The sequence below is a fragment of the Chanodichthys erythropterus genome, chromosome 13, assembly GCF_024489055.1.
Source record: "Chanodichthys erythropterus isolate Z2021 chromosome 13, ASM2448905v1, whole genome shotgun sequence".
In the NCBI taxonomy this organism is placed as follows: Eukaryota; Metazoa; Chordata; class Actinopteri; order Cypriniformes; family Xenocyprididae; genus Chanodichthys; species Chanodichthys erythropterus.
Window position 1 is genome coordinate 13,714,070 of NC_090233.1, and position 72,089 is coordinate 13,786,158.

At 37.7% G+C, this 72,089-nt stretch overlaps 3 protein-coding genes across 6 annotated transcripts; all 3 read right to left on the bottom strand.

Annotated features, from left to right (window-relative positions):
- Positions 1–405: 405 nt before the first annotated feature.
- On the bottom strand, positions 406–50,146 carry LOC137034015 (nucleus accumbens-associated protein 2). 3 transcript variants are annotated; one of them, XM_067406582.1, is made up of 6 exons: positions 49,995–50,146; positions 12,668–13,469; positions 7,220–7,396; positions 5,568–5,673; positions 1,726–1,823; positions 406–1,618 (listed from the first exon to the last, which is right to left on the bottom strand). In XM_067406582.1, the coding sequence occupies exons 2-6, from the start codon at positions 13,422–13,424 to the stop codon at positions 1,104–1,106; spliced, it is 1,653 nt and encodes a 550-aa protein (XP_067262683.1). In that variant the 5' UTR covers positions 13,425–13,469; positions 49,995–50,146; the 3' UTR covers positions 406–1,103. The 3 variants fall into 3 exon arrangements, with proteins under 3 accessions (XP_067262683.1, XP_067262681.1, XP_067262682.1); XM_067406580.1 differs by having other exon boundaries at positions 12,638–13,469; XM_067406581.1 differs by lacking the exon at positions 49,995–50,146 and adding an exon at positions 15,492–15,595 and having other exon boundaries at positions 12,638–13,469.
- A 4,766-nt stretch (positions 50,147–54,912) lies between these two features.
- Positions 54,913–58,945, bottom strand: LOC137034648 (transmembrane protein 250). Its single transcript, XM_067407743.1, has 2 exons — positions 58,881–58,945; positions 54,913–56,313 (listed from the first exon to the last, which is right to left on the bottom strand). The coding sequence occupies exon 2, from the start codon at positions 56,123–56,125 to the stop codon at positions 55,706–55,708; it is 420 nt and encodes a 139-aa protein (XP_067263844.1). The 5' UTR covers positions 56,126–56,313; positions 58,881–58,945; the 3' UTR covers positions 54,913–55,705.
- A 4,582-nt stretch (positions 58,946–63,527) lies between these two features.
- Positions 63,528–72,081, bottom strand: LOC137034101 (intelectin-like). Of its 2 annotated transcripts, none has more exons than XM_067406715.1 (9): positions 72,001–72,081; positions 71,019–71,048; positions 67,393–67,462; positions 67,160–67,282; positions 66,836–67,083; positions 64,767–64,925; positions 64,508–64,628; positions 64,246–64,349; positions 63,528–63,965 (listed from the first exon to the last, which is right to left on the bottom strand). In XM_067406715.1, exons 3-9 carry the CDS (start codon positions 67,451–67,453, stop codon positions 63,813–63,815), a joined length of 969 nt encoding a protein of 322 aa, XP_067262816.1. In that variant the 5' UTR covers positions 67,454–67,462; positions 71,019–71,048; positions 72,001–72,081; the 3' UTR covers positions 63,528–63,812. The 2 variants fall into 2 exon arrangements, with proteins under 2 accessions (XP_067262816.1, XP_067262817.1); XM_067406716.1 differs by having other exon boundaries at positions 71,971–72,068.
- Positions 72,082–72,089: the final 8 nt, after the last annotated feature.

Consider the following 72,089-nt stretch of genomic DNA (forward strand, 5'->3'; position numbering starts at 1 on the left):
TGGTGTCCGATCTTGGGAAAATTATATCTTCTCCCTTTATTCAAATATTATTAAAGGTTTTGTAATAATAGTGCATAGTTGTGCTTGTAGTCGATTGTTTTATTTGTGATAATAATGCAATGAAACATGACAAATTGTGCTGACTTTTTTTTTGCATGGTAAATTTTTTGCCAAATAATTTTCGTCAAATAAATACCTTAAACAAGTTCTTCCCTCATATTTAAAAAATACAAAATATTTTCCTTATATTTTGATGCTTTAATCAAACTTGTGGGATTACTTGTGGGCCACTACTATATTTTATATTTTATATTTTATATATATATATATATATATATATATATATATATATATATATATATATATATATATATATATATATATATATATATATATATATATATATATATATATATAATTACTAGTCATTATTTCTCAATAGTTTATTTATTTATATATTTCTATAATTTTAGATTAATAATATAATGGGGCTTAACTGTCATAAATAATGGGTATGATTACATGCACTGGAATGAATCCAATCGGATTTAAGATTCTAGGATTTTATGTTTATATGAACCCTAAACATTACAATCCGATTCACATATTTGTTTACATGTATTGCAAACAACAGTTGAGTTCAGTCAGATGTTTACATGAGGCTTTTCAGTCATCAATCAGACTACAAACATGTAAACTGGGCTATTTATTTGAATGAGGCTTCGTTTCTCTTTGCAAAAGTTCTGTTTTTTGGAGCGTAATGTGATCTGGTCATGCTTTTGCGAGATTCACTGCTATATTTATGGCAAAGTGATCTCAAGAACGGAACATGCAAAACGTAATATTATGTTTCACAATGAAGGTCACCCGCAGCTTCGTCACACGACTTCTGCTCTCTGGAGTAAATGACACTGTCCAGATGACTTTCAACTTGAAATACTAGTTTCCAGGATAACTGAACAAGTAAGTGTTTCTTCACGAGCGATGCCTGTGTGTGTTTGGCTTTCTGAATACACAGATTCTTCCCTTCAGCATGTATTCACACGGTGGATATGAACTGAAAGGTGGTTTCCGGAGTCAATAAGGAAGCCGTTCTGCTCCGCTCACTTCCCGTTTATTCTCAGGCCGTCTGCAAACTCCTCCTCCTCTTCCTCCTCCTGCTGCTGCTGCTGCTCAGGGGGTGTGGCCACAGAGGCCCCGCCCTCAGCTCCAGGCTTGACAGGCCCCGCCCCCAACGTCCCCTCAGCACTGTCGGTCTGGGCTTCTTCCTCCTCGTCCTCCTCCTCGCCGGGAAGATCTGCACCGTCGCTATCCATCGGCAAATGAGTCCTCACGGGTTCCTTGCGCTCGGCGTAGAGCCGCTGCTCCAGATTCAGGCCCGAGGGAAGCAGGTTCTTGAAGTCGGGCTCGAAGGGCAGCTGAACGCCCACCGGCAGCCCGCCGACGCCCAGACTCACGCCCGCGGACGAGCCCTGATAGACCTCCATCCCGTCCGGCAGCATGGACTGGATCTTGGGAAGCCAGCGCTTCCGTACGCGGCGCGCGTTGGTGCACATGTCAGCGGCGATGACGTTCATCTCGCTTTCCTTAAAGTTGGGAGCAAAGTTCTGACAGTAAACTGAAAGAAAAAGAACGTTATTAGGAGAGTGAATACAAAAGCTTTCCTCACAACATGAATGAATGGTGGATTGAATGTTGACTCATGACATTTAGAGCGTGACGTACGTTTGACAGCATTCAGGACTCGACTGTCCAGTGGTTTTCGGCTGGGGTCGCTGGTTGAAGATCGGATCCCCGTCCCACAGCTGTTTGCTAATGTGTTTCTGCAGGTTCAACAAACAGAAAGCAATGAGAAGACATTCAATATCTCATATACTTGCACTTCAGATGAATGACGTGTATGTAAAAAGTCACAGTTCGGTACCTTGTTTTCGGTACAGCAGTACAGGGAGTGCAGAATTATTAGGCAAGTTGATTTTCTGATCATATTTTTTTTCCAAGCACATTTTACCAATTCCAATCCACATCAATCTTAATAACTACTATTAATATTGTTTTTAACCATTTATAAGTGATATATAATTGTTCATGAAGGCTGGAAATGAAGAATGCCCTATATTCAGGTGTGCAGAATTATTAGGCAGGTTTTCTTTTACAGATAAACTGAGATTTAACTCAGACTGAAAAGTCAAAAATTATTAAATACTCATGAGAAGGACACAATACTAATGTAATACTAGAAATTGCAAAGTTAAAGCATGACCATTGGACAGTGAAATGCTCATTGGGTCAGCGGGGTCATACAAAAACAGCTGGAGAAGAAAAGACACGTTAACTGCAAAATAATTAAGAATTAAGGTGAAGAATTAAGTGTGAAACCATCAGGAACCCTTTAGTCTCCAGCGCCACCATTTCCCAGAACTGAAACCTACCTGGAGTCTTCAGAAGTGTGAGGTGTCAGGATCTCAGAGACTTAGGTTAGGTGAAGAATCCTAAAAAGCGACCTGCTCTTAATAAGAATCACAAGCTGAAGTGTTATAAAGTACATGAAGACTGGGTTTTTATAGGCCTTATAGACAGACAGCTTGAGAGTGACTCCTGAAGGACCAGCACCACATCCTCTTGTACCACTGTTTGAAGAATTTATCTTCCAGAATCTGGCAGTAAGTTTTGGAAGATCATTTAGTCCATCTCTGCAAGATGGACATTTCAGGATAAGAGATGGACTAAAAGTGAACTCCCACACCTTACTGCCAGATTCTGGAAGATAAATTCTTCAAACAGTGGTACAAGAGGATGTGGTGCTGGTCCTTCAGGAGTCACTCTCAAGCTGTCTGTCTATAAGGCCTATAAAAACCCAGTCTTCATGTACTTTATAACACTTCAGCTTGTGATTCTTATTAAGAGCGGATCATTTTTCAGGATTCTTCACCTAACCTAAGTCTCTGAGATCCTGACACCTCACACTTCTGAAGACTCCAGGTAGGTTTCAGTACTGGGAAATGGTGGCGCTGGAGACTAAAGGGTTCCTGATGGTTTCACACTTAATTCTTCACCTTAATTCTTAATTATTTTGCAGTTAACGTGTCTTTTCTTCTCCAGCTGTTCTTGTATGACCCCGCTGACCCAATGAGCATTTCACTGTCCAATGGTCATGCTTTAACTTTGCAATTTCTAGTATTACATTAGTATTGTGTCCTTCTCATGAGTATTTAATAATTTTTGACTTTTCAGTCTGAGTTAAATCTCTTTTTTGGCTCATTTTATCTGTAAAAGAAAACCTGCCTAATAATTCTGCACACCTGAATATAGGGCATTTTTCATTTCCAGCCTTCATGAACAATTATATATCACTTATAAATGATTAAAAACAATATTAATAGTAGTTATTAAGATTGATGTGGATTGGAATTGGTAAAATGTGTTTGGAAAAAAAATATGATCAGAAAATCAACTTGCCTAATAATTCTGCACTCCCTGTATAAGAGGTCAAGTTACAGAACTCAAAACTTCCTAGTTAGTCCAAAAACTGCTTTTAATGAAACGACTTGTTTCGAGAATCAGATCAACGTGATACAGTGATACCGGATCACTGGACTAAAAATAACATCACCTTCCAAAGGATCCTAATGCTAGGAAATTTCTTATTTACAGTGCACAGCATAAATGAGTACACCCCCTCTGAACACATACAAAAGATGTATTTTCTTTGTGATCACTAAAACAATTCATGAAAAGATGGCAAAACTAAAATGTATTAAACCTATGCATAATAAAAACTGTGAAATATGTGTCATTAATATCCATAAAATAAGTAAATTAGACAATTTTGTTTAAATGAAGGATTGCAGAAATGAGTACACCCTAGATTTAATTCAACAAATGTATAATATTCTAGCACTCCATAATTTTGAATATACTGCTCTGACCCTTCTTGGCACGGAGTATACAAGTTCATGACAAATCTGTCCTGTTTAACTCCTGGATGATGAGCTCCTCAAAAGCCCTGATCTTTAATCTCAACTCGTCTCTACAGAATCCCCCACAGGCGCTCAAGAGTGTTATTGAGTGCAATACATGTCCACAGAAGTGTTTTCACCTCGGGAGAATACATATCCTCATTGTCAGGGAATGAGGAAAGGGTAGCATCTTCTGTTTCAAGTTTGTGTATTAAATTACACAGTGGTGTAATTCATGACAGCATTGATAAAGCACAACTCCCTCACACCTTCAGCACTCATACATCCCTATATAAGAGCTTTACCACCTCTGAACTTTACTGTGGGAACCAGGCACTTCTCAATGCACTCCTCCTCTAGCAACACCAGAACATTTCTGATGCCGTTAGATCCAAAATGATTGATTTGGTCTCATGAGACTAGAGGATTGATTCCCAGAATCTATAATTTGTAAATATGGGCTTTGGAAATGGCTGGCTTTATGGTGCTTTGGCTACAGTAGGTAGTTCCAGTGAGAACAACAAGCATGCATGTCATTTCTGCAGGTTGCATCTTACTCTGTGAGATCAACAGTCACTCTTTTCATAGCTTTTGCTGGCTCTGAGACACTCGCTTGGTATTTCTCCTGCTAGCAAAAAAATCCCTCATCCCTAAATGAAAGCATAAAATGAAGTCCTGATTATTTCAGGGGCCTTGTCACAAGCCTACTTTTGCTATATTTTCACACTTAAAACAATGATTTGGTAATCCTCTTGTACCACTGTCCTCTTCTGTGCTACGAAATAAGTCTCCTGACAGTTCTCTCCCAAGTGTTGTCAGCATTAAGTCTGAGAATGATTCAGTGAGCTATATAACACTTTAAATTGTCAAGAAATTACTTCTCTTTAAATGTTTTGGTTCAACATACTTACCTGTTGATCAAACATTGCCTTAAATGTACAAAAAAAATTTTTAGGTGGGTGTACTCATTTTTGCTAAACAACATTTTAATCACCTTGATAAGAAAACCTTATTTTCCTAAATAATTTTGACATGCTTCTTTGGTAATTGTTTAAGCAGACTTGCTGGAACATTATATCTCTAAAGAACACTAACATGTCTTCTAAGTAATTAAGTAATTGCTGACTTTCAGAAGTTTCAGAGGGGGTGTACTCATTTATAATGTGCACTGTATTTTGAACTTTGTGAATCTCTCAGTAGAGCATTATTTGTTCGAGAGAGCTCTAAGTGTAATATGCAAAGATGTTAGCCAATCACAGCAGTGGGCGTTCACATTGAAGTCTCACAGTAGACACGCCCCTTAAAACAGATCGTTCAAATCAGGAGGTTAAAACCGGGGTAGTAAATGGCCTTTTATTTCTAAATTATGACAATTTTTGACGTAAAAATCATTATGAGTGCACCTTAAGAAATATTATAAAATAATAAAAAAAGTAATTCTGACTTTATAACAGAAGTTCCGCATGTACAACGATTAAAGCAACGCTGCATTTGTTCGGTACATTTGTGCGCACCGAAACAAAAGACCCGTAACGAAAGTTTTCAATAGGAATCCCTGAACCGTTACACCCATTGCAGACAGCGGGCGTTTCGTGTGATGTCACAAACCTGTCAAAGAAGGTAGCGAGGAGCCTCCGCAGCAGCACCTTGTGTTTGACGCCGGCACACAGATGGCAGTTCATCAGCTGACCTCTGGTCATGAACACACCCGTGCCTGAACACAACAACAATCAACAACACTGGACTATCAGGAACACCAATAAGGTGAAAAAAATTTTTATTTGTATTGCAAGTTTTCTTAAATGTTATATTTAGATATGCAAATGAGCCACTATCTAATTAAATATGCACTAATTTGCATACATTTCCAGAACAAAAATGTGAACATTGGATAAAGCCAGATTCAAAATTCTTGTATGATTTGTATGATTTAATGTATTATTTTCATTTATTCATTAAAGTAAACTAAATCACCAATTTTTTTCAGAGTGGCTGAGTTTTGCTCTCATCCAGGATTTGCAGGTGTGTTTTTTTTTGGTAACACTTTATTTTGATGGTTCACTTTAGACATTCTACGAACTTTTCAACTACATGTCACCTAACTCTCATTAGTGTATTAATTGAGTATTAGTGGACGATCTGCTTAATATCTGCTAAAACTTTATTTTTATGCTCCACAACAGACATTCACTGACTAGAAGTAACTTTGCAAGTGCGGCAACTTTATTCTACTAACCCGAACCCTAACCTAAGAGTCTACTAATACATTAATGACTGGTAGTTCACAAGTTACTTAAAGGTAGTAAAATGTCTAAAGTGTAAGTATCTCTTAACAGATATCTCTTAGTCTTTTTATTACAAAATTTAAAGTAACATGTTTTGGTATTACTGTACTGTCTGTCTGTTCCTGCGCACAGATGCACATGACTAAGTGACTACGTTTTGGAAAAGAGAGAGGATTTAAATTCAGTAGTTTAAAAAATGTTAAAGCAAAGAAATTAAACTAAAAGTAGCCTGCATTAATTTTTTTTAAAAAGTAACTCAAATATTAATGTGTACATTTATAAAGTAGCGTGTTACTTTACTGGTTACATCAAAAAACTAATGATTGTGTAATGCACAGTACATGTAATGCATTACTTGTTAAATCAAAAAATCTAATTATGTAATGCACAGTACATGTAATGTTACTTTACTTGTTACATCAAAAAGTAACCTGATTACAAAATACACAGTACTTGTAATGCATTATTTTATTCCTTACATCAAAAATGTAACCTTATTACATAGTGCATAGTATTTGTAATGTTTCTAGTTACATCAAAAAAGTAATCTGATTATGTAAAGTATGCGTTACTTTACTCCTTACATCCTTACAACAAAAAGTAACCTGATTACATATTACAAATACTGTGCACTATGTAATCAGGTTACTTTTTGTTGTAACAAGAAACATAACAAATAGTGTTCACTGTTTCTTGTTACATCAAAAAGTAACCTGATTACAAAATACACAGTACTTGTAATGCATTATATTACTCCTTACATCAAAAACATAACCTGATTATGTAATGCGCAGTATTTGTAATGTGTTACTTTACTTGTTACATCAAAAATTAATCTGATTACAAAATACATAGTACTTGTAATGTATTCCTTGTTACATCAAAACCATAATCTGATTACATAGTGCACAGTATTTGTAATGCGTTACCCCCAACACTGTCTTTGACCATAAGGAAATAAGTGATTTCACCAACCTCCCACTAGTTCAAGCTTCTCTCCAGGGTCTCCCTCCGTGTATAGCTTGGGATGGCAGCGATAACCAATCTGACTGATGAGACTGGCGGGCAGTGCCACCAGATCCCGGCGGATCAGCACACAGGAGCGGTTCTCCAGCGACACGGGCATGACCGCCATCTCGGGCTTCTCTGCCACTGGAAGAGAGAGAGACGGCAACATTAAACCAAAAGGCCTTTCTGTCAGCTCAAATGTTGTTTTGAAAGGAATATTGGAAATCTGTCAGTCGAAAAGAACATCAGATGCATTGCATCGCTGCTCAAAATCACTTCTAAGAGTTTCAGGCCCTGCTCTGCACACTACAAAAACTGATTTGATAAATAAGTCATGCCAACATATGTTCCATTAGCTACTTTAAACTCATCAATATAATTTCAAAGTTGCTGAAAATTCAGCTTTGCATCACAGAAATAAATTACATTTTAAATATATTGCAGAAGAAGACAGTTATTTTAAATTGTAACATAATTTCACTGTTTTTACTGTATTTTTAATCCAATAAATGCAGCCTTGGTGCGCAGAAGAGACTTCTTTTAAGAACATTAAAAACTTTTAAATATTTCAAACTTTAGACTAGCTGATCATGATTCGGATCTTGTGTCAAACTGCTGAAATCATGTGACTTTGGTGCTCCAAACCGCTAATTCGACACGCTGATTCATAACGCTCCGAAGCTTCCTGAAGCAGTGTTTTGAAATCGGCCATCACTACATAATTCATTATTTTTTTTTTTTTTTTTTTGGCGCACCAAAAATATTCTCGCCGCTTTATAATATAAATATTGAACCACTGTACTCACATGAGCTGATTTAAATATGTTTTAAGTACATTAATGGATCTTGAGAGAGGAAATGTCATTGCTCCCTATGCAGGCCTCACTGAGCCATCGGATTTCAACTAAAATATCTCAATTTGCATTCCAAAGATTAACGAAGGTCTTACAAGTTTGGAACGGCACGAGGGTGAGTAATAAATGACAGAATTTTCATTTTTTTCATTAACCCTTTAATTACTGCACAGTGAACTAACATGAACATTTTTATTAACGAACCTTAAAGGTTCATAAATGCTGTTAAACATATTGCTCATTGTTAGTTGATGTTAGCTCATGCATTGTCAGCAAATGAGACCAGCTTAAAAGTGTTACCAATTGTCTTTTACAGTGACTTTATTCAGGGAAAGAACCTGCTCTTCACTTCCTTAATGCATCAGATTGCCTCAACTCAATAAAGCTCTGCACTGCCACGAAAAGTTCTGCTTTCCATTTGTCCTTCAGTCCTTAAACTGACACTCACCAATCACACACACACACACACACAAAGATCTCTCAAATAACCCACAATGTGACCCTCTAGAGTGCTAACTGATTACAGACAGAGTGCATTTCACAATCTCTGACGCCCGAGTGCCGGACGAGACCTGCAGTGAGTTCAGTGTGACTTTACTGACAGATGCATGATATGAGCTCCTGTACGGCCGTCTCTATGCAATAATGAAGCAGGTCTACAGTCAAATCAAACTGATAACACACAGCAGACAATAGACCAGCATGTTATTTCATATCCAGAATGATTTGAGCTTTCAGTTGCACCTTTTTCAAACCCTGACTCCTTAAACTCAGGCTCATTCTCAGGAAACTGTCTTCATGACTTACTGCTGACGAAATAAACTGCAAACTGAACTATCCATCCCTGTATTTACTGGACTGGGTTTAGTACGCAAATCATAACTTTTACAACAAAAAAATGTTTTTTATTGGAACATCATTGAATTTTTTTCTTTGCATGGAAAAAGGTTCGACCTAAATTTAGCTTTTAATGACATAAAATTGTTCCCTTTTTGTATTTTTTGGGCAAAAAAGGATGAACTTAGGCTGGGGGATTTTATAATTTCATGTTTGAGTAATTGCCATCATAATTTTATTCTTGACCATGTTTTTTTATACTTATATTGGCATCATAAAGCTTAATACATTTTTTAAATTATTGATCTTGGTGCAAACTACATATAAATAAAACTGTCTTTAAATTATAAATTTTACACTGATATATTAGCCTCAAAAAGCTTAATATTTCAACTTACAAAGTACATGAAAACTAATTTGCTAATTTAGGCATTATTAAAGCCCAAACCCTGAAAGGGCGAAGGCCCTATTGTTTTCCTTCGGTAAACTTTTTTCCCCCTGAACTTTCAGGCACTTTTGGGTCCCTTAACATGCTCAAAAACTCTTAAAACTTTGCACACACGTAGGAATCGTCGGCCATCGTAGGGGGGGTCTGTGGCAATCCCTTTTATATGGTTGTATTTGTATCTGTAGTGCACCCCTTTTCACATTACCAATAACCAAACTTCATACAGTTATAGATCTCATCGGGCCGAACAACGTTCAGTCATACGACAGCCCAACAGGAAGTCGGCTATTTAGGGTTGTTTGATAAACACATGCTCTGGATTTTGATATACTTCTCTTACGGGAATCATCCAATCACCACCAAACTCCGTCAGCATGAAGACAAGACATTGAGGATGCTAAATTGCGGACAGATTTTGGATATCTCAAATGGTTTGGCCGTGGCGTTGAAATTAATTTATCGCAAGAAAAAGGGAAACAGGAAGTGTGTTATAACTTCTGCAAACGTAGACTGCAAACGTGAAACTTCAGCTATGTGTTCGTTGTAGGAGTCCGATCACATGGATGTGACTATTGTGAGTCAAAGTCATAGCACCACTAACTGGCAGCAGGAAGTGTGTCACTTTCAAAATGCTTTGAAATTGCCCTCTTATGTTTACCTGATTCACTTCAAACTTTGTCAGAATAATGTCACGGCATGGCAGATGTAGTCTTGTGAAAAGATTCTTGATATCTTAAATACTGTTGCCATGGCAACACATAGAACTTTAATAACATTCTTGGTTGTTTGAGTCTCTTAGCATGCTTCAAATTTCATGAAACTCAACACACGTCAAAGTTGTCAGCCAGTAGACATTGGAGGAGGGACACTATAGCGCCACCTTTTGACAAAAAATTGGGGTTTGTTATCCTTACCTACAGTCACCAAACTCAGTACATGTATTGTTCTCATCAAGCTGGACAACTTTTTAATTTACAGTCATTAGCTCCAACCAACAGGAAGTCAGATATTTTGGCTTGAATAATTTGATGTTTTGAATAATCAAGCTCTGAGTTTTTAGGTACTCATCGTAGGAGATCCATGCAATCGCCAACAAACTCAAATGAAACAAAGACACTGAAGAAGCTTAACTGCGAATGATTATAGGATATCTCGAACAGTGTTGCCATGATGAGGGATTAAATTAATGACAAAAAAGGGAAAAAGTCTCTCATATCGTTTAAAATCATTGTTTGATTTAAATTAAAATCATTTTGTATGTTGCCCGACATGTACGTTTCCTTAAGCAACCGGGGTGGCGTGGCGCCAGGGCTTGGGCCCGTCATCGATGCTTGCAGCTATATTTTTTTTACTGATCTTCAATCCCGTAACCTTTTGAATGTATCAGGGTTGATGAGTTTTAAAAGTGAAATGGGTTATTAATATGTGATTTATTAGCACCACTTCCTAAAAATAAACCTCCAATTATATAAATGATTCGCTTCATGCTTTTGAACGAGTGCTTTCTGGAGAAACATGTTCTGTACAATAACATCAGGTTATCTTTAGCACTTGTCTCTGCTATCACAGTTAAACAGACGTCTCGTCTGCCCAATGTTCACACTTCTCTTCGCAGCCTGTTTTATGTCTCATTACAGTCGTTTTGACAGCTCAAATTCTGCCAGTCGTTAAAAAAAGAATCATTTGTAAGCTCAAGGATGGATTGGGACCTTCACGTTAAACACAGCTCTGAAATATAATTAGGTGTATCGAATTTTACTTTTGGCTCTGGCTCATCTTACCCGACTCTCCACTACTTAAAATTGTCTAGACAACTTCACACGCTGACACAAAGAAATGAGTCTGTAATCTATGGTTTAGTAGTGAAAAGTGCTTTGAAAAGATGTTTTTGACAGAAGTCTCTTCTGCTCACCAAGGCTGTGTTTATTTGATGAAAAATACAGTAAATTTTTCTATGTGAATATATGGTAAGCTGTGATTTATTCCTGTGATCAAAGCTGAGTTTTCCCGCATCATTTCTATTCTTTGATGAATAGAAAGTTCTAAAGAACAGCATTTATTTGAAATAGAATCGTTTTGTAACATTATAAATGTCTTTACTGTCACTTTTGATCAATTGAATGCATCCTTGAGGCATAAAAACTGTTTCTTTAAAAACAACAAAAACATTTGACTGGTGTCTGAGCAAATCCACCATATTTTTACAAAGACTACACTTGTACCACGAACTGTAGTTTAAAGAGTTTTTAGGCGAGAATGTAGTTGTTTAGACCTGAAATATGTGATTCATATTTAATCATAGCACCTATTTTACAATTTGTTTAGATGTTTTCAGAGATGTGAGCTCCAGGCCGTCAGCAGTCATTCAGTGCTCGAGTACCCGCCGAGAACAGCTTCATCTCGGACAGTGCTTCAAGGATTTGCTGCTGTGTCTTACAGTGGTTAAACATGAGATATAATTCATTTTAGCTACATAAAACTGGCAATCTTTGGTCTTATTAATCTATTACTTGTTCCTGAGCTAATCAAATTGAGCTTTGTTAAATGTAATAATTTAATATTAAAGCTATATTTAACTCACATTCTGTAGAGCACTGCTTTTGTACCTTTGAATGAATTGTACAATTGTGTTTATTTCCTATTGTCATTTATAATTGCTATTGTTGTTCATTTAAATATCGTTGTTCAATAAATTTATTTTATATAAATATGTTGTATTTGGTATTGAGAAAACTTTACGAGTGAATTGAGTCAGTCACAAGAGACTTTAAATTGAAAGGGAGGATGTTGTTATTGGAAATTTCCTCAACTGTAAAAAGATCGCTTTCCTCAGCTGACATTCAAATGATTTTTTATAATGGATATAATATTATGGAGATCGACCTGACGAATGAATGTTATATCAGACACAGGTAATGCTCGCTCAGGCACAAAAGAGGGTTTTAAAGATACTCCATAATTGTTTCTTACTTATTTACACACTCGTGCCATCGAACTGTTGTATAAACGCAATATCACACTCGTAGCCGTGCGATATGGCTGTATATTAGCACAGCGTGATTAATACCTACAGCCGATTCACAGCCATGCTGATATACAGCCATATCGCACAGCTACGAGTGTGATATTGCTCATATATATACACATTTTACTGTGCTTTTTGACTCTCGTTATCTCTTTTCATAGCATCTGTTTTTCACCTTGACAAAAATGACATTGGATAATATAATTTGTCATTCAAATCACCAGAAAGAGTGGGAAAGAAACTGGGTTTACTTCCGTAAGGGTTGGCGGAGCGGCCGCACAGCTGGCTGTAGGTCTCCTCTGCGTCGAAGGGCTCTTCCTCGAACTCCTCGTCTTCGTTCTGGTATGACGTGGGGCTGTCAGTGGTTGGGAGGCTGGATGCTCCCGGACTAGAGCGCTCTCCGAGATACGCTGACGCTCCGGGTACGAATGTGCCCGCTGCTCCAGCACAGAAGAGCGAAGCGCCTCGACCCGGACGCGTCCCGTCGGCCCGTTTCACCGGCGGCTCCTCCAGCTTGATCCTGCGGGATGGCAGCGAGGGCGACCACACCGACGGCACCAGCGGGTTGTTGCTGGGACTCTGCGGGCCCGAGTTGGGCTCGTCCATGGCGGCTGTGGCCGAGTCGCAGTGTGGAGAGTTGGCCTTGAACATCAGGTCCATACCGCGCTCCACGATGTGCTGGATCTGCAGGTATCCGGCCGTGTACATCACCACCAGCTGCTCGCTGGCCGCCATGGTCAGCTTCCCCGTGTAGCAGAAGCCCAGGATCTGCTGGAAGCAGGCCGGCGTGACGGAGGACGGCAGCTCGAACTGCGCTTTGCTGCTGCCGCTGAACAGGTCGCGGAAGTACAGGCTGCTGGCCGCCAGCACGGCGCGGTGGGCCTTGAACGCCTGGCCCTTCACCACGATGGAGACGTCGCAGTACTGGCCCTGCAGGCGCTGCTCATTCAGAGAGCCCAGCACCATGCTGCCGAAGTTGGGGATCTCCATGTGGAGCATCTGGGACATGACGGCCCGCGTTCACACCGTCGACAGAGCCGGCGAGAGGGTCATCTGCACAGAGACACGCAGAGAGAGAAACGGACACACTGTTAGACGGAGAATGACATCTGAACGTATCCTGACCAGGGTTAAAGTTCAAACTAAAACCATTTCTGTTACTTGACAATCAAAGAAACATTGAAATATTCAACTGAAATACTGAAAATTATTATTATTTTTAAAAATTATCTAGTTCCCAAGATATTTAATTTAGATTCAACTTAATGTTTTAGTAATTCTATTCTTTTTGTCATTTTTATAATTTTTTGTTTTGTTTTGTTTTTTACATGACTATAGTTTTTTATTCTTATTTCAGTTTTAGTTTGAGTAATTTTAGTACCTCAAGTAAAATTACAATGAAAATGGGAAACATAAAAATTAAAACTAATTGAAAAATACATTAAATAAACATTAACTGAAATAAATTACAATATATTCACATATTTAAGCTACTTAACGAATACTGAAATGAATATAAAATAATAGACATTATAAAAAAATAAAACTAATAAAAATGACAAAAGCAACAAAATTGCTAAGCCTTAAAGTAAAATCATAATGAAACTGGGAAACATAAAAACTTATTCAAAATATAAAATAAACAATAACTTAAGTAAAATAATTTATTTTTATTTTTAAATATGCCCATTTATTAATTTTAATTTCATTTTTAGTATATATTTTAGTATATATATATATATATATATATATATATATATATATATATATATATATATATATATATATATATATATATATATATATATATATATATATATATATATATATATATATATATATATACACTAAAAATGAAATATATATACTAAAAATGAAATGAAAATTAATAAATATGCTAATTTAAAAATAAAAAAATAAAAACTAAAACTAATAAAAACTAAAACCCTTGGTAAATATGAGCAAAGGTGGCTGTGAAAATAAATCTGCATTGATAATCCTTTTGAACTTTCATTCAAAAAGTTTTAACATATCATTCAAGTAAAACAATTGAAAGTGGGGAATGTTTTCCTCTAGTTCATGTTGGCACCCAATTATCACAACATCCTTTTCCCAAGATTCTGAAGGATAAACAATGTAGATTTATTTTCAAAGCCCCTTTGATCATATTAACAAGGGTGCCAATAATTCTGAAGTGGACTGTAAATATAAAATTAAAACTAATCTAAAATATGAAATAAACATTAACATAAACTAAAATAAAATATTAAAAAATATATATTTTTTAAACTTTATCTAGTTGCCAAGGCAACATTTCTCATTTTCATTAAATTGTAAATTAATGTACTAAAATAACTCAAACTGAAATAAAGATAAAAACAATACAGACTTATTTACTTTAAAAAAGGGAAATATAAAAAAAAATAAAAAATTCTATATTTTAGTAAAAACTATCGTAGCATATAAAATAACACTCACAGGAACCTTGTTAATAAAATCATTTCGAAATAAATCTTTTGAAAATAAATCAATTAAAAAATAATTTGAACTTGATAAATAAATCTGTAAAATAAACAGATTTATACTTCAGACAGGAACTTTTTGATTTATAGCACTTGCCTTTCTATTATCAAACAGAATGGTTAAACAGAGAGAGTAAACTAATGAAAACGGAGAAACGCACTGCCGATCTCAGCGATGTCAAAATAAAAGTCCTGCTCATGACTCTTATCGACAAATAGAAAAACTTAACGGCCGATGCCAGTAATTTAAAAAAGTCAAATACCATCCGATATATCAGTATGGGCAACATACTGGTCGACCACGAGAAATGGACACCAGTAAAGAAGCTCTGAATGGCCTCGACATCAGCTGATAAACACATTTGAGCTCTTGAGCGTTGATCAGACACACACACACATACTCAGTAATCACACCATAACACACACTCCACAGTATCAACAATGACAAACACTGAAGTTCCGCTCTTGGGAAACAGCGCAGCACATTTCCAGGAACAACAACTGAAGCGTAGTCTGTCTCTCTCTGTCCATCACTCGCTCACAGTCGGCTGACCTGATCGGAGTTTCGGAGTTTTCCGTGTAAGTGACAAAGCTTTCGCCTGCGTCTGTCTCCCGGTCTGAACTCAACAAGTGCGACTGCAGCTGTGCCAGTGTTTGCATGCTGAAAGAAATCAATGCTGCATCTATACGTCTCACAGAGACCAGCTACAGTTACAGACAGAGAGAGAGAGAGAGAGAGAGAGACGGGTGAGGGAGGGGTGAGAGACAGAGCAAAGTCATTTCAGGACAGAAGCAGCAAAGAAAAGCAATTGCAGCACGACACCATCAAACACACACACAGATTGCAGATTTCATTGTAGGCAAATCATGCTGTCCTGAAAAGACCACACAGATGATTTTCATGTCATTTGTTGGATGCTTTATGAACTTGGCTGTTATTATAAGAGCATCACAATATGAATATGAAACAACTAATTTATGGAATAACTCACATCTGCATCTTACTAAAGAAACACTGTCCTGTCAGCTCGCTGCCAAAGCAACATCTCTCATTTTCATTTAGTTTAACATTTTGTACTAAAATAAATAAATAAAAATGGTAATTTTAAACATTTTAATTAATACAAAATATAGACTCTATTGAGTTTGGGTTCCTTGCCGCTGTCGCCTTTGGCTTGCTTAGTTGGGGACACCTGACATTTGACTTGACATTTGATATGATCTGCCTGCATTGACACTATTCTTTAAGAGCTGCTGTGCAGTCAAAATAATGTACCAGTTATCAACGTAAAGCTGCTTTGACACAATCTACATTGTAAAAAGCGCTATATAAATAAAGGTGACTTGACTTGACTCATTAAAACACAAAATTACTAAAACTTGTGTGTCTGTGTTTATATATATACACTTTGAAACAGTCTATTTTAAATGAGCCTTGGCCCACAGGACACAAAACGGCACTTTTAGACCATGTTCACATATGGCTTCCTATTTGCATGATAGAGCTTTGGTTGGCATCTGCAGATGGCACGGCGGATTGTGTTTACCGACCGTGGTTTAGTTGGCATCTGCAGATGGCACGGCGGATTGTGTTTACCGACAGTGGTTTAGTTGGCATCTGCAGATGGCACGGCGGATTGTGTTTACCGACAGTGGATTAGTTGGCATCTGCAGATGGCACGGCGGATTGTGTTTACCGACAGTGGTTTAGTTGGCATCTGCAGATGGCAGGGCGGATTGTGTTTACCGACAGTGGTTTAGTTTGCATCTGCAGATGGCACGGCGGACTGTGTTTACCGACAGTGGTTTAGTTTGCATCTGCAGATGGCACGGCGGATTGTGTTTACCGACAGTGGTTTAGTTGGCATCTGCAGATGGCAGGGTGGATTGTGTTTACAGACAGTGGTTTAGTTGGCATCTGCAGATGGCACGGCGGATTGTGTTTACAGACAGTGGTTTAGTTGGCATCTGCAGATGGCACGGCGGATTGTGTTTACAGACAGTGGTTTAGTTGGCATCTGCAGATGGCACAGCGGATTGTGTTTACCGACAGTGGTTTAGTTGGCATCTGCAGATGGCACGGCGGACTGTGTTTACCGACAGTGGTTTAGTTTGCATCTGCAGATGGCACGGCGGATTGTGTTTACCGACAGTGGTTTAGTTGGCATCTGCAGATGGCAGGGCGGATTGTGTTTACAGACAGTGGTTTAGTTGGCATCTGCAGATGGCACGGCGGATTGTGTTTACAGACAGTGGTTTAGTTGGCATCTGCAGATGGCACGGCGGATTGTGTTTACAGACAGTGGTTTAGTTGGCATCTGCAGATGGCACGGCGGATTGTGTTTACAGACAGTGGTTTAGTTGGCATCTGCAGATGGCACAGCGGATTGTGTTTACCGACAGTGGTTTAGTTGGCATCTGCAGATGGCACGGCGGACTGTGTTTACCGACAGTGGTTTAGTTTGCATCTGCAGATGGCACGGCGGATTGTGTTTACCGACAGTGGTTTAGTTGGCATCTGCAGATGGCAGGGTGGATTGTGTTTACAGACAGTGGTTTAGTTGGCATCTGCAGATGGCAGGGCGGATTGTGTTTACAGACAGTGGTTTAGTTGGCATCTGCAGATGGCACGGCGGATTGTGTTTACAGACAGTGGTTTAGTTGGCATCTGCAGATGGCACGGCGGATTGTGTTTACAGACAGTGGTTTAGTTGGCATCTGCAGATGGCACAGCGGATTGTGTTTACCGACAGTGGTTTAGTTGGCATCTGCAGATGGCAGGGCGGATTGTGTTTACCGACAGTGGTTTAGTTTGCATCTGCAGATGGCACGGCGGACTGTGTTTACCGACAGTGGTTTAGTTGGCATCTGCAGATGGCACGGCGGATTGTGTTTACCGACAGAGCTTTGGTTGGCATCTGCAGATGGCACAGCGGCTTGTGTTTACAGACAGTGGTTTAGTTGGCATCTGCAGATGGCACAGTGGACTGTGTTTACAGACAGTGGTTTAGTTGGCATCTGCAGATGGCACGGCGGATTGTGTTTACCGACAGTGGTTTAGTTGGCATCTGCAAAAGTTCTCCCTTTAAATATGTTATGTTATCTATGTTCCATTGTGAATAAAATATTGGCTCATGTGATTTGAAAGTCTTTTAGTTTTCATTTTATTCAAATTTAAAAAACGTTCCAACATTTCTATATGTATATATGTGTATGTATATTTATGTTTTCTGTGGCAGAAACAAGCTTCCGTATGAAGTTATGGACTAGGTGCACAAGATGGCGCTGGTGAGCTGCGGCGATGCGACTGTCTGCATGGTTACTTCCACTCGTGCCCTTCCGGTCGTAGTGACGCTTGCATTTGGTGCTTCGAGAAACTTAAATATGAAACTTGGCTAGATAAAATAGAATTTTTTTTAATTTAATAGAAGATGGTGTCCTATCAGAGACAAAAGAAACCCTTGTTATATTATTGTGTAACGTTACCTCTGTGTGGAAATTCAACGAAATACACGGAGATACATGATCTTTGACTTTTAAACTCCTGTTGATTTTGTGGTTCAGGCTCAGCGGTGATCCACAGGGATCTCTTCATCCATACAAAACACTCAAGTATGTAATATATATTTTGTTCTGATAGCTGGGGAACTAAATAGCTCAAAAACTGCCTTCTCTTTCTGCGTGGAACAACACTGGACCATCGTGAAGATTTAATGTTTGCTATTGTCAACTGAGGCATCAATCCTCAACAGGGATAAATAAACATGGGAATATGATATGGACTCAGTGTATGCTTTAGTAACATTATTATCGCTAACTGTATTATTAGTAGCCAATGTAATTCAAATGCATTGTGCGTTTCTATTAATGACTGCATTTATTTAGTTCAAGTGAGACGAGTAAAGAGCATCTGTTGCATAGGTCTCGTCTAAGCAACAGAAAACGTATTTTACTACGGGTAAAAAAAAAAAAAAAAACTTAAGATACCTAAACTGTTTCTGCTACAGTTAAAAATGTAAATTGTCGCAATCTTTTCACAGCCCTTGTTTTTATCTAAAAAATAATTTATGGAAAGAGTAGCTATGTGATCATATTGATGGAGCAAGTGAGGAGGTAAGTGAAAATTTATGCTCAGAATTGAGAAATATGGAAATAAATTTATAACAGGGCAAACGTGTCAATGTTCACAAGGCATTTTATGCAGACAACTCTAATCGTAGTTGTATATTTAAAGGCATTGTTGCCATTGTATATGCTTATGCATCTATTCTAACCCATGCATGCATGCATGCATTTAAATGACATTGGCTCATGTTATTGTACTATATATCTTAGTTGTTTTAAGTGATATAACAGGATCTATAAACAACAAAGTGAAACTGGAAGTGTATATGCGTACACACTGATTGAAAATCCCAAATGGCAGCCCCGTACAACTAGTCCATTGTTTTCATTATGATTACTTTATACATAAAAAAGATATTACTATTATGGCCTTCATTTTCTCAATGCAGAAGAGTTTCTTCTGTTTCTCCTTTTGATGCTGCAGTGAAATTTGAGCATGCTGTGGTGAGATGTCTCCGTAAACGTCTGTCCTGTGCTGGACTGATACTGCGTGATCACATGCAGTCAAAGACAACATTTCATGCCAGAGAATGCAAATTAAGACACCAAAAACTACACCAGCTTCTCACTGGAGCACGACACAGAAAACAGAAGTCACTCTTACTTCAGACATTTGCATTGTTTCCACAGATGCGAGATACACTATTAAAGCAAATGGAAAAGAATCCCGAAACAACATTTAGCCGATGTGTTCATCCTAAAGAACACTGACTGCTGGGATTTTTCTACTAGTTGCTGACTGGGTCACTATCACTACTACTATTTTTCTTGAATCTTGAATCAGAATAAGTTCCCCTCTTCTCTTCTCTGATGACGAGGGCGGGGCAACCTGTCACTCACATGAGATCCACCAATAGCAAACCACAACCATCCAATCAATTCCCCACGGACTAAATCAAGCCCCGCCCTACATTTGTTCTTGTTTGAGAAGCGTTTCACTCAGATATACGGCACAATAGAGCAGAAGAATAGCACAAAGAATAATACACTCATGTAAATTGATATAAGCAGTTGAGATTTGCTATATAATATATATTATTGCACAGCTTTAATCACTCTAAAAAGGTAATTCAGGGGATCTGTTGCCACAACTTAAATAAATGCACGGATGCAAGTTAAACATTCAAATTGTTTAAAATATTTGTTGAGTTCTGTTGACAAAATAATGTTGATCATTACATCAACTTATATTTGTCTGTAATTTAAACTCAAATTTCCGTGTTAATTGGCTTTTTTTTTAAATTAAGTAACTTAATGAAATTGTTTTGATAACTTCGGAAATGAAGGCAGTGGATTTCTAGGTCCCAGCATGTATTGCATAAGACTGGATAAGGAGAACAAATGAAATTAAGTGTTAATTTATTTGTTTTTAGGGAAGGGAAAGACCTGTTAGTGTTTAATGCTGTTATGTTTGACATTTAAAATAGTTTCTGTAATGTTGAATTTTGTGCTGAAGAGAAGGTAAACACTTCATTGACTCTATAAGCAATGACTGCGCTAATGCCAGTGACAAGTAATATCTTTCTTCTTCATTAAATATACATGTTAAATAAGTTATGTTAGTGTGTGCTGATAGCTGTTGATTTGAACTGATATTAATTAGTTCCTGGGCTACAACTCTAGTAGTTGGAGCAACTTCATTTTTTTGAGTAATCAACTTAAAAATGTCTTTATGCTACAAATTATTAAGTTCCTCTAACTTAACGTAGCTTGTTGGTTGAACGTAAATTCACTCAAAGTTTGAATTGAACTCAAATTGATGCAAACTGTTGCGTTAAGTTTTTGTTGTTGATCCAACACATTCTTTATTAGATTGTAGATGCGACTAAGGCATGAAGATATTGGGATATTTTTTCCTCGCAATTCAGACTTTTTTTCTCAGAACTGTGAGGTATAAACTCGCAATTGCAAGTATTTTGTGAGATAAAAAGTCACAACTGTTTTATTTTTTATTATGAGACTCGACTAGAGCTGTGCGATTAGCCGTAACTTGCTTTTTAAGGATCTTTGTATTTATTTTGTAATTAGATATATGGATTTGATTTGTGTATATATGTGTATATAGTTATTCATCCTTATATATATATATATATATATATATTACTGTATTTAATCTTGCTATTCTTGCTATATATATATATATATATATATATATATATATATATATATATATATATATATATATATATATATATTTTACTGATTTTCTTGCTATTATTAGGGCCCAAGCGAATTAAGCGCGCAGGGCCCTCTTGTTCTTCTAAGGATTTTTTTTTATTTTTATTTTTTTTTTCCCGTCTTCCGGGGCTTTTTGGGGGCCTTAACATGCTCAAAAACTCTTGAAAATTGGCACACACATTGGAATCCGCGGCCATTAGGACGCCCCAGAGGCTGGTATCCGGGCGTGGCAGGGGGCCTCGACAGCGCCCCCTTGAAAAAAGTCTGAAAATTTGGTCCATATATTAAACACGCTTGCACGTATTAGTATGAAACTCGGTACACATATAGACCTCATCGGGCCGAACAACTTTCGCGCTCTAAGTTAAACGCCACGCCAACAGGAAGTCAGCTATTAAGGGTTGTTTGAAAAACGCATGCTCTGGAATTTGATATACTCCTCCTAGACGATTAATCCGATCGCCACCAAACTCGGTCAGCATGAAGTCAAGACATTGATGATTAAAAATTGCCAGTGGATTTTTTATATCTCGAACGGTTTGGCCGTGGCGAGGCAATGAATTTATGGCGAGAAAAAGGAAACAGGAAATGTGTTATAACGTCTGCATACATATATTGATCTTTATGAAACTTCAGGAGTGTGTTGGTTGTAGTAGTCTGATCACATGGATGTGACTATTGTGAGTCAAAGTTATAGCGCCACCAACTGGCAGCAGGAAGTGTATCACTTTTTGAAATGCTTTGAGATCACCCTCTTATTTTTACCTGATTTGCTTCAAACTTCATCAGTGTAATGTCAATACACAGCAGATGTAGACCTATGACAGGATTTTTGATATTTGAAATATTGTTGCCATGGCAACAGGTCAAACTGTAATAATATTCTTGAGTGTTTTTGAGGCTCTTAACATGCTTCAAATTGCATGAAACTCGACACACACATCAATATTGTCAACCAGTAGACATGGACAAAGCCATAGAAATGGGCGTGGTGAAGGGGCTCAGTAGCGCCACCTTTTGTCAAAAGTGGGGGGGTTAGTTTTTCCTACAGTCACCAAACTCGGTACACATATTATTCTCATCAAGCCGGACAATTTTCTAATTTACATTCATTAGCTCCAACCAACAGGAAGTCGACTATTTTTGTTTGAATGTTAATTTTTTGAAAAAACAGGCTATGAATTTTATACTACTACTCCTACAGGGTTTATCCAATTTACACCAAGCTTTTTTTAACTTGTTGCGAACACATTGAAGTTGTTTAATTGCAAACGGATTTTGGATATCTCAAACGGTTTGGCCGTGGCGAGGCAACGAATTTATGGCAAGAAAAGGGAAACAAAGTGTTATAACTTCTGCATACATTAATTGATTTTGATGAAACTCCGGCTTAGTCTTCGTTGTACAAGGCTGATCACATGGATGTGATTATTGTGATTCAAAGTCATAGCGCCACCAACTGGAAGCAGAAAATGTGTCACTTTCAGCATACATTGAGATCACCCTCTTATTTATACCTGATTTGCTTCAAAATTCATCAGAATAATGTTAAAACTTGGCACATGCAAACCTTTGAAAATGGGCAGGGAGGAGGGGCTCTATATCGGCACCTTGTAGTGCAGTAAATGTGGAGTGAATTTGACATAGTCCTTTGATGTTTTACCGTTTTAAATGCCTATTGCCCGCCGTGCACAGTTGCCCTGAAGCCACCGGGCTTGGGCCCGCCATCGCTGCTCGCAGCTATATTCATTATTATTATTATTATTTTGTATTATATTATTTTTTATTTAATTGTGTTTTTTTACTGAATAAAGCAGTAAATAAATAAATAAAGACAGGGCAAAAAAAAAGAGATTAACCATAACTTGTATTCAATTTTGATTTTGGCTTCAAATTATGAAAACATGATAATAGAGATAAAAAAAAAATATTGATTATTGTCCAATTACATCTTTGCATTTGATTACTTTATTCAGTTTCTATAGCTATTAGCTCAGTCCTGTACTGTTAGACAATTTCAATTTGAGCTTTTTTCTGTTGTATTTGTTTTATTGTTTGTAATTTCTTCTTTGTTTTTATTGTATTACTGACAGTCAGCTTTTCTTCAATAATTGTGTAAATTTTGATATCATATCACCCTTATTTAAAAGCAAAATATACTTGATATAGATCACTATTGTAAAAAAAAAAAAAGACTCCTATAAGATTTTGATCGTCTCGCCCACTGATCGTTATGATTTTTGCCATAATTGAGTAACGAGTATGTTGAAGTTGGAACTGAATGACAGTAGAACTCCTGTGATTCTGATGGCCATCAGAAGTTATGTATAATATCACAGGCATAATATAATATCTAAAAGCTGCCACACATCCATGTGACCCATGATCCTCTGCTGTCACCCGTGAGCGTGCATGTGGCGTGTTCACACGGCTCACACTGCAATGCAGTGCCCACACACACACACACACACACACACACACACACACACACATGTACGTGCAGGAATAATGCAGAGTCAGACCCGCTAAATATAGACTTTGCACATCTTTGATAAGGAACGTACAGACGTGAACTCCATCAACCCGCTGCGATCCTCAGCCGAACCACTGATTTATCAGCACGCGTCTGTCAGAACTGGGCCATGATGCACTGCTGCAGACATAAAACTCCTCAGACTAGAGGAAAAGGGCTCTGACAGAATAAAGGAGCAGTCTGGGACAATCTGTCCCTGGTAAAGCGTTTGTGACCCACAGAACCTGCAGAGCACGAGTCAATCCAGCAGAAACACACATATATATTATATCTGCTCACTCTCTTCACATGAACGATCTGCTTTATAAATATTCAAATACTGCAGTCGTGCTATAGTCGAGCATGTCTAAGTGCACAGACAGACAACACATTCAGTCCACGTCGAGACGCAGCGCTCCCCGGCAACAGGCCAGCCAATCAGAGCTGAGCGTCAGGAACGTACAGAACCGAAGACACAATCGCAGCAGTGCTTCACAAAACTCCTTTCTGAAGAAATTTTCAACTTATTTTTATTCTCGTTTTCATTTTTATCAAACTTGATGTATCAAAATAACTAAAACTGACATGAAAATACATAAAAAGTATATATACACATTAAAAACAATAACTAATAAAATGACAGAACTACTTAAAAATTAAAACTTAAAATACAAAATTAAAACTAATTCAATTTATATATATAAAACTTAGTATTTCAGTTATACTACATATATATATATGTGTATGCATATGTGCAGGTTTTGCGTCTCACTGATCTGAAGGTGTGGTTTTACAGTAGTGTTTTAGTTCTGCTGGGGTTTGTGTTTTAAAACTGTGTTTTAGGAGAAAATCTCTCCATCTGAGCAGAGAAAGCCGAGCCACAGGTGAAGTTTCAACAATTCAGACAGACACATGAACTCAAAACATAAAAGCACAAGGACACCAAACACTGAGATTCACAACACAAGCTGTGCATCTGCAGAACATAAAACTACAGCAAAAACACCATCACAGAAACTCCAGGAGACTGTATTCACTGCGACTGCTGCGTGACAAAAGGTACATTTTTGAAGTGGCTGTATTTTGCCCTTTTTCAAACTCCTGATGTTTTTTGCTTCTACTAGAGCAGGTTTTCCTGCTTGAATGTTGATTATTTTCCTCATATTCTTCATTGTTGCAGCTCCTCTCTTCCCAGTCTGTCAGTAACGCTCTGTTTAGTTCCTGTCTCTATGAAGCCCCGCCTTCTGAAAAGCACAATGTGCTCTGATTGGTTGGCTGGAGCAGTGTGTTGTTATTGGTCAAGCTCTTCGAGTGTGTTTGGGAAATGTCCCGCCTCTTACCATAACCGTGAGTTTTAACACACTACTAACTAACTCAACCAGGCCCCGCCCCTTTATTCTGCATATGAATTATTTAAATGAGGAATTACAGTTACATCTGCTCTCATCAGTGAATCAAACCCATGACCTCAGTACTGCAGTCGTGTGGCGTTTCTTAATATAGCGAGACGGCGCTGGGGTGAGACGGGGTGATGCGGTGCACAGAACTGTCATGACGGCACGTCCTCTAATGCCAGTGGGGTTTGACATACGATCCCTCACATGTGACTGTTTTCATGGATGAAGGTATTAAACTGCCTCCTTATTTTGACTGGGATTTTGTTTCCTCATGAAACACTGCGAGATGCTGTTGCTTACTGAAGCTCTCAGTTATGATCCACTGATGATCGACAAACAGTTTGAGGTCAGAGGTCAGAGGAGACACACATATGAATCTAGAGCTGCACGCTGAAATGGTGATATGGAGATTAGAGTGATTATAAAAACCGCAAAGGCGGTAATTTAATCAATAAATAAATAAGCTGCATGTTTCAGAGTGAAGCATTTCCTCAGTAAAGAAGTTCAGTGGATTAACTTTGAAAATGAAGAAATTAAGACAGACGTAAATATTAGTGTTGTAATTTTATAGTTGTAATGTAAAATAATATTTTTATTTATTTAATTTTTATTAAATACTTGTTTATTTTACAGTGAAATATTACAATAGTAATATTTCTTATCTTATTTTGTTTTTAGTCATTTATTTTTATTTAGTAATAATAATAATAATAATAATAATAATAATTATTATTACTATTATTATTATTATATACACATATTGATATATAATTGCTTTTTTTTTTACCAAATTGTGCAACCATTCAGTAGATTTTTTTAAAATTGTATTTTAAATTGCAATCATGTGTATATATATATATAACATTTTTTTGCAGCCCTTGTGCAGAATTTAAGTGCATTCATGTTTTTATAAATTTATTTTTGTACATTAATTTTATTTTGTAATAATAATAATAATTATATTTTATACCCATATTTTGATATATAAACACATTTTTTTGCCAAATTGTGGAGCCCTTGTTCAGATTTTTTAAAATTACATTTTAAATTGCAATAATGTTTTTTAGTCATTTTTACACATTTAATTAGTAGTAGTAGTAGTAGTAGTAATAAAATTATGTTATTATGTTAAGTTATTTTTGTTCATTTATTTTGTAATAATACTAACAATAACAACATTTTATACCCATATACTGATATATGGCCACAACATTTTTTGCCGAGTTGTGCAGATTTTTTCAATTGCATTTTAACTGCATTGCATTTCATAATTTTTATCAGAAAAAAAAACGAAGTCCAAAGTGAAACTGGTTTTTCCAGCATTATCCTCTGAGAAGCAGGAATCTCCCGGCTGCGGGTGAGTCAGTGCCACACTAATGCACTCAAGCTGGCAGCGAAGATCAACAAACAAACACTGACGCACAACTAAACGCACATTACAGCAGGCCATATGTGTGCCATATATTCCTGCGAGGCTCTGGTCATGACAGAGATTCTTAAAAGGTATTCACAATGTATCGGAGTCACTATTGGCTGTCCCTCAACATCACATGGACTGAAGTGTGATATGTAATATCTGAATGGATAGATTAACCTCCAATGTGCAATAGATTTAATGGCATTACCTTCACCTCAGTTTACAGAATCTTAGAAAACAAATACTCAAACTTATCTTCAACTTATTTTTCAACTTGTACGACAATCAGTTGTATTTTGTGAAGTTTTAAGTGCACAAGTCTGCCTGTGCATGAAAACGTGTGAGTATTACATGTCAGAAACATGAAGAGGAGTTATTTTAACCACAAAGGAATGTACACACATGTTCTCCAATGGAAGACTATGGGAAACTAAAGTATTCTCTATAAGGATGGAGGACTGGGTTAGCATGATGTATTTCCAACATGAACATCATGTTTTTCCATCTTGTGGGGATAAGTTTACAAAATAACAAATTCCTTTGATCAGCATATAAATGCACAAACTTTGTAAGCTGGGCATGAAGACATCATCAAACTCTCTCTCCTATGTCTTGACAATTAATAATAAATGAGATATCTCTTGGCAAAATAACTGGTGTTTGGTTCCATGATTCAACAACGGGGAAAAAAGAGCTTAATTTCAAATCTACATACACTGACTCATATTACTATGAATGGGAGAAAAAGTGCAACATGTAAATGGAGGAATAAGCCCCGCCTTCTAAATAAAAGAGCCAATCAGCAATCGGTAAAGTCACTGCAGCTGCCGGTCTTCTGAGACTCGCGTTCAAGATTGCACGTACACACTGGCTGGTTTGGACAGAAATAAGATTTTAACACTATTTGAGCATAAGAAACGACATTTATGGGACAGTTCATGTCAGATATGTTTTTTTAAATGCGAGTGTGGCAACTAAGTCCCATTCAAACAGACAGGACTTGGATACCTGGAGACGTCGCAAATATGACTGAACAGACTGATGCGATTCGGAAATGGTACAAAGATCCACCAACTATTAGGAACATGTGTATCAGAGAAAGTAGAAATGGAGTAATGACTGACTAAACTCAACCAAACTCATTCCTAAACTCTTAGGTAAAGGACGATGTGTGTGTTTATGGATTTGCAGTCTTAATATGTCACATGTTCAACTGTGTGTGTGTGTCCACAAGACAAAGAGCTGTTTGCTCTGAATGTGACTCAGCACACAAATCACACCCACATTTCTATCAAATAATCCTCACCTGCTCTACAATCACTCTGTCTTTCAAGCTGGTTCTGAATCATCAGGAGTTCATCAGGAGTATATAACTGGTTATGGGTTGTGAAGTCAAGCATCACTATTGCTATTACTCACACAAAACCCTTAAAGGGTTAGTTCACCCAAAAATGAAGGGTCGGTCATCATTTACTCGCCCTCATTCATTCCAAACCTGTAAGACTTTCGTTCATCTTCAGAACAGTTCTGAAATCTGAAGTCTATTCACCCAAAACTCTGACGCTTCAAAACGATCATAAAAAGAATGTAAAATGATGGGTTTAATGTTAATGTTGGGTTTAATCCAAGCCTTCTGAAGAGACTTGCTCACTTTATATGATGAAGAGATTTAATTTAGGCTTTTATTCGCATATAAACACTGATCAGTGAATGTACATAGAGCACTTAAATATGGTAAACAGAAACTCACCCGTACTTGCTTGACGTGGAAGAACAAGCGATTATGATGATTGTCATGATCACTAGCTGGAGTGCCCTGCTTAGCCACCAGAGGGCACTCCATCCTGGACTACTGCCTTTCCTTATTGGACTTCATTTCCCATGATCTCTTGTCTAGGAATCATTATTCCAATTATACTCCGCTGTTATCACTCATGTCATTTGTGTCTGTCTACTTATGCAGAGTTCCAGGCAACCTGTGTTTTTTCAACCTTCTACCCGTGAAAGTGCACTAGAACAGCAGTCAAACCCGTGACATCCCACCCGTGAACTCTTACTAGATCGCTGTACTCCCAGTTACGGGTTCTGACGTCACATAGCCAGCGAAACAACAATGACAGCCCCTACGGGTGCAGTGTTTATGCAAGTGCACGGTAAAATAGAAGGTATAACAGCTTCTCTTGCCTTATGCGCCATTTTGCTCCTCTGTTTCCCTCAAATAAGCATGGAGTAAGCACCTTTGGCGATAGAAATAATTGCTGAGCATAAGCCCCGTACGGTCCGCCATGTTGGTTTGTTTACACTTTTACGCAGTTTGGCATGAATTTCCTGGAATGTGAGTCTGTTCCAGAGTCCTCTCCAGCCCGTGAGTCTGTTCCAGAGTCCTCTCCAGCCCGTGAGTCTGTTCCAGAGTCCTCTCCAGCCCGTGAGTCTGCTCCAGAGTCCTCTCCAGCCCGTGAGTCTGCTCCAGAGTCCTCTCCAGCCCGTGAGTCTGCTCCAGAGTCCTCTCCAGCCCGTGAGTCTGCTCCAGAGTCCTCTCCAGCCCGTGAGTCTGCTCCAGAGTCCTCTCCAGCCCGTGAGTCTGCTCCAGAGTCCTCTCCAGCCCGTGAGTCTGTTCCAGAGTCCTCTCCAGCCCGTGAGTCTGTTCCAGAGTCCTCTCCAGCCCGTGAGTCTGTTCCAGAGTCCTCTCCAGCCCGTGAGTCTGTTCCAGAGTCCTCTCCAGCCCGTGAGTCTGCTCCAGAGTCCTCTCCAGCCCGTGAGTCTGCTCCAGAGTCCTCTCCAGCCCGTGAGTCTGCTCCAGAGTCCTCTCCAGCCCGTGAGTCTGTTCCAGAGCCCCCAGTCCAGGAGTCTGCTCCAGAGTCCTCTCCAGCCCGTGAGTCTGCTCCAGAGTCCTCTCCAGCCCGTGAGTCTGTTCCAGAGTCCTCTCCAGCCCGTGAGTCTGTTCCAGAGTCCTCTCCAGCCCGTGAGTCTGTTCCAGAGTGAGTCTGTTCCAGAGCCCCCAGTCCATGAGTCTGTTCCAGAGTCCTCTCCAGCCCGTGAGTCTGTTCCAGAGTCCTCTCCAGCCCGTGAGTCTGTTCCAGAGTCCTCTCCAGCCCGTGAGTCTGTTCCAGAGCCCCCAGTCCATGAGTCTGCTCCAGAGTCCTCTCCAGCCCGTGAGTCTGTTCCAGAGTCTTCTCCAGCCCGTGAGTCTGCTCCAGAGTCTTCTCCAGCCCGTGAGTCTGTTCCAGAGTCTTCTCCAGCCCGTGAGTCTGTTCCAGAGTCTTCTCCAGCCCGTGAGTCTGTTCCAGAGTCTTCTCCAGCCCGTGAGTCTGTTCCAGAGTCTTCTCCAGCCCGTGAGTCTGTTCCAGAGCCCCCAGTCCATGAGTCTGCTCCAGAGTCCTCTCCAGCCCGTGAGTCTGTTCCAGAGTCTTCTCCAGCCCGTGAGTCTGTTCCAGAGTCCTCTCCAGCCCGTGAGTCTGTTCCAGAGTCCTCTCCAGCCCGTGAGTCTGTTCCAGAGTCTTCTCCAGCCCGTGAGTCTGTTCCAGAGTCTTCTCCAGCCCGTGAGTCTGTTCCAGAGCCCCCAGTCCATGAGTCTGCTCCAGAGTCCTCTCCAGCCCGTGAGTCTGTTCCAGAGTCTTCTCCAGCCTGTGAGTCTGTTCCAGAGTCCTCTCCAGCCCGTGAGTCTGTTCCAGAGCCCCCAGTCCATGAGTCTGCTCCAGAGTCCTCTCAAGCCCGTGAGTCTGTTCCAGAGTCCTCTCCAGCCCGTGAGTCTGTTCCAGAGTCCTCTCCAGCCCGTGAGTCTGTTTCAGAGCCCCCAGTCCATGAGTCTGCTCCAGAGTCCTCTCCAGCCCGTGAGTCTGTTCCAGAGTCTTCTCCAGCCTGTGAGTCTGTTCCAGAGTCCTCTCAAGCCCGTGAGTCTGTTCCAGAGTCTTCTCCAGCCCGTGAGTCTGTTCCAGAGTCTTCTCCAGCCCGTGAGTCTGTTCCAGAGTCTTCTCCAGCCCGTGAGTCTGTTCCAGAGCCCCCAGTCCATGAGCCTGCTCCAGAGTCCTCTCCAGCCCGTGAGTCTATTCCAGAGTCTTCTCCAGCCCGTGAGTCTGTTCCAGAGTCCTCTCCAGCCCGTGAGTCTGTTCCAGAGCCCCCAGTCCATGAGTCTGCTCCAGAGTCCTCTCAAGCCCGTGAGTCTGTTCCATAGTACTCTCCAGCCCGTGAGTCTGTTCCAGAGTCCTCTCCAGTCCGTGAGTCTGTTCCAGAGCCCCCAGTCCATGAGTCTGCTCCAGAGTCCTCTCCAGCCCGTGAGTCTGTTCCAGAGTCTTCTCCAGCCCGTGAGTCTGTTCCAGAGTCCTCTCCAGCCCGTGAGTCTGTTCCAGAGCCCCCAGTCCATGAGTCTGCTCCAGAGTCCTCTCAAGCCCGTGAGTCTGTTCCATAGTACTCTCCAGCCCGTGAGTCTGTTCCAGAGCCCCCAGTCCATGAGTCTGCTCCAGAGTCCTCTCCAGCCCGTGAGTCTGTTCCAGAGTCTTCTCCAGCCTGTAAGTCTGTTCCAGAGCCCCCAGTCCATGAGTCTGCTCCAGAGTCCTCTCAAGCCCGTGAGTCTGTTCCAGAGTCCTCTCAAGCCCGTGAGTCTGTTCCAGAGTCCTCTCCAGCCCGTGAGTCTGTTCCAGAGCCCCCTAGTCCATGACTCCACTCCGGAGCCCTCAGTCGAGATGGCTGCTACACATGAGATGGCTTTTAGTTTTTAGAAATTGCAGTGCTGGCTGTTGTGGCCACAGCCATTTGGTGTGTGTGGGCTGCGTACACATCAGCTCCAGTCCATGAATCCGCTCCAGTCGGTGAGTCCGCTCCTGAGCCCTCAGCTGAGATGGCTGCCATGCCTGAGCCTTCAGCCCATGAGCCCGCTTCAGAGCATGTTCTAGTCCCTGAGTCCCCCGTTTGTCTGGATACGACTAAGCAGGTCATCCCTGAGTCCCCTGTTTGCCTTGATAATACCAAGGAGATTGTTCCTGAGTGCTCTGTTGGCCCTGATGTGACCACAGAAGTGGTTCCTGAGTTTCCTGTTTGCTTCGAAACGACTGTAGAGGTTGTTGCTGAACTGTTAACCTGCCTCGACACGACCTTCGAGATCGTTCCTGATTTGTCTGCTTGCCTCAATACGACCAGATCGCTGGAGTTCCCTCTGCCTTGGAGGGCGTTCCTGAGATCCCTGCCTGTCCGGTTGCGGCCCTAGTGGTCACATCTAACTTTTCTTTGTTTAATGTTTTAGTTTTGTCTGGTCAGCTGTCTTGGCTTATAGATCCACCTGATCCGTCCTGGGGGTCTTTAAGAATGTCTACACAGCAGTGGTGGTCATCTGCGCCACCGTGGAGGTCTATAAGCCCATCTGCACTGCTGTGGTGGTCATCTGCACCACCGTGGGGGCCATCAAGCCCGTATGTGCTGCTGTGGTGGCAGTTTTACCCGCACTGGCCACCTGATTGCCCGGTTCTACCCGGGCCGCCTCCTCTACCCCTTCATGGACCTGGACCACCATCCCTCCCCCTGATTCCGCCTCCAGTCCACCTCCCTCCTGATCACTAGCTGGAGTGCCCTGCTTAGCCACCAGAGGGCACTCCATCCTGTTCTGTTGCCTTTCCTTTTTGGACTTCAATTCCCATGATCTCTTGTCTCGGACTCATTATTCCCATTATACTCGGCTGTTTTCACTCATGTCATTAGTGTCGGTCTACTTATACCTGCCCTGCGTCTCAATCAGCTCCCTATAGGTTGTGAATCAGTGTATCATGTAAATGAATGTGGCTGAGTCCCTGATCAGTCCCCTGACTACTGAACTATGGGAGCTGATTGAGACGCACGCCTGGTTGTTTCAGTCATTGAGGTTTAATTTACTCTCACCTGCAAGTCTGAGCATTTCATTGTTTTGTGTGGACTGTTCATGGATTTCGACTCTTGCCTGGATGTATGACAATAACTTTGGATAGCCTTAAATAAAGCTGCGATTGGATCTTAAGTGCACCGTGACAATGACAAATAAATGTTAAAGGTAAATAAAAAATTTAAATATATTGTAAAATTCTACGAAAAAAAAAATGAATTAAATAAAAAGATTAATAAGATATTTTTAGACATTTATTTAGTGATGAGGTAAACTTATTCTCATTCATCCTTCACCAGTTTTTAGGGCCAGAGCACCGATGGTGTGAGGACCCTATTGTAATTGCTCAGTCAATTCTTCTTCTTCTACGAAATAAATCACATTTTTGAGGGCCTAAACATGCTTAAACTCAAGAAACTTTGCACATGCGTCAGAAGTGGTGAAAATTTACATCTGATATGAGGTTCAGAATTGGCATCACCTATAAAATTTCAATTAAGCGCCCTTCGCGCTACGTTTCACGTACAGGTACGAAATTCATTAGACCAATGTAACAGCCCAATACCTACAGAAAAGCCTGGAAAATCTGAAAACCCAACAGGAAGTGAGATATTTTGAATTTTCTCTGCAAAATTTTTGCAGTTTTTGCCATTTCCAGACATTGTACTTTAACAAACTCCTCCTAGAGCTTTAATCAGATAAACATCATATTTGGTCAGTCTAATCTAGAGGCCTTATGTTAAATTTCAAAGATCTTGAGTTTTCGTTGAAGGTGGCCTGACAAAGTGTGATGTTTCGCCATGAAAGAGGAAGTTGTTGTACGTCAGGCACACAATGTCCAATCTGTCCCAAACTTCACATGTGTGTTAAAGAGTACTGGCTTGAAGACATCTACATGCCAATATTCAGTTAGTCATAGCGCCACCTGCTGGCAACAGGAAATGAAATGCTTTGCGCTATAATTCACTCCCAGAAATTTGAATATGCCATGAAGTACCAAACACACTAGAAACACATTAAATCATGCAACACTTGGCTGAGTACTAAAGTATGCAATTAACGCCACGAAACAGGAAGTTGTTGTAACTCAGGCATACAATGTCCGATCTGCCCCAATCTTCACGTTTGATAAAAGTCCTGGCCTTAAGACATCTACATGGTAATATTCATTAACACCTGTTGGCAGCAGGAAGTGTGGCACATCGAAATGACTGCCATATTTCTCCTGTTTTTACTTGCTTACATGCATGTCATCCACTATTCACTGTTTCCCTAAGGCCACCGGGTGGCGGTGGTCCCATGTGCGAGGGCCCTTTCATTGCTGCTTGCAGCTTTAATTGGTTTTGTTTTTACCCTACTATCATCCAGACAGACAGATAGGAGAAGAGATAACAATGACTGAAAAATAAATGAGAAGCAGGTGAAATACCATGAAACTGTGGTGGATGCATCTGTGCCATCAGAATTTCTGTCCATATAAAAGTAAGAAGCACAAACTACTTCAGGAAACAGAGCAGAATGCAGTTAGCTTGCTACTAAATGTCTCTGAAATCTATGGAAGCTAGTTGTGTCTAACTCTTTCAGACTCAGGCTAGTTCTTCCTCAAACTCAATGGTGTAAACACTAGGTTATTTCCAGGATGACTGGTCTGTGTAAAGCACCAAGCAGCACTGCGTTATTCAGAAACTCTTCAGATCCGCTGCTGTCATTTAACGCAAAGACCGATCGATACTGTGCAAGTGTGACTTGAGCTGCAAATGTGGGGTTTTTGATTTCAGAATCGACACAGTCCAGATAATATACACATGAACGCAATGAGTCAATGAGTTTAATGTTCATTTCCTGCCTACAGATCACAATCTGTTAAAGTGCGCTAATATACAGGGAGTGCAGAATTATTAGGCAAGTTGATTTTCTGATCATATTTTTTTTCCAAGCACATTTTACCAATTCCAATCCACATCTTAATAACTACTATTAATATTGTTTTTAATCATTTATAAGTGATATATAATTGTTCATGAAGGCTGGAAATGAAGAATGCCCTATATTCAGGTGTGCAGAATTATTAGGCAGGTTTTCTTTTACAGATAAAATGAGCCAAAAAAGAGATTTAACTCAGACTGAAAAGTCAAAAATTATTAAATACTCATGAGAAGGACGCAATACTAATGTAATACTAGAAATTGCAAAGTTAAAGCATGACCATTGGACAGTGAAATGCTCATTGGGTCAGCGGGGTCATACAAAAACAGCTGGAGAAGAAAAGACACGTTAACTGCAAAATAATTAAGAATTAAGGTGAAGAATTAAGTGTGAAACCATCAGGAACCCTTTAGTCTCCAGCGCCACCATTTCCCAGTACTGAAACCTACCTGGAGTCTTCAGAAGTGTGAGGTGTCAGGATCTCAGAGACTTAGGTTAGGTGAAGAATCCTAAAAAATGATCCGCTCTTAATAAGAATCACAAGCTGAAGTGTTATAAAGTACATGAAGACTGGGTTTTTATAGGCCTTATAGACAGACAGCTTGAGAGTGACTCCTGAAGGACCAGCACCACATCCTCTTGTACCACTGTTTGAAGAATTTATCTTCCAGAATCTGGCAGTAAGTTTTGGAAGATCATTTAGTCCATCTCTGCAAGATGGACATTTCAGGATAAGAGATGGACTAAAAGTGAACTCCCACACCTTACTGCCAGATTCTGGAAGATAAATTCTTCAAACAGTGGTACAAGAGGATGTGGTGCTGGTCCTTCAGGAGTCACTCTCAAGCTGTCTGTCTATAAGGCCTATAAAAACCCAGTCTTCATGTATTTTATAACACTTCAGCTTGTGATTCTTATTAAGAGCAGGTCGCTTTTTAGGATTCTTCACCTAACCTAAGTCTCTGAGATCCTGACACTTCACACTTCTGAAGACTCCAGGTAGGTTTCAGTACTGGGAAATGGTGGCGCTGGAGACTAAAGGGTTCCTGATGGTTTCACACTTAATTCTTCACCTTAATTCTTAATTATTTTGCAGTTAACGTGTCTTTTCTTCTCCAGCTGTTTTTGTATGACCCCGCTGACCCAATGAGCATTTCACTGTCCAATGGTCATGCTTTAACTTTGCAATTTCTAGTATTACATTAGTATTGTGTCCTTCTCATGAGTATTTAATAATTTTTGACTTTTCAGTCTGAGTTAAATCTCAGTTTATCTGTAAAAGAAAACCTGCCTAATAATTCTGCACACCTGAATATAGGGCATTCTTCATTTCCAGCCTTCATGAACAATTATATATCACTTATAAATGATTAAAAACAATATTAATAGTAGTTATTAAGATTGATGTGGATTGGAATTGGTAAAATGTGCTTGGAAAAAAAATATGATCAGAAAATCAACTTGCCTAATAATTCTGCACTCCCTGTATACTCATATTTTAAAGGTTCCTGATTTTGTTTTGTCGTCTTCTACAACAGGTTTACATTCATCCAATCTCAAAAAACATTCATTTTCCATTGCAGAATCAGCTCTTTTCTCACAGTGTCTGAAATGGTTCAATCATGGACTCTCTTTAAACCCCGCCTTTCTGAGCACCTGCTCTGCTCTGATTGGTCAGAAACCAAACTCTCATTATCATATCTGAATCTCAGCTCTTGATACACAATGATGCAAAACAGTAACAGTTTTACCGTATCATTCTCATCAAGGCGGATTTGCTTTGGCAGCAGAAAACAGCGTCTTCTCAACATGAACAAAACAAACTCTTCCAGTCTCAGACACAATACAGTGATTGAGGGCGGGGCAAAGAGACGCTGTTCAGCCAATGAAGACCATAGGCTGGCTTTATGCAAATTAGTTACAAACCTACATAGATTCAGCAGAAAGTGAGATTGGAATTACTGATTCTTTCTTTTGAGAGACAAAAACTTTATCTGCACTTTAATCTTTGCAGAGATTTTAAATTCACAAACAGCTATATATAACACTATGTGAAAGGGAATATCTGAAACGGCATAACTTAATATCACAGAATTAAAGCAAGCCCATCTCTGGACATCTCATGAATGACTGTAAAACAATTATCCTGAGTCTTGACTAAAGCATTCCAGTATTAAATGTTGGTCAGTGATGAAGAATCTGTTAAAAAAACACGTCTGACCCGTAACCATCAGTGCAGTAATGACTATATCTCATCATCATTATCCTGTAATAGAGCACTGAAAACACTGTGTCAGTGTGCCAAACCATGCAAAACCGAAGACAGTCATGATCTGAGGCATCATCACTTACACTGTTCGAGTCAGCTCAGTGTGTTTAGTGAAAGCGTGAGGGTAATATTAGAGTAAAACTCTCTAACTAAGTACACAAATGAGTCAGTGACTAACAGCTCAAACTGCCACAACAAAAACGCTGTCGAGTCTCACAGTGTCTGTTGTGACATCAGTCTCATCAGTTAATACAGTAATTCACAGGGGCTCGGGACAAAGATGACACCAAAACCAACAAAAATGCCCTTTAAATTTCTGATTTTGTCAATACTTTTTTCTGTAGAAAGACAAACATAAATAGTGATGAAAGCCAAAAGATTAAATGTCACAGATGTATATTTACTGAGTAATCCAGTATTTTGTAGAGGAGGGTCAAAATGACAATATTCACCGGAGATTTGGAGCCATTTTAGAGGGGTGTAAAAATGCCTTTAGAAAGATTTCAGCATCAGTAATTTATTTTTTACACAAAGTTTGGTAGGTTTATTAGAGAAATCTGTTGACTTTATCAATCTTTGTTTCATTGTGTGCTGACAGTGTCAGTTCAAAAATGGCAAAAAGCACTTCTTGTCCTTGACCATTGAAAATGGGTAAAATTCAACAATGTGGACATGGAGTCACATTGGGGCCCCCATATCTATGGGACTGAACTATATAGGGCTTTAAAATGAAGATTTCAAATGAAAAGTTTATTAATAATGAGAATCTAGAAGGATATTAAGATATCTTGAGTACTTTTAGAATTACAGGCATGCAAACTTTTGGAAAAGGAGTATTTATGGCACTCAGACAGGTTTGTTTTATGCAATTGAGCTGATTGAAAGATACATTTCTAGTTTCAACATTATTTGTTCTTCAGATATTCCTCTTTAAAAGACAAAAAGTATCAGCTGTATGCAATTTGATCCACATTTGGTTTTTGACCAATGAAAATGTGTACAATTTACAAATTTACTCATGGAGCCGCATTAAGATCTCCATATCTCTGGGACTGAACCATCGAGGGCATTTAAAATGAAGATGCTTGAAGAAGTTTGTTAATATCCTTCTAGATTCTGTTTCTTAAGATATCTTTAATACTTCTTGAGTCACAGGCATGCAAACTTGAGGCAAAAAACACAAGAAGTGCTTTTTTGAACAGTCACTGTCGGCACATAATGAAACAAAGATTGATAAAATCAATAGATTTTACTAATAGATCTACCAATCTCTGTGTAAATATAAAATACTGACGCTTCCATCTGTACAACCCTGAAATTTGGCTCCAAATCTCAGGTGAAAATGGTCATTTTGACCCTGCTCTACAAAACAGTGGATTACTCAGTAAATATACATCTGTGACATTTAATGTTATGGCTTTCATCACCATTTATGATTGTCTTTCTAAAGAAAAAATATTAACAAAATCAAAAATTTGAGTCGGGGACCTTTGAAATCAATCCCAGGGGGAAAAATTTGCCCTGAAAAAAATAATAAAAATAATTTCTGACCCAGCTGTACATGACCCTCTGCTGATTGACTCACAAGCAACAAACCAGCAAATGATGATGAAGCATTTTTGATGCTCTACTCCAAGGTCCACTCAAGCTGCATGCTTATTAATTTTCATAAGCTGCACTGGGGTTTTTATTGGCTGATCTTTCATATGCCTCTATCCGCCAGTTCTGGAAGCATTTGGGAGTCGAAATCACTCTACAGAACTAACCAGCCAATCCTTGACCTCAAAGGTTTAAATCCAGGAAGGATCTGTGATTTGAAATTCCTAGACTAAAAATCACACTTGTTAAATGATTTGAGTATTCTACAGTACAGTATTTACATAGTTAACCAGCACTGCAGATAAACCTCAGGTCAAAACACTAAAGATGCTAAAAACTGTTGATGATCAAGTGAAATAGACGGGTTAACCATCTGCAGCATTTTAATCTTCGGCTGTAGAGTTTGTCTGAAGTTGCTCATCCACACATATATAACAATAATTAAACAAATGCAGCTTTCACACACTGCTACAGTGAACTGAGATGTTTGCCAGTTCATAGAATTGCTCATGTAATCCTTGTTATTGATCATTATCAGTTCACAAAAAACATTAACAAGACCTGAGTTAAGGAACGACACACTCGGTTTGCACTGGATCATGGGTGTAGTCAGTGCGGATGAAGACAGTACAACAGGAGAAAGACAGGATGTTCCCTGAGATTTTCCAGACATTCTCCTGGATCTCAACCAAAGATCTGGATCACAGCACAACAGGTGTGTACAAGAACCAGCAGATGAAGAGAACAAGAATCACAGTCAAAGAGATAACACTTCATAATGATATTGAAGATCTATAAAACAGAGGCCGACATGCAGCAGCTTTACACTTTGGATCCTGGTGAAGGGATGCAGGACTATTAATTGTAAGGAACAATGCATAACTCTCCACCAGCATGCATGTGTTTTCTATGGAACGTTTTATTTCTGCTACAGAATTAAAAAAATAAAATCAAATGTAAATATAGCTGCAAGCAGCAATTACGGGGCCAAGCACAAAAACAGCACAAGAAGCCAGCCAACATGGCTGTGAGCATCAGACCAACAGCAGCAGTGAGCAATTAAAGACCTATTAAGATCATTTTAGGTAAAAGAGCTGAAAAATGATCAAAAATGAGGATTTACTGTTTCATCACTTTCGACCAATAGGTGGCGCTGTGTCCAAATTGTTGTCGTATGGTCAGAGTGAGGTGACAATAACACTTGCAAAGTTTGGTGTCAATATGTCAAAGCACTGAAGAGATACAGCGTCAAGAGTCGTTTTTGCATCATGCCTTGTAAATTTTGTTATAACTTTTGACCACAAGGTGGTGCTGGTCCGAAACTTCTCAGGCTCCTTCAGGGCATTGTCCTGATGAACCATACCAAATTTATGAATTTTGGTCAAACCCATCAGAAGTTATAAGCAAAAATAGCCATTATTCATATCTCCACTCCAGTAGGTGGCGCTGCGCCGAAACACTGTATGATGCCTCAGGTCATGCTTGTGATGACACGTACCAAGTTTGGTCTGAATATGATAAAACATTGCAGAGATACAGCTTCAAGAGTCATTTTTGCATCATATCTCAAATGTTTTGCTCTGGTATACGAAAACGGTTTGACTTATCAACTTGAAATCCATAACTTTTTGTCGGCATGGTCTGAAGATGATACGGTTCAATTTTGGTGAAAATCGGAGCAACGGTCTAGGAGGAGTTCGAAAAAGTAGGTTTTTAAAGTAAAACAATATGGCGGACAGGAATTTCAGCTGACTATGGCAAATTTGATATCTTTGTTCTCAGCATGACCCAAGGAATCTACTGAGACCAGTTTCATTACAATTGGTTAATATAGACAAAAGTTATTAGCATTTTTGTAAATTTTGTTATAACTTTTGACCACAAGGTGGCGCTGGTCCGAAACTTCTCAGGCTGCTTCAGGGCATTGTTCTGATGACCCATACCGAGTTTCATAACGATACGCTAATGCGTTTGTAAAATACAGCATTTTAGCACAAAATTCAAAATGGCCGACAGCTAAAACGGCCAATATGGAAAAATTGGATATCATTCGACTCGGCATGATGCCCCGAATCCAACGAGTCCAAATTTTTGTTTTTTTGACAAACCCATCAGAAGTTATAAGCAAAAATATCCATTTTTCATATCTCCGCACCACTAGGTGGCACTGCGCCGAAACGATGCATGTTGCCTCAGGCCATGCTTGTGATGACATGTACCAAGTTTGGTCTGAATACGATAAAGCGTTGCGGAGATACAGCCTTATGTCTATTTTCGCAAGCACTACGTACAATTCGTTCACATGTTTTTCGAAAGCGGTTTGAGGAATCAACTTGAATTCCATAACTTTTTGTCAGCATGGTCTGAAGATGATCTGGTTCCATTTTTTTGAAAATCGGAGTAACGGCCTAGGAGGAGTTCGAAAAAGTAGGTTTTTCAGAAAATTCAAAATGGCGGAAAAATTTTCATGACGGAAAATGACGTCATAGGGTGCAATCGATTCGACTTGACCTAAGGAATCAGAGGAAAAAGGAATTTTGTTTCTAGCCCTTATGGTTCAAAAGTTATTAACATAAACATAAGTGCAACTTTGGACAGCTGGTGGCGCTAGAGGGATTGAGTTAGAGACTCCAAATTTGCTATGGACAAAGGTCAGACTGTCCTCTAACAGTGTGCCAAATTTCACAACTTTCCCGCAAGCGGTTCTATGGGCTGCCATAGACTTCAAGAGCGGAAGAAGAAACGGAAGAAGAATAATAATAAGCGTACGGAACGCCAACAATAACAATAGGTGCCTAAGCACCTTCGGTGCTTGGCCCCTAATTAACGTAACTTAAGATAATCTTTTTAACTTTTTATTTCACAATGCATATTTTTTTCCCCTCACAATTCTGAGAAAAAGGTCAGAATTGCGACAATTAAACTTGAAATACAATAATAATAAAAAAAAAAAGGTCAGAATTATGAGATTTAATCTCAGAATTACATAAAAGGTCAGAATAGCAAGATTTACACTTAGAATTTTGGAGAAAAAAAAATTAAGAATTGTGAGATACAAACGCAGAATTCCGAGATTTACATGCAGAATTCCATTGAAAAAAAAAAATCAGAATTGTGAGATATAAACTCAGAATTCTGAAAAGAAAAATCAGAATTTCGAGATTTAAAAGCAGAATTGTGTAAATAAATAAATAATAAAAAAAAAGAAGAAGTCAGAATTGTGAGATATAAACTCAGAATTACAGAATTAAGTCAAAATTGCATGATTTAAATGCAGAATTCTGTAAAGAAGTCTGAATTACAAGATATAAAATAGAATTGTGAGATAAAAAGTAGCAATTTCCTATTTTACTTTTTTATTCCTTGGCGGAAATACACTTGCATATTTTCCCTCCTGCACTGAATGGTGTGGAAAGAAAGATATGACTCGGGTCCTTCAGTGCGTGTCTTGTGGGATTTTTCCACCTGTTTTCAGGTCCAGCAGGTGAAAATGGTGCGCCTGAATCAATAAAGTAGCAACACACCTCTCCTCAACAACACACACGATCTGAGGAATCATTCATAAAGTTATTACTAATGCTTGACCACTAAAAAAAGGGTTACTCTGCTGTTTCATCACATCAACTATGATGAAAAAAACATGTAAACAAATTAAGAAGAAGGATCATTTGCATACTTGAGGCGACTGTAGCTGCATAGTATGTGCATGTTTTAACATGTGTATCAAACACAGCTACAGATATACCTGTGAGCAAAGGCCCGAGTGCCATCAGAACTGACAAAAGCAGCTTAAATAGTCCCGAACAACACAACACAGGACAGCTAAAGTGGAAAATCATCAGAGCTTTGAAGTGTTTAGAGTCCCAGTGAGCTCTGCCCTGCTGGAATTATACAATATACACACAGTCATTCATGTGGAATTATTCACAGACTCTCTCTCTCTCTCTCTCTCTCTCTCTCTCTCTCTCACACACACACACACACATCCATACCATGTGATCATGCCAGGCGTTATGCCAAAGGCCAGCCATGTCACTTACCAGAAATCACAAAGACACAGAGGGGGAGGGAGAGACAGAAAAAGCCTTTTAATTTAACAAACTATCAAACCTCCAGCCCAAGTTTGACCGTGAATCACACATTCAGAGTCATTCATATCTTGTTGTAGGTTTAATATGTCCATAAAAACACGCTTATTGTTCTTATCGCTGCACTTTTTAGAGCCTTGATCTCCCATATTTCCCCTCTTACGAAAGTACACAGAAATACAATTAAGCATGAACGGTGTTCCGTGAACAGTATATGGACAACGATAAGGCACCGTTTACACAACAAAACGACAAAAAAGGTCATCACACCCACATTACAGTGCAATATCTGACTGAAAAGGTTAATAGAGTGACTGTAAAGTTTGGGGTCAGTAAGAGATTAATAGTCTTAATCAGCAATGCACATTAAATTAATCAAAAGTGACATTTATAATGTTACAAAAGATTTCTATTTCAAATAAATGCTGTTCTTTTGAACTTTTGAACATATTTTCCACATAAATATGAAGCAGCACGACTGAATAATCAAATGTTTATTGAGCAGCAAATCATCATATTAGAATGATTAGAAAGACTGGAGTAATGATGCTGAAAGTTCACTGTAATAAATTACAGTTTACTATATATTCACACAGAAAACAGCTGTTTTAAACTGCAATAATATGTCACTGTTTTACTGTATTTTTGCTCAATTAAACGCAGCCTAGAGACTCTTTCAAAACTATTAAACGTTTAAATTGTGGCACGTGTGAAACTGCATTTAATTTGATTTGAAATGTGAACGCAGAGGATCAGAGTCCAGCAGCATCACAGAAACAGCGACAGGTGCGCCGTTACTATTAATACATGCCAAGTGGGAGTTTAGTCACTGTAAACAACATGGGCTACATACAATCTGAACCCTAACCCTGTATTCAATGATCTCTCTATTAAAATGGTTTTTGCTCTGATTTTCAACCCTGAAACGCTCTGAACGTAACAGGACTGGCACAACACGTTTCGAAAGAGAGTTTCGCTGACAGGATTTCACTGACATCAGCCAATACTTCAACTCTGTTATGGGAAAAAATGTTTTTGTTTCTTACAGGAAAAATATTGTTCTTGGCACAAAGCAGAAGAATACTGACTGTACATAATGAAGTGTGGTGCAATGATATTTGAGAGCTGAGGCTGATATTCCTTTTTGCATCCATTTTGGAAATTACATGATTGGCAGAAAACATTTTTTGTCATGCCATGGGTTATAAAAATATGTAAATATATACATTTGTGTAAATGATTCGGATTTTGATTTTTTTTTGTTTAAATGTTCAACTAGTCAACTTAAAAACTTAAAGGGTTAGTTCACCCAAAAATTAAATTTCTGTCATTAATTACTCACCCTCATGTCGTTCCACACCTGTAAGTCCTTGTTAATCTTCAGAACACAAATTAAGATATTTTTGATAAAATCCGATGGCTCAGTGAGGCCTGCTTTGCCAGCAAGACAATAAACACTTTCAATGCCCAGAAAGCTACCAAAGACATATTTTTTTACATGTGACTACAGTGGTTCAACCTTAATGTTATAAAGTGACGAGAATACTTTTTGTGCGCCAAAAAACAAAATAACGACTTTATTCAACAATATCTAGTGATGAGTGATTTCAAAACACTGCTTCATGAAGCTTTACAAATCTTTTGTTTAGAATCAGTGGTTCAGAGTGTGAATCAAACTGCCAAAGTCACGTGATTTCAGTAAACGTGGCTTTGTTATGTCATAAGTTTTTGGAAATTTCAATGGTTCACCACTGGGGGGGCGTGACTTTGGCAGTTTAATAATAACTTTTGACATGCAAGTCCTAGAAACAAAATTCTCCTAGATCATTTGTCTAATTTGCATGAAATTTGGTATGTAGCATCTACTCACACTCCAGGCAAAAATGTATTAAAATATTTTTGATCGGCCAATCCGTTCTCGTATAGCGCGTCAATGAATTTGACAGCAAGCATGCAAAAATGGATTTGATGCTGTATCTTCGCAATGATTTGGTGTATCGACACTAAACTTGGTATATGTCATTACAGGCATGACTTATACATGCACAGTATCATCAAAGCGCCACCTACTGGTGCCGAGATAGGAAAAATGTCTATTTTTGCTTATAACTTTAGAATGCCTTATCCTAAAATCATGAAGATGGTCTCCTTAGATTGCTTGAGGAATGCCAAGTTGAACGATATCCAATTGTCTTTGGTCAGCCATTTTGGGCATCAGCCATTTTGAATTTTGTCATAAAATGCTGTGTTTTACGAACGCATGAACATAATGTTACGAAACTCACTAAGATTCATCAAGGCCATGTTCTGAGAGTACCTGTAAAGTTTTAGGTCAGCTCCCCTAGTGGTCAAGAGATATAATGAAATTTATGAAAATGCTTATAAGAAAAATTAAACGTATTGTCATTTAACTTACAACATTAAATTTGTTGGCTCTACTAAATTTGCCATATTCTACCATACTAACTGTGTCCAATTTTTTACAAAATTTGGCATGTAGCATCTACAGACAGTCATGACAAAAAGTTATTAAAAGATTTTTGATAGACCCAACCGTTGTTTTTATACTGTGTCAACAAATTTGACTGCGAGCGCATCAAAATTAATATGTGGCTGTATCTTTGCCGCAAAAGTTTTGTGTATTGACACGAAACTTGGTACATGTCATCACAGGCATGACTTGAGGGTGCATGCAGAGTTTCGTCACAGCGCCACCTACTGCTCAAAAGTTATAAACCATGATATTATGGTGCTTAAACTGATGTAGTTTAAACAGCTTTATCCTAATCTCATGATCACACATGTCCACAAATATTTCCTTTTCGGCCCTTATTCGGCTTGACCCCATAATTGCTTCTTGCAGCTATATTTTTCCTACTGTTTTTATGTTTGGCGGACATGTTTGGCTGTTGCACTTGTGTCTTGCATCTTTTGCAGCGTCTCACCCATGAGATGGCATGAAATCGCCCAGCCCTACATTAGGGCAAAAAAGTTCTTCAAGCGCTCAAGTTCAAATGGTCACACAAATTTGCTTGGTTTAAAAGTGATTTCCTACATCTGTACTATTAACAATAGACAATGGGCCTTTTTTGCACGCAAAATTTCACTAATGTGACTGCACCTTGATTTTACCAGATTTTACTCAAGTATGCAGTAAAATTACAAGTATATGAATTCCAAACATACTGTGACGGGGTTGAAATAACTTTTGAATAGCATTGGGAGTAACAGAATCGACTATTGAAAAAGCCCCATTTGTGCTCTCGTTTAGCAGTCAACTAATGAAAAATAAGAGTTTCAAGCACAAATGGCACATGTTATTAGCAGAATGCCTTTAGTAAATCAGTTTGAAAAGTCTATCATCAACAAACACAAGGTCTGTGAAGCACATGTGACCGATCGTGTAGCATGCACACTATATACAAGTACAGATTGATCACAGCACGTCTCAAGAGTCCCTGCGCCGAGATCTAATTACTGATGTTCAGAGCGAGCTCATTGTATTCAGATAAGGTTCTCAGCGCAGGGGCCCGTCAGGGTTCGGCCCCGAGAAACCCAACAAACCCCGACTGCCCCTTCAGCCCCATGTGGAATGTTTGGTAGAGCGAGGCCTCGGGAAGGCAACTCAGGACACGGTGCAAAAATACAGCTGCTGCGCGTCATCAGGGCCGTGGCAGCCGGCCAAACCAAAGACAGCGGCGTTACAGGCATGCATTGAGACGCACTCAGAACACGGCCTTGTATGCTGTGTGAGAACGCACAACACACACATGACGGTATCTGATGAACTCATGAAGCCATTTTACTGTTAGCAAGACACCGTTATATTCACAAAACTAGAACTTAATTTATGAGAAACAGTGGCTGGTGGGTCATGGCCCAAAAATGGATGGACAGACAAGAAAAACGATACTAAATGCAAAATATCAAAAAAATGCAACTGACCATACCATCATGCATTTATCCAATGTGACTTACAATGCCAGGTTTATTAGACAACCAGATTAGAAGTCACCTTATCAAAAAACCACATGCATGCGGTCGCATATTTTGCACATGGGAACTGTTCTAAAACCACATGTTTCCCATGTGCAAAGTATTTGATCACAGTATGAGGAAAAAAATGGGAAATTCATGTGGTGTTTTTTTTATTTGTTGTTTATTGTGAGGATGGCAAAATAAACAGACTTGTGACATTGTAAAAAGTAGGAGAAAACACTTCCCATATCTTCAGTTGTTGATGTCAATGGCTGAGTGTCTGAGCAAACTTAATTCATCTGTCCTTAGGCAAATGCCAACATGGGCAGGTTGTGTGTGATACCCAAAACCATCAACAAACTACAACATGACATTAAATAAATTCAGGTTCTTTTATCCAAAGAGGACCAAAAGCAATTCATCAAAGAGCCAACAGTGGTTATCGGTGTATCCCTAGAAAACACTTCCCATAGCTTTTGTTTTGGTAATCAGGCTCTCAAAAATTACATAAAACATAAAAATTACATTTTGATTTAGATTTATCGACCACTATATTGTTTATCAGCTTTAAATATAAAGAATTATCGGTTATCGTTATCGGCCAAAATGCTCCTATCGGTGTATCCGTAGAAAACACTTTCCATATCTTTAGTTGGCTGAATATCCAATCAAACTCTAGTATTTTGGAGTAAAATCATCTGCCTTTTCTGATTTCTGCCCACATACTCAAAAGGCATCAACAAAAACTACAGAAGACCACAGAAAACACAATATTAAATAAATTCAGGTTCTTTTATCCAAAGAGAACCAAAAGCAATTCATCAAAGAGCCAACAATTTTCATAATATACAACACAAGGTTTATTAGACTCTTAAAAATAAAGGTTCTTTGTTGGCATTGAAGGTACAATGACAAGCCTTTAACATACAGGAAACACAAAAGGTTCTTTATAGTTGAAAAAGGTTTTTTAGATCATTTAAAATGTTCTTCACAACTGAAAGGTTCTGTGGCATCGCCTTGAAAACCCCATTTTGAAAGCTTTATTTTTAAGTGTGTAGACACACTATTAAGAAATAGGAAATAGGAGAGGTGAAATGCAGAGAAGAAACAAAAGTGTTTTTTTTTTCCATGCATAAAGAGGACAGCAAAATAAATAGATTCATCAAAGGGAGGAGAAAACACTGGGGATGCATGATATATCAGCCACCATATCGGTTGATAAATGTTCATTTTTGATGTTATCATTATTGGCCTGATAAGAAAATGTGGCCAATATATTAAATAATGGATTATTTCCATCAGCTGAGATGCACTGTTTGCCATGATGGTTTTAAATGGCTTGAAATAGGATTGGAGTCACTTCAAAAAGGAAAATACAGTTAAGTGCAACATGTGCAGTGCAAGTCTGTCATATAGATATAGGCCAAATAAAAATATAATGAGAACATTATAATTGTGTGTTTGGGACATGACTTTTAATGGTGAAACTTTTGTTTTTGTAATCAGGAAAATTTGTATTTAGATTTATCGGCCAATATATCGGTTATCGGCTTTCAAATATAAAGAATTATCGGTTATCGGTATCGGCCAAAATGTTCATACCGGTACATCCCTATAAATAGATTTATCAAAGGGAGGAGAAAACACTGGGGATGCACAAAGTATCGGCCACCATATCAGTATGTTCATTTTTAATGTTATCGTTATCGGCCTGATAAGAAAATTTGGCCGATATATTAAATAATGGATTATTTCCTTCAGCTGAGACACTGCAGATGCGCACTGTTCACCACGATGGTTTTGAATTTCTTGAAATATGATTAAAATCACTTCAAAAAGGAAAATATTACAGATAAATTGTATAGTTAAGTGCAGCACAAGTCTGTCATTTAGGCTACATAAAATTATAATGAGAACATTGTCTTAAATGGTGACTTTTGTTTTTGTAATCAGGTTCTCAAAAATTACATAAAAATGTAGATTTATTGGCCAATATATAGTTTATCGGCTTTTAAATGTAAAGAATTATTGGTTATCGGCCAAAATGTTGATATCGGTGCATCCCATATCTTCAGTTGTTGATGTCACTGTCCAATCAAACTCTAGTATTTTGGAATAAATGTATCTGTCTTTTCATAGCAGCTCATTTAATTGGACCAATGCCAACATGAGCAGGTTTCGTGCTATGCCCGTATACACAAAAGCCATCAACAAAACTACAGGAGGTCACAGAAAACACAATATTAAATGCAGGTTCATATTGAATATGGTTTGTGTGACCACAGAGGAAACCATCGATATTCAAGAGAAACCAAAAATGTCAATGACATGTAGGCCTAAAACTAACAAAAACTATCAATAAATTACAGTTTGCAAAGCTGAAAGCACTAATTTAAGATTCAACCACTGACAAAAAAACCATATGTGCATAGAAACGGTGCTGTATTCGTATTCAGCACATTTACAGTAACAGCTGGTGTGGATTTTACAGCGGTGTATAGCTGTGAAAAGAAGCCCTGTGGCTCTGAAAACTCGTCCTGAGGAGAAACACGGAAAAGTAGAAGTTTGGTATGGCAGCAAGGCTTTCTTTCAATAAAGAATATGACACACTATTCTGAAATGACTCACTGTGCACACATAAAATATTTGTTCGATATCATCTAGACGGATGGAGAGAGATATCGTATGCAGGAAATGCCATGGAGCACATGTTAGTTGCATAGGAAAGGAGGCATTGTGCACAGTCACATGTCTTGGAAACCAGACAGCAGCATGCAACAGTCACACACACACACACACACACACACACACACACACACACACACACTCTTCATGTGGCTATACACTCTCTCCTCTGACCAAACTTCCTTTCTCCAATTTAGTCATCGTCTGAATAATCTTAAAGCAACAGACACTCACTCAGCCAAAGCTAAAGCCCTGTCTGAACACACTCTGAACCACAGATCAAACCGGCCTTATCAATCCGTCTCAAACCGTTAGTTGGTTTATCTCGCTGAGTGTGCGGCCGTGCCTCTGTTCATGTGGTTTCAGAGTTAAAAATGACATCCGGTTTCAATGAACACTGAAATCAACTGCTGAGGATTCATGCAACAATGAACTTCATTTATAAATAAAAATGCTGCAACCAGAAATCACCAGAAAAAAACAATATACAGCATTTAGCTCTGACACTTCAATCTGTGTCTGAAAATCCTTGTTTTTAATATTCAAGTGCTCCAAGTTTCTTCATAACATTGCCAAAGCACATGCCCCAAAAAATGCATGAGTATTTTCAGACTAAACTGTGTCATACATGTTCAAAAACAGTTCTTGCAAAAGTACACTGTCTGCTCTGTGATCATCTGCAGTGACCATCATCATCATCATTCTGCAATAAACACTAATAAACTCAAACACACACACACACACGTTTCACAATATGCATTCCACTGAATCCACCTGCATTCCTTCACTGCCAGTTTGATTTTTTTTAAAAACAAGTTTCATTAGCCAAAACAAATGTGTGAATGTGAGACATTAAGGTTATTACAGCAACCACAAGTTTCAGCTCTGAGTAAATGACAATAGGAAATCTGATCCCCATCAGTGTAAATGCTGCTGTACTGTGAATCACAGAATATATGAAGTAGGAAATAAAATATGGCTCCATATGCGTCATGCAGTCCAGACTCAAACATGCTGCGTGTCATATATATATTTACCCGGCGAGTCTCTCCTCCATATAAGAGCGCGACGCGCAGCAGCGGTTCTTTCTCTGGATGTGAAGTTTCCAGCGGGGTCCGTATATTCAGGCAGACCCTCCTCACCTCCACTGCTGTCTCACTACAACAACAGCGCTCTCCCCATCTGCCTCTCTCTCTCTCTCTCTCAGTTCAGGAAGTGATTTCGCGTTCAGTCTGACATCATTCTCCAACGCTTTCAGGAGTTTTTAAAGACACAGTCGGACCGTCCCGTACGATTCATTTCTAATGAACAATTATGGCAAGCCGCCTAAACATTTATTCCTCAAACGTTTATCGTGCACTTATATAAAGGGGATAATCTACGGGCGACAGTTATTGAATAAATTCTGATTAATCACTCCTGGTGCAAAGCAGATCACCTAAAATGTTAGGGTACTACGGAAGAGGATTAGGGCCAAGCAATAATAAATAAATAAAAATAAAAAAACATAAAAAATAAAAACCATCTCGAGATTAAAGTTATTAAATTTCGAGAAAAAACTCGTTAAATATTGAGAAAAAAGTTGAGATAAAATGTTGAGAATAAACTTACAAGAAAAAGTCATTAAATTATGATAACAAATTCGTAATTTAATGAATTTGTTCTCGTAATCTAACGACTTTTTTCTCATAATTTAATTTATTTATTCTCAACAATTTATATCGACTTTTTTCTCGTAATTTAATGACTTTTTTCTCAACATTTTGTCTCGACTTTTTTCTCTAAATTTAATGACTTTTTTCTCGTAATTAATGACTTTATTCTCAACATTTTGTCTCGACTTTTTTCTCGAAATTTAATGACTTTTTTCTCGTAATTTAATGACTATTCTCAATATTTTATCTTGACTTTTTTCTCAAAATTTAATGACATTTTTCTCATAATTTAACAAATTTGTTCTCGTAATTTAACGTTTTTTTTTTCTCATAATTTTATCTTGACTTTTTACTCGAAATTTAACAACTTTAATCTCGAGATGGTTTTATTTTTTTTTTATTATTGCTTGGCCCTAATCCTCTTCCGTAACTCTCAAAGTGTATGATTGCAGGAAAAATATACATGTTTGTATTGAACATTGATGGAGCAGCAGATTTTGTGTGAAAATAAATCATAAAAGTGGTTAATTTTGTTTTTTAAATCTTATAAATGTATGAGGTGGTGGGGGGACACACACGGGGTAAAAGGCGCACAGTGTTGATACAAATACTTTAGCTAAAATAATATTAGTTTTAATCAATAAAATCAATAAAGGTTTTAATAATGTCTAGGTTAATACTTTTTGGAAAGAATCACTTTAGCAAAGTTTGTACTATTTTCTGTTTATTTAAAATAATATAATTAATTCATTTTTGTTCAATAAATATACTGTCATTAAAATAGGCCTATATTAACATAAAAATATATTTAAAAAATACAGAAACAAAATTACTTTAAAAAGTAAAGATTCTGAAAGCATTGAAGGAGATCCCATAATATTAATATAGATTTACAGTAGTAACAATAAATTATATTTTATTATATGTTTAATATAATATTTTTTAAATATGATTGTTTCATTATAAATATGGGTATTATCTTTAAGATGGATACCCAGTCACCGCACCGGTGTGGATACTGAAAGTCTTGAAAGTATGACCAATATAAGAATTTTCACTGGAAAATATCTTCTGAACAAGTAAGTAACATGTCTGCCACTTTTGTTCTGACCAGCTGAGGAAAAAAGCATTAGGCCTAATGTTACAATAAATCACGCTGCCATGGATGATTAAATCTAACGATCGCTTAGCTCGGATCATGCCAAACCAGCAGCGTCCTCACGTGATAAAACCGACTAGCCTGGACTCCTTCCTTTCTGTTTACGGATGTGACGTAATAACGCACAGACGAACGGCGGTATGCTCAAATTTCCCGCGGAAATCCACCATGTCGCTCTTATTATAAAACATTATTACAAGCTTAACGTTATGAATCGAGCTAAGATAATGAGATAGTTTTGAACACTGGCTGGTTATGTACTTGCTCAGAAATTGATTTTGGATAATTTTTAACCAAACAAAAGTTACAGACTGCAGAAACATTTCAAAAAAACATCAAATATTAGATCAAACTACCTCAGAATCAACTTTGCGTTTCTGCCCGCGATCGCGTCGAGGATCAGACAAATTTGCACGTGCATTTTGAAAAGCGGATGTTTAGGAAAGTGCTGCGGCAAGTTTTCTTGCCATCTAGTGGTTTAGAGGAAAATCAAATCAAAGGCACCTTTAGCCCCGTTGTACCCTATTAATTTAAATGAATTCATTAGCCTATGTAAAAATCATTTGAAATTAATGAATGAAAACTTGTTTTGTACAGAGTTATAGACCTTATGCACCAGCTCGCCTTTATAGAGTACCTAAGAGATGACATGTTTTTGTAGGCAAAACCCGGAAGTGAGTTCGCATTTTAGGACTTCCGGTTCCAAGCCCTAAAATCTATGGGTTTTTGAATGGGTTTTTGCTAAACTCTGTGGTTAACAAAGCCTCTAAATATTTTCACGTTTTGATCTATGACATAAAGCACACCAGTTATAACCCGCTTGTGATTTTTAAACCTTTATTGTGTCTTAAAAACGGCGGTTGCTAACAAGTTGCTAAAAGGGACTACTTTCTTTAGCGGGACTTTAGACGTGATCAGGACATTTGGACAGCATTTCTCATGAAAAAGTGGATAAGTATTAATACACAGTGCAGATCATAACCAGTGAGCATGTTTTTAAATAAAGTTGTTTTCTAAATAAAGTTTGAGGAAGCTTGGTGGTGGTGACGTTGATCCGCGACCATGTGCTGTAGTCTGTTTATAGCCTACTGTTAACTTTATTTAGGCTTCAAAATGTATAAATGTTGTGTTAACTTGTAAAGATTATCTTGATAGACAAAACGTGTAAGTGTCATAACCCTTTGTTAAACACAGAATTTATTTTTTGCAATTTTCCAAAAGTCTATGGGAAAAATGAATAAGCCTTCAATTGAGGGAACCCGTGCACACTGTTTAAAAACACTCTCTGGCTCAGCATCAGCGAAAGCAGGTAAATATTCCGGTGTGATCATTTAATTGACATAGCAGAATCATATCGCTATGTATTAAAAGATTGCGTGTGTGTTTGAAACGAGATCGCAATCTTTTAATGATCGATCGTGCATGGGCCAATAGCCTGATTTTGTAAGTCATATTTGTACCAGCCCCATATAGCCTAATTGCAACTTTTCCCTCACAATTTTGACACATTTTTTTTCCCTTAAACTCACAGTTCTGAGAAAGAAAGTTTGAATTATGAGATATAAACTTGCAATTGTGAGAAAAAAGTCGCAATTAAATTTTTAATTTTGTTTATATCTCACAATTCTGAGATATAAACTTGCAATTAAGTGAAAAAAAGAAATAAACTTGCAAACTCACAAGTCTGAGAAAAAAAGTAAGAACTGCAAGATATAAAGTCATATATCTCATATATTAGCCATACTTAATATAGGACACCAACAGCACAAGGACTTTTGACTGTGTGTATCACTCAGCTTGTCTTGTTTGTGATTTCCAGACAGACTATCCGTGAGTTACTGAGATTTTTCAGTTTTTCTTTCTAAAGTGAAGCTTTATTTATATAGCACCTTTTAAAACAGTGTTTACAAAGTGCTTTACAGAAGAGAACTACACAGAAAAAAACATACATTAACATATATATATATATATATATATATATATATATATATATATATATATATATATATATATATATATTGTTACACCAGTAGATGGCAATTGAAAGTCTTTATGAGAGAGTCATTGAATGAATCATTCAACCAGGTTCATTCTTAAAGCTGACTCAGTCAGTAACAAAACAATTGACTGTCTTAATAAGTGAGTCATTGAATCATTCATTTAACCAATTTGTTCAATAAAACACAATTTATTCACAAAAACTGTGGTTTTACTTGGATCTATTTTCTTTGACAGAGCAAAAACAAAGTAACTCACAACATTATGCCTGGAAATAATGATTTCTTGAGTCATCATTTTTCAGGAGTCATGTGGCATGCTTAATTAATGACCAAGTGTGCCACACAAGTCTTGAAAAGTTAAGCCAAAGCATCTCAATTGCCTCTAAGTGGCTGGATGCAGTATATACAACCTAAACAATTAAGTTATACTTCAAATATTTTTTGAAAAGATGATTTCTGTCATTTTAGAAAGTTTTTATCACGCTGATGTTAAAGTGTTCGATCTTTAAGCGAAGTAGTCACTGAAGTTTTTTCTGGATCTTCAGGAGGACATTGGAGCTTTAACTTTAATTTCTATATTTCCAGAAGTGTTTATTTCACACCAACATAATGAGTTATTTTGATATCAAGATACTTTGAACGAAGCCAAAATAGAGTTGTATGTTTTTTAAATGATTACTTCTAAGACATAAGATAAACAAAGCACTGTTCGTTAAACAATCCTCATTTTGTCTGCGTGAGATTCTCCAGCTCTGTTGTTGTTGAGCTGTTAAAGCTCCGCCCTCTTCTGGAAAGGGGGCGGGAGCAGCAGCTCATTTGCATTTAAAGGGACACACACAAAACAGCATGTTTTTGCTCACACCCAAATAGGGGCAAATTTGACAAGCTCTTATATCTTCCAAAAATGCGAATTTTACCCCCCGGAATGTGATTTTTACTGAGGAGCAATTGGGCGGGTTTTGTTGTGAAAACCTGGCAACCCTGCTTACTACAATGGAAGAGAGTGAAGATGCATCATCTATCTTTCTTTACAGCTTTTTTAGTGGAATTCAAGCCAATATTGGGTAAAAAGTGCAAAATCAATGTCGACATGTAGTTTTCTGTGCATCTCTTTGAAACAAAATAAGACACAATTGTCTGGCTCACATTTATTATACACAGAAATTGCACACACCAGTGAGATTAACACCATTTTTATTATTTGCTGTTCCTGAGATGTTACCGAACTGTGCTACAGTACACCACAACAACCATCCGAGCGCGTCTGCAGTAGTAGATACGTGTCCCTCCAGGAGAGTTCGGCCATTTGACACTGATCGGCAGATGTACATGTATCAGTTCATCGAGGCATTGACCCTTCTGTGCTGAGCTGTACAATGGCCAGTCTGAAATGTCACTGGTGTCCATTCGGTTTCAGAACAAAAGAGCATGCTTGGCCAAGTATGAGGCATATGATGTTTGATCCTCAAACAATAGGAGATTGTACTCACTCACTTTCCTTTCATGCCAGGCTGGCGCCAATAACACCACACTAATGCAACATGGGGCATCGGACTCATGCTCTGATTGGCACCAGACAAATAATATAGTCTGAACACCACAAGTGCATTAGTGAAGGATATTTCTGTATGACGAAGAGAAACCGTGATAAAAGACCAACTTTTTGAATGCAAATGTAAATCGAGGCACATGCAGATCTAAAAATCTATATTAAATCAGATTCCCCTACGCACAGTGTTAAAATACAACACGCACAACACATTTAATTAATATAAAACATAAAAAGAAACCATGCACATTTTTATTACAATGAGCTCTTTTAAATGTTCTCAGTTTTGTCATGTTGCAAGCTTAAAAAAACAAATCAAAGTGGGTTTGATTAAGCATAAGACTTGTGTCTTTCAGTGATCATATTCGTACAGCCAATCAGAACTTCACATATCTACAAAGACCATGAAACACCATCCCAGGCCTCCGATCAGAAACATGGTCACATGCATGCTGTATATGAACAGATCATTGATGATGCCGAAGTCCAGCCGGCGGTGGCCCAGCAGCAAGAGGATGACGGACAGCTTGTACTGAAGGCGAAGGAAAATTCGCACGCTGACGTACTGCAGGCAGAAGAGGGCAGACAGCGCCACCCAGAGGAGGGAGGTAAACAGGCTGCAGCCGAAATAGAGAAGGAACCGGATGAAGCTATACATCCACCGAGACTTCAGGTACAGGTCGAAGTTGTTGTATTTGGTGCGTACGAGCTGGGCGGTGCGTGCCGGGCCACAGGCGGAGTGCATGCAGGTGGTGTGAGGGCCATGGAAGGAGCGAACCCTCCGTGGGATGGGAATGACAGGCATGGGTGGGCTTGGGAAGCCCCTGGATTCAGGAAGGCCCACTGACAGGACTCTTCCAGGAACTCCAGGGCTGCATGTTGCATAACAGGATCACCTGCAGATAGCTGAAAGTTGGACAGGTGTAAATGTGACGCTCCGGTGACCGAGCGCGTTGCCGCTCATCTTGTGGGAATCTCCATAGCACTGAAACTCTGGGGGAATAAACCACCAACAGCAAAGAAATCATAATTAGCAATTAGGGGCATAAAAAACATCCGAGTCACACGATACTGATCTCAAGATACTTTGAACAAAGCCAAAATAGAGTTGAAATTGTATGTTTTTTAAATGATTACTTCTAAGACATAAGATAAACAAAGCACTGTTCACTGGCTGCGTGAGATTCTCCAGCTTTGTTGTTGTTGAGCTGTTAAAGCTCCGCCCTCTTTTGGAAAGGGGGCGGGAGCAGCAGCTCATTTGCATTTAAAGGGACACACACAAAAATGGTGTGTTTTTGCTCACACCCAAATATTTGACAAGCTATAATAAATGATCTTGAGCTGAAACTTCACACACACATTCTGGGGACACCAGAGGGCATTATAGGTCCCCTTTAAATATATTATATTTTATTAAGTAATGCATTTTATTTTTAATTTATTAATGATAATAAATAAACATGGAAGCTCAAATGTGTGATCTTTTAGGTTTGATGCAAAATTAAACTAGTCTAAACTTTCATTTTGGGCGAACTATACACGACACATACTTTCACATTTTTGTATTGTGATATATTGTTACACCCCTATTAGTGATAGACAAATGAGTCTATTATGACTGAGTTATTCTGGCTGTATATAACACTGAATCTTGAGATAAGTTTTTATTATTTAATAATACATTATTTTTAAACTGATATATTTGTAGACAAAGGTCTCAGCTAATGAACCATATAAGGGAACCGGTTTTTCTGTAAATGTTTGTCTCTAAAAATGTATATTTATTCACTTCAGAACTTAATTTGTGTCAACTTCGTCAGACGCATTAAAAATATTTTAGATATTTTAGATAAAAGATATTTTAATTTGATCCATCCAACAACAGTGTAAAGTCTTCAATTATGCAATAATGGTGTTCAGTAAAGGAGCAAAGTGAAAAATAATACATTTTCTAAGTTTTTTTCATGGGTTAGGGTGATTATGAACAATCCAGTTCCTAAATCCCTTAATTCTCTAACCACCTTGTTAATATTAAATAATCAAACATATCATTATGTAGTTCAATTGATGCTTTAATATTTCAACACAATTAATTGAAAAAAGAATAAAATATTTATTTCAAAATTAACAAAAACCTTCACCTCATGCATGGTGTTAAATACTGACGGAGTTGACAAAGGTTCAGTTGGGGCCAAATATACAGTGAATGTAAATAGAATCATGAAACAACATTAGAAGAATTCCCCATATGCAAAAAACACATTAAATCACATTATATAGACTTTTTGAGAGCACTTGTTGAGACGGAGTTGATGTCTGACGGAGTTGACAAAACTGATTTTTTTTCCCTCCTTAACCATGTGTTGTACAGTGGATGAATTTTGTTTTCTTTCTCAGTTGTAGCTGCCTTAATAAACATCAAAAATGCCCAGATTTATCCCACAACTATTTACAGAAACCATTACACCGGGATAACAGAGTTGACATGTTAAATCTGTGACCGCAGAGACTTCAACACTGTTTGTATAAAATATAAAAAAATATAAAACTCCCAGGACTGTGTGTCCTACTGTGAGATCCACAATGAGCAGGAAAAAGGAAAGGGGTCCTCAGAGTTAAAGATGACCATGACATTGCCTGATTTATTCAGAATTATAAAAAAAATCCTGACAGAGTTGATGCATAGTGAGGACTTTGATAGGGCATTTTTTATGGAAAATATAATATAATTCAAGACTTACTTTTTGTATTGTTTGATATATTACAGATCTCTGCATTTCAATTTGTAAAAAATGTATTTTTTTTTTTTAATGTTGCATTTTTAAACACTTTGTGACCTCATGATGAGGATGGGCTAAATTACATGTGTTTCCAAGTATAGAGCATGCATTTAAAATAATATTAACAAAATTATTTAAAAATAAAAGCAATGAATGTCTAGATTTACTAGATGTAACTTTTTAAGTATTTTTATTTGTATTTTAACATAAAGAGGGCTTTTGTGTGTAGGACATGTTTAGTCCCTTATCTCAAGAATCAGTCAAGTGCAAACAGAATGTAATGTTTTCATGTGGATAGTTGTAATTTACATTTGCCTCTGTATAAATATCTGGAGCCCTGGTTAATCCCATGGTACAGAAACAGAACGATTGCCTCATTTATAAACCATGGCATTTATTTACACAGAAGAATTACAAGTTACTTCCAAGAACACCAATGCTTTACAGTAGAACAATAACATTATGATTATCATCTCATGTATTTATTCCATTGCATTTACACGGTATGCAAAATAATACAATGGGATGTCCAAAATCCAGAGTAGGCTAATACGTCTTTTGAGTGATCAAGTGTTAAAATAACCTCAGAATAATTATGTTTTATGCAAACATACAGACATACATCTTCCTAATGGTTATTCTATAAACGCAAGGCCACATTTAATGCTGTTCATCACGCAGAAAACACGTTATCACTCACCTCTCGTCACACACTTTATTTATTACATATTATATGTACATCATATGTGATTATAATTGGTATAATGGAATGACACTCACATGCGTTTATGCTGGCTTCATCTGCTGTGCTGATAATGATGTGCTGCGGCGCGGAACACGGTCTGTCGCAAAACACACAGGCCCGATGGTTGCCACGACAACAGCCGGACAATTTAAAGGCGCAGGCTGCTGGTCTTTTTGATCTCTGAATCCAGTCAGCGTCGTAAATATGTTTTTTTCTTTTAAAAGATTTACGAAAGGATTATCAGAATCCGTTCGTGATGTTTAAATTAGTGGTTACTTGTTTTAAGTCCCTTGGAATAAATATAATACATTAATACATCAAAATCTTGAACCATCAGATGGGCATTTTTCTGTCACGGTAATGATATTACAATGTAATTTGATATGTAAAGCTACTTTGAAACGATGTGTATCGCAGATTACACTAGATCTGATTAAAAAATGTTCGTTCAACTATAACCACTTGGTACTATTTTCACAAATAAGGTGTACATTTTAAAAACCAAACTGATCACACAGTCATTCTTTCAAAACATGGTCCCATGCTTTCATATATATATATATATATATATATATATATATATATATATATAGGGGGGGGGACCCCACGGTGGTGTAGTCTACGTGATACGCTGGTATATACCATGTACCCACTAGGAAAGGTCAAGGATTTGCATATACCCGCTTTAAAAAGCACAAGGATACGGATTTGGCACTCTTTAATGTGGAGTGACAGATCACTGTGGATCAAAAGAAGCGTCAGCCTGACGCGTGCGTGAACTGATCCTCTCCTCCGCTTTAGTACCATTTACAGCGCGAAATAAACATGAATGAATAACTAAAGGTATGTTAAAAGATACAGAACAGCTTACTGAAATCCATATCATGTCTCGTGTAATCGCGCTCAATCATTGTTTCAGCCGCGGAAAGACGTTAATAAAATATCTTGTAATAAACAAACGTAACGTCACATTTACCTCAGAACAAACATATTCATCATAACCATAAACTCATTAGTCAGCTAGAAAAATTACTCTAGAGAGGAGCATTTAGCTAAATATATGCACCATATTACATATTAATTATAATTTTTAATGTTCTTTAATAGCCTATGTTTGAATAAATCCATCAAGTTGACAGTCACCATTTAAATGTTTATATTTAAAAAAAGAAAAAACGAATTGGAGTAGAAATAATTTTAAAGTTAGTAGGCCTATAATAACTTTATTATTATTATTATAAAAATTTCCTTAAGTGTAATTTAAGTTTGTATACAAATAAGTTCATTTTAACCTACAATATTAATGTAGTACCAACTGATCCATGTATTTTACAGCATTAGTTGAGAAATTTTTTTTCTAGAGAAAATTTGCCAATAAATAAATAACTGATATACAGTATCCAAAATAACTGATACTGAATAGAATTGCAAGCTTGTGAATCAAAATGCATAACTATGACAGACTGACAGGAAATGATGCAAAAGATAAAACAATGTCCAAACAGGGTGATATTGTGACATACTGATAAGCCTAATCTTTCCATTATTGATAATAATAGTTGCAACCTGCACTCTTAAATGTGCATTGAAAATTGCCAGCTGAAAAACCCCTGGGAATGTGATCAGGGGGCTCCCTCCCGGAGATTTGCCAATAACCTAAACACGCCACTGTGTGTGTGTATATATATATATATTTCAGTCCACATACTCATTGTTTCAAACATAAGATTTGTAGGAGCCATAGTTACTAGTTTATTTAATTTTTTATCAATTTGTTCATTTAAATAATTCTGTTGTTGTATTTTTAATTGTTTATTTCTTTAAGCGTGTGCCCTCTATAGGTGAAATAAATATTTAAAAGGATATGCCACCCCTGACAGGAGGGGGGCGCTGGTGTAAGAGCACAGTATTTTGACTGTACACATGGAGAAAGCCTAAAAGCAGCCTTGGAGTTGTTTGTTTGTTTTATGCTACAATGCATCTTTATTTTTGATTTAATAAACTTCAGTTATCGTTTGAAACATCAACAAGCCTCTTTGGATCTATTCATGCACGTGAAATATTGCATCATCACCTCTCACAGGGACAAATGCTACAGATGCCACATTGGAAAATACACATACATAAAATCCATAATGTTTGTAGTATATCTATTCAGTGTTTTATCAAACAGTGTGATGAAGTAAACATCCATAAGGTTCTGTGCTAGAACACAGTTTGCTGCCAATACAGTAAAAGTAAAGGCTTTCCAGAAGAGTGTAGAGCACCAGTAGAGCCTTTGTGAGGTCAGGCATGCACTGATGTTGGATGAGAAGGCCTGGCTCGCAATCTCTGTTTCAGTTCTTTCAGCTATGTTTTTATGGACCTGGCTTTGTGCACTGGGGCACAGTGATGCTGGAATAGAAGAGTCTTCCCCAAACGGTTCCCACAAGCTTAGCCTTGTCCAAAATGTCTAGGTATGCTGGCGCATTAAGATTTTCCTTCACTGGAAGTAAGGAGCCAGAACAGCCGCATACTATTATCCCTTTACAGTAGGCACAATGCAGTCAGGTAACAGCATTTTGAAGCCCAAAAAATGCATCCATCCATCATTAATATAATCCATACTGATCCAGGGGGTTAATAAAGGCCTTCTGAAGCGAAGCGACAGGTTTTTGCAAGAAAAATATTCATATTAAATGTTTAAGTATAATAACTAGCATCCGGCAGACAACTGTACACATCGATTTGCGGCACAGGAGTGACTGACACATGACGATAGAGCAAAACAAAACACCATCATGAATTAGAAGTCTAAAACGAGAATTTTTAAAGAGAAATGTAGGAGGATTTCGATATAAAAGGAGCATGAGTTTGTTGCACAGCCATATTTGTTTGAACCACGAGAGGCATCTAAGCTTATGATACTCCTACATCCTGCGTCATACATCGCTTCACGAGTTACTCATTTGGTGCAAGTTGACTTGTGCAGTATGTGTATAATTATCTGGTAGAAGCTAGTTATTAATAAAGTTTTAAATATGGATATTTTTCTTACAAAAACCCATCGCTTTGCTTCAGAAGGCCTTTATTAATCTCCTGGAGCCGTATGGATTATTTTTTATGATGGATAGATGCATTTTTGGGTTTTGCGTTCACATTGTGTTAGTCTGAAATAAGATAGTTATATATATATATATATATATATATATATATATATATATATATATTATATATATATATATATATACACACACACAGTACAGTCCAAAAGTTTGGAACCACTAAGATTTTTAATGTTTTTAAAAGAAGTTTCGTCTGCTCACCAAGGCTACATTTATTTAATTAAAAATACAGTAAAAAACAGTAATATTGTGAAATATTATTACAATTTAAAATAACTGAGTACTATTTAAATATATTTGACGAAGTAATTTATTCCTGTGATGCAAAGCTGAATTTTCAGCATCATTACTCCAGTATTCAGTTTCACATGATCCTTCAGAAATCATTCTAATATGCTGATTTGCTGCTCAAGAAACATTTATGATTATTTTCAATGTTGAAAACAGTTGTGTATTTTTTTTTTTTCAGGATTCCTTGATGGATAGAAAGTTCAAAAGAACAGCATTTATCTGAAATACAAAGCTTCTGTAGCATTATACACTACCGTTCAAAAGTTTGGGGTCAGGAAGAATTTTTATTTTTTTTGAAAAGAAATTAAAGAAATGAATACTTTTATTCAGCAAGGATGCATTAAATCAATCAAAAGTGGCAGTAAAGACATTTATAATGTTACAAAAGATTAGATTTCAGATAAACACTGTTCTTTTGAACTTTCTATTCATCAAATAATCCTGAAAAAAATATTGTACACAAATATTTTGTACAATTGTACACATTAAATGTTTCTTGAGCAGCAGATCATATTAGAATGATTTCTGAAGGATCATGTGACACTGAAGACTGGAGTAATGATGCTGAAAATTCAGCTTTGATCACAGGAATAAATTACTTTGTGAAATATATTCAAATAGAAAAGTTATTTTAAATTGTAATAATATTTCACAATATTACTGTTTTTACTGTATTTTTAATTAAATAAATGTAGCCTTGGTGAGCAGACCAAACTTCTTTTAAAAACATTAAAAATCTTAGTGGTTCCAAAATTTTGAGTGGTAGTGGTATATATATATATATATATATATATATATATGTATATATATATATAATGTTCATTTGATTTGGTAAAAGCCCTATGTTACTGTAAGTAATTAAAAGATGTTCTACAGTATGTAACTTTATTTTTTATAAATATTTATGAGTTGTACTCATGACATTGTGTCAATCAGACTGATGATTTGTTTCAAATATTAGGATTATTGTTCATATTGTTCCCTAACAACAAAAGATGGTGAGTGCATCCTTATAATTTCAGATATATTGTAGTTAGGGATGTTTGTTTTCCAATGCTTACCATACATATATGGATATTAATATATATGTCCAAGATGATAAAATAAATATTAAAATAAAGAATTTGGGACAAGTGGTTATAAATGACTTCGGATGATGAACATTTCAATGGATCTTACCTGTTTTGTGTATGATCAAATCTTCACAAATTTGTTTGTGGAATATTTTCAGTCTAACTTGTAAACTATGAAACTGGAGTAGGTTTTGAATCCATTATCTGGACAACGTTTGTAACATATTGGTTTTATTTGAACTTTATACATTTGTTTCCATTTGTGAACAGTTGGAAAAAAAGTCCATTTAGATGTTAAAATTATAGATATGCACCAAAATAAGACAGTAATAAATGGCTAATATGAGTTTTTTTTTTTCACCAGTTACAAACACCATACACATTCTTAGATTATAGCCCAATATAAAAGATATATATTGTAAAGATACATTTTAGTATATAATTGTGTATATCTCTGACGGAAGGAAAGGAGGCTGGTCATTTTAGATTCATCAGAGTGTCAGCGATAAAAAAGTAGTACAGCTGCTTCAGTTATCTCTTTGGAAGCACTCCATCCAGAATTAGTACCATAGCCACCCCAGTCCAAACTCGTGAAGTCCCCACACTGTACAGGGAATCCCTCAGGAAAGTGTCCTCCTCCACCAATACAGAACTGCAAAAACATGAGTACATTAATAACACCATATGCATTTCTTCATATAGCATTGGTGCAGTCGATTTATTTCTGTTGTAAGTGTACTGCTGTAAATGAATTTCCTCTTCATTTATACAATGACGCATGAATAACAGCCGGTGGTGATCAACAGCACATCACAAATGCTGTTCATAAACCCTGTTGTTCAAACTGAGCATCAGAATGGGAAAGAAATGTAATTCAAGTGACTTTGAACGTGGCATGGTTGTAAATAATCCATGAAATCTGTTTAACTCACATGTTCAGTGTGACAAGCGGTTGGTTTAACGCCCGAACAAATAGCCATGGCTGCCTTTTCAGTATTGAAAACTCTGAATGCGATGAATCCAGGCTCAAATATTACTAAAAAAAGCACAGAATATATAAGTGATGATGATCTGGCATGAAAGGTCCATGCTCATATGACATTTATTAAAGTGATTGGATGCTTTGTAAATAATACACTATCTACTTTCTTTAAAAATATTTGAAAAATATTGGCTCAAGAGGTATTGCAGTACATCTTGAATTAGGTCCATATAGATTTTTGGTAGAATCTGCACTTCCAGTATCATACACGATTGGAATAACAGGTCCATTATCAATGAGGCATGTCCCGATTCCAAACCTCACAGGGAATTTCTGGGAAAATGAAGATAAAAATTTGTTTTATTATTTATACTATGATTATTATTTTTTATTTCACAAAAAAATTGTGGCCTTCGCCTATAATTTCTGTGAATGTTTCAAACTCAAAACCAATATTAAAGTTTATCTGACCGTAAATAATTTGAAAAGGTTTCCTCCATGGAGAGTTAAGAAGTGATTTTCAGTGTGGTATCTCAGGATGGAGGCAGCGGTCCAGTGTTCCAAATCCATATTATTAGGAACATGCCACACAGACACATCCTGTGCTGCAATGTCAAAGTATCCAGGATTCTGTCAAATCAAGGCATATTTATTTATATAGTGCTTTATAAATTGCAGATTGTTTCAAAGCAGCTTTACAATAATAAAAGGAAAATAGGAAATAGTGGTGTATTAGAGGTAAAAAAAATTATATAAATACTGTTCAGTTTCTCACACAAACCGATCGTTTTGTGTCTTAAAACATCAATGTGTCGTCCCGAGCCGCAGGGTTTAATTTGGATTTGTCTGTGCATGTTTTTTTTCCCATTGACACGCATTATACGACTGACAGACCGCAATGGTTGGAGTTACAAAATCATAATTTGTGTTCTGCTGAAGAAACAAAGTCACCTACATCTTGGATGCGTTGGGGGTAAGCAGATAAACATCAAATTTTCATTTTTGGGTGAACTAGATGTGCATGTGTACATGTTCTCGCATGCAGAAGATAAACAGAACACATGCTGTTGGATCGTGGCATTGGCTAAAAGTTTTGTTCATGAGATATACTACAATGACAATGGCGGGAGGATATAAAAAACAGACAGCACTGCTATCTGTGTGCTGTGCGACGCTCGTTTTTTTCCAGGTGTGCCTATGTCGCGGCAAGATGAAAACATCTCAACTTTTCAGAATGCCACTGCAGGTCATGTGACAAAAAGCCAACCGATCAGCTTTGGCCTTTCTGTAACAACATCAAAAGCTCAGCCGAACAGCTGATCATAGCTGTACACGGCGGGTTTTTATTTCTCATCTCCATACATATATCTAGTAGTAAAGCTAACGCAAGGGCTAGAAATCAATTAATCCTTTGCTGATACTTTCTTGTCATTGTGGAGAGCGCAGTTCGTGGTTGCATAGCAACGCCACCCAAGCGCAAGCTCTTTGGAAAGAAGGAGAAAGCGGGGCAGCAGCGCTTTCCATGCGTTTTTAGATGCAATATGTGAACGGCCCCTAAGCAGAGTTTTTATTCTCCCAATAAGGCAGCATCCATTTAATAATTTTAATAAATATAATAATTTACACTCTATGATATTATTGCATTCTGCTAATGTACAAAAATACTGAGGTGCAAATAGTATCTGCCAATATAAAGTATAGATAGCATCTAATTACTATTTGCTCTTGTTGCAAAGAACTAATACTTTTACATGGTGTAAATAGAATCTATTGCTATTTCCACCTAATGTGAATAGCATATCGCTAAGGAAATGCTGCTATTGTCACTTAGTGTAGAATATATTGCTATTTTCACTTAGTGTAAATAGAGTGCCCCAGGGATGACGCGTTTTTGTAGGCAAAACCCGGAAGAGAGTTCGAATTTTAGGACTTCCGGTTCCAACGCCGTGAAGTCTATGGGTTTTTTGAATGGGTTTTTGCTACATCGCCTGAAATAAGGTTTGTGGTTAACAAAGCCTCTAAATACTTTCACGTTTTGATCTATGACATAAAACACACCAGTTATAACCCACTTGTGATTTTTTTAACTTTTACTGTGTCTTCAAATCGGCGGTTGCTTACAAATTGCTAAAAGGAACTACTTCCTTTGGCGGGGACTTTAGACGTCATCAAGACAAACAGGACATTTGGACAGCATTTCTCATGAAAAAGTGGATAAGTATTCATACACAGAGCAGATCATAATCAGCGAGCATGTTTTTAAATAGAGTTGTTTTCTAAATAAAGTTTTAGGACGCTTGGTGGTGACGACGTTGATCCGCGACCATGGTGTGCTGTAGTCTGTTTATAGCCTACTGTTAGCCTTTTATATCTGACGACTTTATTTAGGCTTCAAAATCTATAAATGTTGAGTTAACTTGTAAAAATGATCTTAAACGTGTAAGTGTCATAACCCTTTGTTAAACACAGAGCTTATTTTCTGCGATTTTCCAAAAGTCTATGGGAAAAATGAATAGGCTTGCAGTCGAGGGAACCCGTACCTTATAATCATCACTTGTAGCGGCCTCTACAGTTCCAAATGTGACTCTGTTCTCCCATGTCCCTTCACCACTAGGACGTTTTTCGTTGCTGCCCTGCTCACTAGACCAGCGATCACCAACAGTACACTTTCCATACATGTTGTTTTCATGAACGCTGGCCACGAGCGTCCAGCCGCCACCCGCAGTGGTCATATCACAGAACGTCTGGTAGAGGACTCCGCTTGAAGAGATCAGATAGTACAGGCCATCTGAGTGAACAGAAGCATTGGGTCAGCTAAATGGAGATGTTGTTTAAGATGGAAAATGAACATAAAAAGAGCGTACCATCATGAACCTGATACTTGTCACGAATTTCTTTGCAACTTCGAGCAACATATTTAATTCTGCCCAGAAGTTTTCCAATCTCAGGGTTGTCACCGATATTAACAGATGGTGCTTCTTGATTTGCTACAATGTAAAACATAAAGACTGTGAAATATATTGTGGAAAAATAAGAAAATGGGATTTTCAAAGTATAAAGATAATACATTTCAATCCAAACTAATTATTAAACTTACTTAGTGCAGCCTCACAGAACCATAAATTCAGCGAGAGGCTGAGAAGGATCCATGAAAACATTTTTGTACTCTGCAAAGTTATTCACAATCACACATTAAGCACATTTTTCTTTTATCACACTCTAAAAACTTTTACTATGATTTACTCAATTTTTTTTTTTTTTGGTGAAACATTTTTACACTTAAAAATATTGAGTAAAATTGAAAAAAGCAGTGAAATCAATTACATATACTATATGAAGAGTAAATGTAAATAAAAAAAATCAAGTAGATCTGAGTAACTGCATTTGGTACAGAAAATAATAGATTGGAAACGTTTAAAAAACAATTATGAGTAATATTAACTTTTTAAATATTTAACTTTTTTTTTGTCGATAAGGACAGCAATACAGCATATTTTATACTGTTTTAACATGTACACAATATGGAGGCCTACATTTAAACTCATATAACAAACATTTCAGAAGTAAAATGTAAACATTTAAAAGTAATTCAAGTGAAATCAACCGGTCTGTTATCCCATTTCCACCGTATCAGCGCTGGTTCTCGTGCCTGAGGTAACGTTAACTCAGTTTTGAGAACATTTTATCATCCAAATTAAATATATTAATTATCTTCAGGAATAAAGTCATGATGTGTCTTTTTTAATGCATCAGGCGTTTCATTCACACAAAGACAGACCCGACACTCGTTTAGATGACTCATATTGCGTCCCTGTGTGTTGTTTTGCATTAAATAAAATGATTTAAAGCACAGTAATGATTTTATAGATCAAATATAACTTAAACAAACCTTAATTTTACAGCGGAAATGCACCAGTTCTGCGACGCTGAGAAGAGACTGAAGAGAATTTAAACAGCCCGCGCTCACTCTCAACCGTTGAGTTCTCCTCACGTGGGAGGGTGGGGGACGGCATTGTTTTAAGTGAGTAAATTAGTAAATTTTCTTTTTTTTTTTTTAATGTGCGTGAAACTGTGAAAGATGAATAATATTGCTGTGAATTAAGTAATATTTATGGTTCTTGAAACAGATCAGTTTAATTCTCCATACTCAAATATTCTGATAGAAATTTCACAAATATATTTTTGAAAACTAATTTGTCAGTCAAATACAAAATTCTAAAAATAACTGTACATTTTAGACAATTTGTTTTGGGATTTTTATACAATTATTTTGGTATATTCAACCCAAACCATCAAGTAAATTAAATAAAAGTCCCTTTAAGAGAAGTCATTTCACTCGGCGGCCATCTTTGAAACGCCTCTCGGGCATCCAAGCCATAGACAGTAAAAGAAATGGACACAGCGACCCCATTGGAACTCAATTGAGTCAAGTGAAGCCCATTTTTAGCGAATTTTAGCACTTCCGCTTCTGACGCGCAGACTCACACTAAGCTTGATGACGTCCGCAACCTGTCTGACAGATGTCTTCTAGTAGCTGTGCGTACAAACTGCCATCGTTAATCTTGCAGAGACGGCGAGCTTGAGCGGGGAGTTCTTTGGCGTGAGTGAGCAGGAGTAAGTATTCTGATTAATTATTTTGTATAGTATTTTAAAATATAACGCCAGTACGCCATATTAAGATAATCTCCCCGATTGCCTGCGAGTTTCTCCTCCTGTCTGTACGGTAATTTCGCTACTGTGCGACAGAGAGTCGAGTGGTTATGACGCAATCGTTAGCTTATTTTTACAAAAACTGTTTCTACGGGGCCATAATGTAACATAGAAGGTAATGGAGCCCTTTATACATTGTTGTGTATCTTTGGAAATAAATAATGGACAAATGGAGTCTTTAAACGCCTCAGATGTAAAGTTATTCACTGTCAAAGTGACGCCAAAATGAATGGGAGTCAATGGGGATGCTAACGCAAGTGAAGTTCTGCTACAAGATGGCGGCACCCGGCCGACTTCAACTTCCGGTCGACTTCCTTGGGCACTGATCCAAGCAAAGAATAACAAGAAGCGACAGTCAATAGATCGTTCCATTGCATGAATTTTCTAAAGTATTAGAGAGAGAGAGAGAGAGAGAGAGAGAGTAGGCTATTACCTGTGTCTGGTATATTGCATTACATTCATTCATCAAGTCGATGTCCATAATATTATATCCTTTAAACAAGTCCGTTTGAATGTCCGCTGAGGTAAGCGATCTTTGTTTTTGTTCTTTTTTTTAGCTTTGGGAATTTTCCATCCACAACACCACAGCGCTAAAACAACTTCCTTTTGCAAAAGTTCCTTTCAATTTAAAAGTCTCTTGTGACTCACTGACTAATTCTCCTGTAAAGTGTTGCCGCCATCTAATGGCGTATTAATGTAATGTTCACTCAATCCATATTACTTAATGGACATATTTATATAAAATAATATTTATTGAACAACATATAAACACAATTGTACAGTTCAGTCAAACATAAAGCACTAGTTATTTTAAAAAAAAATAGGTCACCATTTACGCTGGTATGTGGGTTTTACAAATATTTAACGAATGAAAATGATTTTAAAGAGCTTGTGACAAAACCTCCTAGCTCCATTGGATCCTCAAACTGTCAATCAAGCCTAATTAATCTGCCTCACCTCCTGAATGAAGTGCGCACGCAGTTTGGACATCTCTGTGCAATGCAAAGGTAAATAAAAGATCTGATGTTTGAAAAAAAAATTGTAAAGCGTTTTCTTTACTCAAAAAAACATATGTTTATAAAGTTTAATGTTTTACATATTTGAAGCGGAGAAGAGTCTGATATGTCCCGTCTAGTTGTAGTCACTGTAAAAATGCTATATAAGGATGTAACGTAACGTTTATTATCATCAAATTTAATATAGCACATTTTGACTTGCTCTGTAACAAATAATAGATTAATAAGACCAAAGATTGCCCGTTCTATGTACTCAAATTGAATTATGTCTCGAGTTTAACCACTATAAGAGCCAGCGGCAAATCCCCGAGGCACTGGCCGAGATGAAGCTGTTCTCGGCGGTTACAGAATCACTGAACGGCCGCTGACGCACGCGAGATCGCATCTCCGAAAACGTCAAAAACAAATTGTAAAATAGGCGCTGTTATTAAATATGAGTCACATATTTCAGGTCTAAACAACTACATTCTCGCCTAAACTATTAAAACTACAGTTTGTGGTACAAGAAGTAGTATATGTAAAAATTACGGTTGATTTGATCGGCCGCCATGACGGTCACTTCAAGCGGAGTGATACAAAAGGTGAAAAGGCAGTAGGAGTGCTGTTATCACTGAAATATCGCATGGCTATCAGCCAATCAGATTCGAGAACCAGACAGATCTGTTGTATAAATGAATATAACAGCTTGATTTTGCAGTGTTGTCTAATGTTCGTTAAAGCAAAAGTGTCCAAAAGTGGGAATTGTGTGATAACGGACACATCAATGCATCATGTATTATAAGATCATTTTGTTTGTAGCGTGATCCATTAAAACGTATAATATAGCCTATTTCAATTAAGACCTACTATTACTCCAGAAGGTCTGAAATATATTGTTCGCTGCAAACATGATAATCTTAAATTTAGTAATTATTAATTTACTATTAATAAATGTGTATAAATTTGCATAAAGTTGCATAAAATGGAAATACTCAATAAAGTAGGCTAACTACGTTACCTCAGATGGTTGAATGGTTGGATTCCACAGCTGGTAAAATAAAACATAAGACAATACAAGTTATACAACATTTACTGTAAGAGCCATACAATTTACTGCTGACAAATAAAAAAAACTGTTCTATTGCGCTTCTGATTTGGCAGTGAAATTCGTAAGATGTGAAGGATTCAGTTAGTATTTTCACCCCATAATGGAGGCCGCGCTACCGGAGCGCCATCTAGTGGTTGTTACCCAAAAAGTATCAAAATGTCGCCTCTTGGGTTTTTGTCCAAGTGCAGCTCCTACCTTTTTGAATGGGGAAACATCAAATTCTCCAAAACTGTTCACTAACTGTAAGCTTACGATTACATTTCAAAAACACTAAAGAAATCTGACAACAACAGTCTCATAAAGTTTGTGTCTTATGTTCAAATAGCTTTGAAATAGCTTGTTTTTCATGCAAGACCAGCCAATGCACATGCGCAGTCATTCTTTAATAGGAGTGCATCGCCTTTCGATGGTATTCAGAGATTTTATTACGTTAATAAAGTTAATTATTACTGTGATATTTAGAGTGCAGATAGTGGCAAAGCTTCATCGCTGTTCTCTTCCCTGCTTACAGTTTTTCTCACTTTCATATACCTTTCTCTGATCGCAACTAATCAAAACTTCTTGTTCAAGAAGTTATCACCACCTGTGCATACCATAAAAGCAATTTCTCATTCATTTGAACAAATTTGCCATGCAATGCTGTGGTAGCCTAATTGATTATGTTCAATAATCATAAAAATCACTGGTTTCCAAATGCTTGATTCGAGAAACTGTAACACAAATACAGTGTTTGGGTGTAGCGGTCCTGCCCGTGAACGCGCAGCTTGTTTAGGCTACTTTCACTTTTAAATTTAAATTTATTTCGCAACCAGAAGTAGATTAAAAGTATCATCTGCTTAGTTCACTTAATTTATTTTCTTACATTTAATTTGTATGGATGAAGAATTCTTACGTTTGTTGTCCGTGTTCCTCTTCTCACTGCAGAGACTTCAAGAATCTGGGCAAGTCAGAGAATGCGCGTGCCCGTTTAAACTTACTCGT

Bases quoted from the DNA above. Each gene is read 5' to 3' on its own strand.
- LOC137034648 (XM_067407743.1), bottom strand. From the start codon at position 56,125: ATGCCTGTCATTCCCATCCCACGGAGGGTTCGCTCCTTCCATGGCCCT.
- LOC137034101 (XM_067406715.1), bottom strand. From the start codon at position 67,453: ATGTTTTCATGGATCCTTCTCAGCCTCTCGCTGAATTTATGGTTCTGT. The intron at 67,283-67,392 runs GTAAGTTTAATA...TTTACATTGTAG, and splicing joins GTTCTGTGAGGCTGCACTAA to CAAATCAAGAAGCACCATCT. The intron at 64,926-66,835 runs GTACGGGTTCCC...TTGATTTGACAG, and splicing joins CTACAAGTGATGATTATAAG to AATCCTGGATACTTTGACAT.
- LOC137034015 (XM_067406580.1), bottom strand. From the start codon at position 13,424: ATGTCCCAGATGCTCCACATGGAGATCCCCAACTTCGGCAGCATGGTG. The intron at 1,824-5,567 runs GTTTGTGACATC...TTGAACCTGCAG, and splicing joins CTCGCTACCTTCTTTGACAG to AAACACATTAGCAAACAGCT. The intron at 1,619-1,725 runs GTACGTCACGCT...TTTTTCTTTCAG, and splicing joins AGTCCTGAATGCTGTCAAAC to TTTACTGTCAGAACTTTGCT.